This window comes from Sturnira hondurensis, unplaced genomic scaffold, assembly GCF_014824575.4.
Source record: "Sturnira hondurensis isolate 20B ecotype Veracruz unplaced genomic scaffold, ASM1482457v3 Scaffold0001918, whole genome shotgun sequence".
Lineage (NCBI taxonomy): Eukaryota > Metazoa > Chordata > Mammalia > Chiroptera > Phyllostomidae > Sturnira > Sturnira hondurensis.
In genome coordinates, this window is record NW_028074549.1 from 1,321,207 (window position 1) to 1,393,295 (window position 72,089).

Consider the following 72,089-nt stretch of genomic DNA (forward strand, 5'->3'; position numbering starts at 1 on the left):
TATCTGTAAAAAATTTGCTGCGTGAAATATCTGAGATTTTCTTGCCAGTGTTCTCCTCTAGGACTTTAATTGTGTCATGGCTTATATTTAAGTCTTTTGTCCACCTGAATTTATTTTGGTGTATGGTGTAAGTTGGTGCTCGACTTTTTTTTTTTTTTTTCATGTTCTCCCAACACCATTTGTTGAAGAGACTATTTTTACTCCATTTTTTTGTTGCTGCCCTCTTTGTCAAATGTTAATTGGCCATAGAGATTTGGGTTTGTTTCTGGGCTCTCTATTCTGTTCCGTTGGTCTATGTGCCTGTTTTTATGCTAGTAACAGGCTGTTTTGATTACAGTGGCCTTGTAATACACTTTCATCTCAGGTAGTGTGATCCCTCCTACTTTGTTGTTCTTTCTCAAAATTGCAGCTGTTATTCGGCGTTGTTTATAGTTCCATATAAATTTTTGAAGTGTTTGTTCTTTGTCTGTGAAGTATGTCATTGGTAATTTAATAGGTATTGCATGGAATCTGTAAATTGCTTTGGGTAGCATGGACATTTTGTTGATGTTAATACTTCCAATCCATGAACATGGTATATGTTTCTATTTGTTTGTGTCTTCCTTGATTTCTTTCTTCAGTGTTGTTACTTTTCTGCATACAGGTCTTTTATGTCTTTGGTTAGGTTTATTCCTAAGTATTTTATTTTTGTTTTTGCTATGTCGAATGGGATTTTTTTCTTGATTTCTGCTTCTGCTTTTTCATTGTTGCTATACAAAAATGCCTTTGATTTCTGAATATTGACTTTGTATCTTGCTGTTTTGCCAATTCTTTATTAGGTGGAGCAGTTTTGGGGGAGAGTCTATAGGATTTTCCATGTACACTATCATCATGTTATCTGCAAACAGTGACAGTTTTCTGCTGCGTTCCAGCCGCAGCAGGGTCTAGCAATTCCTGTAAGGTGGGTAAGGCGTCAGCGATGGGTAACAGACGACAACACACCTCAAAGGACAGTGAAGTTCTGTTCCCTTTATTGCAAGTACAAGCAGGTTTTTATATTTTCTTTTTTGGTAGTGATTAACATTTGCAGGTGCATAGCATGATTAGTTAAGCATAAAAAATCAATACAAAGGTAACCAGAAAATCTACAAGAATTTCCATACTTTCAGTTATGCTAAACAAAAGTTGTTTTGTCCAAGAGAGCCATTAATCAGACAATTTGAAAAAGCTCTATGTACAGAGTTTGAATGTCTTATTGTTTATTAAAGGTCTTAGAATTTGACATAGGGCAAAAGGTATGCTAGACCGAGCAGAGGTTAGGAAAGTCATTATAAGCCTTTGTGATGTCTAACTTAGCTATCTATCTTTCTCTGTAAAATATTTCTTTATATACTATGAACTCTAATTCCTTGGTAATCGTTTCTACATGCTTAGTTTGTAGTAGCTAACCAGCTTCTCCTGTTTCTTTGTATGTCTATTTGTAATTGATATATATTCCTATTCAAGGTAAAGGAGGGGCTGTTATTCCAACAATTTTAGACATTCGGGAGCTATTTCATTAGAGGAGATTTTTCCATCCTTTCAGGCAGTTCCGTGGGGAATACTGATGCTTTCCCCTGAACTGTCCCTTTCTCTTGGGTGATTTTCACAGGAATAAATAAGTAGAGTACAATGCCTATATTCAGTAGCAAGAGTAAAACAATTAAAATAAAACAGCCAATTGTTAACCCATTTTGGATGCCACATTCTCTTCTGGGGAGACGAATTCCTGGAATTCGAGTCCTCCATGCCTGGACCTTGACAGACAACCTGGTTGGAAGAGGATGTGGCAGTTGTCTTTCCATCGTTTAGATTTGGATGCCTTTTATTTCCTTGTTTTGCCTGATCACTGTGCTAAAACTTCCAATGCTATATTGAATAGAAGTGGTGAAAGTGGGCAACCTTGTCTTGTTCCTGATCTTAGTGGAAAAGATTTTAGTTTTTGCCCATTGAGTATGATGTTGGCTGTAGGTCTCTCATATATGGACTTTATTATATTTAGGAATGCTCCCTCTAGTCCCACTTTGCTGAGTGTTTATATTGTAAATGGGTATTGTACCTTATCAAAACTTTTCCCACATCTATTGATATGATCTTGTGATTTTTGTCTTTGCTTTTGTTCATATGATGTATTACATTTACTGATTTGCAAATATTGAGCCATCCTTGCATCCCTGGAATGAATCCCACTGGGTCATGGTGAATGATCTTTTTAATGTATTGTTGGATGCGGTTTACCAATATTTTGTTGAGGATTTTAGCATCTATGTTGATCAGTGATATTGGCCTGAAGTTTTTTTGTTGTGTCTTTATCTGGTTTTGAAGTTAGGATGATGCTGCCTTCATAAAAAGAGTTTGGGAGTCTTCCATCATTTTGGATTTTTTGGAATAGCCTGTGAAAAATAGGGGTTAGCTCTTCCTTAAATGCTTTGTAGAATTGTCCCGTGAAACCATCTTGTCCAGGACTTTTGTGCATCGGGACATTTTTTATTACTGCTTCAATTTCATTTGCTGTTAGTGGTCTATTCAGGCTCTCTGCTGCTTCTTCACTGAGTTTTGGAAAATTATATTTTTCTACAAATTTGTCCATTTCACCTAAGCTTTCAAATTTCTTGTCATACAGTTCTTCATAGTAATTTCTTACAATACCTTCTATTTCTGTGGGGTCAGTTGTAATCTCTCTCATTTCTGATTGTGTTTATTTAGGTCCTCTCTTTTTTTTCTTGATGAATCTGCTTAAAGGCTTCTCTATTTTGTTTATCTTTTCAAAAACCAGCTCCTGGATTCATTGATCCTTAGAATTTTGCCTTTACTGTCTCTGTCATTTAATTCTGCTCTGATCTTGGTTATTTCCTTTCTTCTACTTGCTCTGGGCTGTCTTTGTTGTTCTTGTTTGAGTTCTTGTAGGCGTAGGGCTAGGTTGTTTGTTTGAAATGTTTCTGTCTTTTTTAGGTAGGCCTGCATTGCTATGAACTTCCTCTCAGGAATTCCTTCGCTGTGTCCCATAAGTTTTGGGTGGTCATGAATTCATTTTCAATGGTTTCCAGAAACTTTTTGATTCCTTTCCTAATTTCATTTTTGAAACATTTGCTGTTTAAAAGCATGCTATTCAATCTCCATGATTTTGAATGTTTTTGGTCTTTTCTCTTGTAGTTGGTTTCCAGTTTCCATCCCTTGTGATTTGAAGAAATGCTTGGGATGATTTCAATTTTCGTAAATTTGTCGAGGCTTGTTTTGTGTCCTATCATGTGGTCTATCTTTGAAAATATTCCATGTGCATTTGAAAAGAATGTGTATTTAACTTCTTTGGGATGAAGAGTTCTATATATATCAGTTAAGTCCATTTTATCTAGGACGTTGTTCAATGCCACAATATCTTTGTTGATATTTTCTTTGGAAGATCTGTCAGTTTTTGACAGTGGGATATTAAAATCCCCAACTATAATTGTGTTGCTATCAATCTCTTTCTTGGAGTCCTCCAAAATTTTCTTTATGTATTTGGGTAGTCCTGTGTTGGGTGTAAATATATATACGATGTTCATGACTTCTTGGTGGATTCATCCCTTGAGTATTATGAAGTGACCTTCTGGGTCTCTTTTTATGGTCCTTTTATTACCACTATTTTGTCTGATATGAGTATTGCTACCCTGATTTTCTTTCCTGGCCATTTGCTTGGAAAATTTGTTTCCAGCCCCTCACTTTTAGTCCGTGTAGGTCTTTTGTCCTGAGGGGGCCTCTCTTGTAGGCAGCATATGTGTGGCTCATGCTTTCTTATCCATTCAGCTATTCTGTGTCTTTTGATTGAAGCATTTGATCCATTTATGTTTAATGTCATTATTAATAGGTACTTATTCATTGTCATTTTTATACCTGTGTTTCTCATTGTCCCTCTCTTTTCCTTCCTTTCCTTACATCAGACCTTTTAGTATTTCTTGCAGTGCTGGTTTGGTGCAGGTGTATTCTTTTAGACGTCTTTTGTCTTGGAAGCTCATTATTTGGCCTTCTATCTTGATTAGGCCTATTTGGCCTTCTATCTATCTCTATCTTTATGGAGCCTTGCTCCATAAAGTAACCTTGGTTGAAGGCCTCTGGTTCTCATTACTTGGAATATTTCTTGCCGTTCTCTTCTTGCTTGGAGTGTTTCCATTGAGAAGTCAGCAGCTAACCTTATTGGGGCTCCCTTGTATGTTACTTTCTTTTTCTCCCTTGTTGCCTTTAAGATTCTCTTTTTGTCTTGAAATTTTGCCATTTACTGATGATGTGTCTTGAAGTGGCTCTCTTTGGGTTCCTCTTGATTGGGACTCTGTGTTTCCTGAATTTGTGTGACTTCTTCTCCCATCAAATACGGGAAGTTTTTCATCATTAGTTTTTCAAATATATTTCCTATCTCTTGTTCTTCTTCTTCTCCTTCTGGTATCTTATTACTAGGTTTCATATTGTCTTGCATTTCTCTTAATTCCTCTTCATTCCTTCTGAGCCTCTTTTTCTTTTCTTGCTATTTCTGGGAGTTTTTTTCTACTTTGTCCTTCAAGTCACTGAGCTGATCTGCTTCATCGATCCTGCTTTTGATTCTTTCTACTGTGTTCTTCAGTTCAGAAATTGTATTCTTCATTTCCTCTTGGCCCTTGCTGATGGTTTATTTTTCCTTTTTAATGTTGATCTAGTTTTCAGTGAGTTCATTATATTTCCCCTGTACTTTCTGGTAGCTGATTGTGAGCTCATTGATCTTGCTCATAACCAGTGCTTTGAATTCAGTATCTGATAGTTGAGTTTACTCTTTCATTTAGCATTCTTTCTGAGGCTTCCTCCTTTCCTTTCATTTGGGGATTGTTTCTTTGTCTTTCCATTTTTTGTGAGGCTTTTTTTGTTAGCTTCAGCTTCTTAAATTGATTTGTTCTGGCTTCCTGGATTTATGGTGTGAACTTCTGTGGTATAATACCTGTGAGATTCAGTGTTGTAGTCTCCTTTATCATCCAAGCTCACTGGTCTTCGGCTGTCCTTTAAGTTGGCTCTGTGTTTGTCTTTGGGTTTTGATTGTTGTTGGGTCTTTCCTTGGTAGGTCCTTCCCACCATCTGATTAACTGAGGGTCACTGTGTACACCACCTGTTGTATTTTTTTGTGCTCGTGAGTTCAGGTTGTGTTGAAGCTGGTTCTTCTGTGTGTACAAGGTTTTGAGTATTGTCTTTTGCTCTTATTCAGTTGTTTGTACTGTATACTTTCTCCACTATTTAGTTGTATTTTCAGACAGGTCCTGGATTGAGGTTTTTGTGGTTTCCACTTTCTCCTTCACCTTCTTTTGTTTTTATCTGCTGGTGGTTCATTTGTTATCGGACTTTTTCTTTCAGTTGGTATCCTGGTTTTCACCACTTTCACCAACTCTTTTTTGTGATCAATAGGAAGGGAAGAGAAAATGGTTTAAGACAGCAAGTGATATTTATAGTAGCAGCTGGTAGAAAAGAGATAGGGGATCCTTTGGCTATTTATAATGTTAACCGTGATCTACTCAACTAGCCACTTTTTAGAAAGGATGAAAAGAAGATAAGGCTCTTTTTGGGGAGGGAAGGATTTTGAGTTGGACCTAGGAAGCAGTGAGTGAGATTGTGGGAGGTTAGATTCTGACGTAAGGTGAGATTAAAGGATAGTAAATAGGTGTAGTGTGTGGGAGAATAGAGTTACACACTATAGTAATAGAGTTCAGGAAACTGTGAAGTTAGCTAAGATACAGGGGAGGTGTGAAATATTTACAATTGTATGGAACAGCTATTATTTACAATAATATTAGAGCAACAATCCTGTGACAGAATCTATGTAATCTGCATAACAAGAATAGGGAGTGTAAGACCTTGAGCAGTGTGCTAAAGGAATACAAGTGACACAAAGTACAGTAAATTAGCAATACACTGTGAAAGAGAGAACAAGGGAAGCCTGTCCAATGATACAATATAACCAGCCAAACAAAGACTATACCTATACCGAAGGAAGAGGAATATGAAAGTTCTATTAAAATAAAAGGTGTAAGAATAATGGAAAATGATAGTACAAATATGCAGTAACTTGCAGGTTGGCTGTAATAGCAAAGTGAAATTTGTCTGTCTTTTTCAACTGCCAGGATGCCCCCCTCTTTGGTTCCAACTCTAGTCTTTTCTCAGTTCCAGGTTTTTTTGTCTTGCTTGTGGGTATTTAAAATTTAAAGAAAAAGCAGGAGAAGCGAGGAAGAAGAGATAAAATTGGAATGAAAGAAAGAAGGAAAGAGAGAAAAATATATTGAAAGATAAAGCAATAATAAAAATAAAAAATGATTACTTAAAACACACACACACACACACACACACACAAATCTCTTGTTGGTTGCAAAGTGACCAAACCCGTTTTTCTGATCTTGGTGGCTGCAGCAGGCCGAGGGGTGATTTGTATGATTTTCTCCTTTCCTGATCTGCACTCTGCCAGTCTTGCATGCATTCTCCCTAGAGCTAGTGTGGCTCCTCAGTACCCTTCCTTAGCGCCTTCAGTGTTGGATCCAGGTGTTCCTGAGAGCACTTTCCCCCCCCCAGGGGTTCCCACTGTGGGCTGGGGTGCAGGAGCGTGCGAGCCCAGCAGGGATGCCTTTGTCCCTGGGTTTGGGTCTGAACCCTTCCCAGTTCTATGGGGGTGCACAGGGCCTTCTGTGGAACCTCAGGATTTCTGCCCACTTGGGTGGGAAGTAGACCTAGTGGCTGTTGTGGGAGAATTCCCCAAACAGTTTTTCTTTTTCAGAAATTCCTCCTACTCAAGTCTGCCGCTCTGTACAGCCCAATTATCCAGCCAGACCAGTGACTGTTAGGGTCAGTGCCCATTACTGCACAATTCTCAACTCTCCCAATCTGGTGACCTCAGACTCTGCAGGTGATCACAGCCCTTGGGCGTTTGCCTCTTTGTCCTTATTTCCTACTCTGTGACTTCAGGCAATCAAGTCTCTCTGGGTGCTGCTTAAACCTGGTTTGGCCAGGGAGGGAGGGAGCAGTTTACCCGGCTCCTCTGAGGGACTCTGTAGTAGACTCAGCTGAGGGCGATGGGCCTGGGACTATAGCCGTACTGGTCTCCAAACTAGTTTCAGGGACCTTATTGTCCTGAAGCAGTCTCCTTATCTTCTGGTTTTTCAGTATCCACTACAAGTTTTGGTCTCTTATTTTCATATATGCTGGGGTGCTGTTGACTGTTTGCTCTGTTTCTCCATAGATGGGCTAGATTTTTCTCCAGTGTGTAGGGGGAAGTGGAATCTGCTCCCTCATACCCCGTCACCATCTTCCTCTACCATATGTGTGTGTGTTTGATATTTTATCTTGGCTAGCTCTCTTTTTTTCTAAATTGTTTTGTGTTTTTTTTTTCAATGATATCTTCTATCTCTTACAGAGAAGTAATTTTGGAAGCATCCTTTCCTATCCAAGTCCATAGTATTTCTCTCATTTTCTTGTGCTTCTTGTTCTTCCTTTAAATAAAATCTACATTTTGTGTTGTTTATTCTGTTTATGTACTCTTGAAAGTGGAAAAGTATAACAAAGCCCATGTCAATTCACTGGCATTTGTGTGTTCCATGGCCCATTATCAGCACTAATGGTAGAGGGCAGGTTGATGTGCCAGGCCCTGATATAGTTTGCATTGCCCAGGAGACATTGATCTAGTGTCAGTCTGCCAGACTAACATGGCATCTTTTCTTGTCCTTCTTTCCTGCTCTGCTAAAATATAACGGATTTTCTAAAAACTCTGAGGTAGACTTTATGAAAAATTTATTACTACCAATCCTTTCCCTAGAGGACACCATTTTTAAGACTCCTTTATTCTTTTTGTCTCCATCTTAAGAATTTTATTTTCAGATATGGTGAATATAAGGAGGTAAAGATTCAGAATGAATATGGACAAGTCATGAATAACCTAGAGCTTATTGTATATGGCCAATCTAGGAATATTATGCTATATCTTTCATTAAGAACCCCCTGTTACATTATGGAAGTTCCTCAAAAAATTAAAAATAGAACTATCATATGATCCAGCAGTTCCATCTACTTCTTGTTATTTGTATGAAAATGAAAACACTAATTCAAAAAATACATACATACTCCAGTGTTCATTGCAGCATTATTTACAATAGACAAAATATGGAAATAACCTAAGTGTTCATTGATAGATGAATATCCATATACACAGTGGAATATTATTCAGCCATTAAAAAGAATAAAATGTTGTCATTTGTGACAACATGGATGGACCATTAGGGCATTATGCTAAGTGAGATAAGTAAGACATAAAAAGATAAATACTATATGATCTTACTTATATGTGGAATTAAAGCTTAAAGAGAACAGATTAGTGGTGTTCAGAGGCAAGGGTTGGGGATGTATGAAATGGATGGAGGGATCAAAAAGCACAAACTTCTAGTTATAAAATTAGTAAGTCATGGAGATATAATGAAAAAATAAAGTAACCAAACTGGTATTAACATGTAAATGTATCTAGGTTTTCCCAAAGCATTTGGTAATTTTTTGATATCTAATTTTATGAATGAAATAGAAAATTATGAGTTAAGTGATATGAATAGATGAATTCATAATTTAAAAAAAAGAACCCTTAAATTTACAGATGGAATAAATGATACCCAGATAAGGCTTGTGGCTGACTTCATCCAGCAGAGTCTGCCTGTTGTGGCTGACGATGAGAATAAATGCATAGGTGACAACAATCCTGTGGAGAAAAAGGGAACAGACATGACTACTCTCTCAAGGGGAGAGTGCCCATGGATGCCTCAGCCACTCCCTCAAGAGGGGAGCACCCTGACCCTTGCCTAGACAGGCTTTTATTGTTTTCTTCCAGTCTTACCTCAGAGAAAGATTTGTTATCTATTACATAGAATATTATTGTCTATATTTCAGGTACAATCAAGAAAATGAAAATAACATGCAGAGGGGAATGGCATTGAGCTGGTTAGCTCTGTCCTTGGGAAAACTCATACAGGTTTTGATATTACCTTGAAGATAGACAATATACATTTGTTGTTTTAGGCCAGGATGATGGAGTTTTAGCGGGAGCAAGCCATAACAATCTGTCAGCATTTTCTAGGCCTGATTCCCATGGGAAAACCTGGTTTGACGGTCTGGCTCCTGCCCACCACTTCACTTCTATAGGTTTTCCATACAGAGCTGAGTCATATTTGCCAGACCAAAACAAACCAGTCCCCTACAAAGGCTAGTAACTATGGAATCATAATAATCAATTATCAACTCAGAGTATGGGGGTTTAAGTACCATGTGTGTTTTTAGACAGGTAGTTGTGAGTTCCATTGGGCTCATTATTAAATAAAGGTGGGGTAAATAATGCAACTGGGATGGGTACACATGGCACTGATGAACATGTTGCCCATATCATAGAAGGAACAGCTTTGAATTTGAAAGTCATGAAGGCAGGTGTTCGGACTGGGAGTGGGGTAGGGCTGACCATGGTCTGAAGAGAACACAGGAAAGAGAGCACATTAATTTTTAGGGGGTATGGGGGCTGAAGTGGCATGGTTTGAGAGTTTGGGTATTGATTTCCCTCAAATATGAGAGATATGACTCCCATATGGGTCCAAGAATTGAAGAATAATGATCCTATGAAATCATAAAACATTATTAAACTAATTTTATGTGCTAGTTATTACAGTAAATAGATACCTTAAAATAATAATTAAAAAAATGAATACTTTATTAGTTGAAAAGAAAACTGTGTATACTGTGTGGTAATACCCACTGTTATATAATATCATTGTCCCTAAAATGTTTACTTTTCTACTTAATAATAAGCTCCAAAGAGGAGGGATTGTGTGTTTCTATCCCTAGTATTTAGCAAAATACCTGTGCCTAGTACTTACTCAGTAAATACATGAAAAAATGGGATACACCGAATGAGGTAATGCTGGATAACTGTTATATTAACATGTTCTGAAAATGTTTGTAATTTTAGTGGAATTAGCATTGGAATTAGCTCATTACAGCGAGACTTGAACAGTGCAATAGGTAATGAACAAAAACTATGTCATATCATATATATGATACCATATCATAATTTGTGCTCTGTTTTGATGTCAGGGAGCATGTATTTAGTTGAAATTCCTACAGCTGACTGACATTCCTTAGTACAGAACTGCATAAAGAAAGATAACAGTTATACAAATGCATCTAGTATTAAAATTTGTAATGCTTAGTACTTGAACATTGAATAGGTAACATTCAAAAATAAATTTATATTTAAAAAATGTATAAGTGGCTCAAGAAGTTAGATGTATCTAGGGCACTTAATAAAGACAAAATATCTCAGTTACTAAGCCTTTCTCTCTAGTGAATGATTCATTATTTGTCATGGAATGTTTTGTAATAATAGCAGCTAAAGATATTGTACTTCACTTTTACTAAGCCCTATGCAAGGTGCTCTGCATACCTTTAATTCTTACAACAGTCCTAATAGGTACATGTTATTATCACCATTTACAGGTAAGAACATAGAGTCTTAGAAAGATCACATACTGTGCCCAAAATGACCTAGGTACAAAGAAACACGTTGCTTGCTCTGCCCAATCATCTAATGATTGTTTCAGCACTCACCTCCCTCCACATTAGATAAACTTTTAAATATACTTTGCCTTTACTTATGTTTAGGCCTAAAGAAAAGCCTAATGCATTTTTATAATTTTAGTTTTGAGTTTTATAAAGGGACAGTGTTACCAAACAGAGGTCCAAGGGGGGGTGATATTTGGCCCACCCAGGGATGCGAAAAACTGTTACAGAACAACAGGGGCTCCTCCCAAGGATGGTATACTAATACCTATTGGGCTCATCTGTCCACTGCCAGAGGAAAGACATCTCTCAATGCTCAAGATTTGTGAAAAGGAAAGGAAAGGTTTATTTAAAGCTATACACAGACTTAAAGTAGTGCCCAATGTCCCCATTAATATATCAAAGTCCTTTAGGATAACCACAGACCCCCACAGCGCTTCCTCCCCCCCCCACCCTAATTCAGAGTACCGTAACTCAGGAAAAGAAGCACACATCTGTGTTTCAGGTTGCTGGCACCGTCAGCTGTGTCGCCATCCAGGCAGGATTTCTAATTACTCCAAAGCCATGTGGCACCTTCTCATGGTCCACTGGCAAGAGTTTTTTGTACCCATTTTTCCAGGCAAAGTCTCTCCTGTTTACCAGGCCACACGGCCAAAGGGAGCACTCCCAAAGCTGCCTGGGCCTCCTCTACCAAAACTTCAGGGGTCTGCACTCTGCCAAAAGTGCATGGCTTTCTTCTTTACCTGGCTGCAGGGGTAGGGTCACCACTCTGCCAAAGCTGAGTGGCAATTCTCCACTAAAGCTGCATGGTGATTCTCCCTCACATGGCTGCGGAGTCCCCGTTCTGGCCAAAAGTGCGCAGTTCTCTCTTTTTAATGGCTGCTGTGTCTGCATTTAAATCCCTGTGCCAGTCCTCCTTTGCAGCCCCATTTCTGACTCCTCCTACAACTAGTTGTGCCTGCTGAGATTCCCATATCCTCCCAGCTTTACTGGGCTGCCATAGTGAGTCTGGGCAGGTGTGGCCCTATGGCATGGAGCCAATCAACTCCAAGCTCTCACGCAGGCCCTGTAACCAGGGGGTGTGGCCTCCCACTTACATCCTGGGTGGAAGTCACTCCCTTCTCCCTGGCTCAAAGTATGGCCACAGCTATTTAACATATCTATGAAACCAGCTAAAGGTTATAAATATGTTAAATGACCATTCTAGAGGTTATCTGCAAAATTGTTTCTATGCAAAACAACTCTCAATGGCCTTGCTCCATGGCCCTGCTCCATTTGTCCCTTCCCCCAGCTGACACCTGTGGCAGGGGCGGGGGGGGGGCGGGGGAGGGTAAGGGGTGAGGATATCTTATATGTCTTTCTAATATTTCATGGACACCTTGAGTTCTGGACCCCATTTCAAATCCCTTTTTTGGGGGGGCCCCTCTTGGCTGCGCCCTGGTACAACAGGACACAATGTTCTTCCAGTGCTCTTTCGTTTTGCACCTGACACCACCCTCTGAGACTCACAGTGTGATTTTCACATATTTACCTTTCAGTGCTCTGTCAACTTTTTGTATCATCTTTAAGGCTGACTTGTGTCCTGTAACATGCTTTTCAAACTTATCCTTGCCCTAAAAGTGGACAAGTTCCCCTTCACATTACCCTCCCACATTGGGAAATTAAGGCATCCCTACTGAAAGCATGGAATGTTGTTTTTCGTCTTCCATTTAATATCAAAATTTATACCAACAGTTTTGATTCCTACTTCATAACATCTATGTATTGCATTCTTGGCCCCAAACAATACTGAAGTAATTTATTGGAAGGATGTAAGGTAACTCACTGATCTGTCAAATACTAGGGAACTATATTAGGGAGTAGGAATCTAGGGAAATAAGGAATATAGAATCATAGCCAAGGTTACACCACAGGAATAGCTGGTTAGAAGAGTGCTACTGTCAACTGGTATACATATTTGTGTACACATTTACATACAATCTTCATTGTTAATAAAAATATTAGGAGACATAGTATTATTAACCCAAAAGTTCATCAGTAGGGTATTGGTAAAATAAATTATGAGAACTTGCCAAATAATTATATAATGTATCTGTATAATGGAATACTATATTACTATAAAATATATATCTAAACATGCACTTACAAAATGGTATTCAAGATATAAAAAGTTGCAGAAAGCTGCAAAATACTATTATTTAGTACTATTCTATTGTTGTTTTAAAATGTACTTATTTTTATATGTATAGTAAAAATTCAGGAGGAGAAATATTATACCAAATTAATAATAGTTATTATCTCTGGGTCATTGGTTAATGGCAGCCTTCGATGTTTACTACATCATATTTCTGCAATGCTTGAAATATTTTTTCTAAAAAGTATAAAGTAAATGAATATGCCTAAACTAACTGGAGCCTTTGATTATAACATTTTTCCCTCAATACCTACATTTTTAGTATAAATAGGGCAATGACAGCCGTATTTGGCTTTCTCTGCTCTATGTAAATAGATGTTCTCAAAAACAAGAATTGATACTCCTTTTCCCACTCTTCTCACCCTCCACCATGGTAGTCCTCATTTTATCAATGAGTATACTCAGCTGAATATTTGAAGAGAAAAGAACAGGTTCTAAATAGTTTTACATGGTAATTTTGTGATTGCTGTGGATTAGCGTGCTTTTAAATATTACTGTACCGTAGTATGTGGATCTCGATCCCACTTCAGTGTTCCATATTTTATTTTATCTACTATGATCATCATCAGTTTTTAGTCAAAATAATCTAGTTTTAAATGCCAGCTTGTTCTCTAAAGCTTGCTCTCTTTTCCCATTCTTGTGTAATCCTGTGTTTCTATTATAGGAAAACTTTTAAACTTTGAGGAAAACCATGTAGGTAAAGTTTCAGAAATATTTCATATGCGCTTAAATTCAGCTTAAAACTTGATGAAACTCATTTTAGTTGGATTTTAATGTTTTAAATTACTGAATTAAAAACATATCATTTTAGTGTAACAATTTAATTACGTTGAGTTAAATTTATAATTTTGGTTTTTTTATATGTTTGTTTTTAGCATTCCATATTGGAAGAAGTGATTTCTATAGATGAAAAAATGCCTTTGTTTAGTAAATCACATAAAAATCCAGCAGAAATTGTGAAAATTCTGAAAGACAACTTAGCCATTTTAAAAAAGCAAGACAAAAAGACAGACAAGGTATGAGCTAAAGCAATAACATTATTTTTAAAATATATGTATTCAAGGCCAAAAACCAACATAAAAGTTTAATGAAATACCCCAAATATGGTCTGTGATGGGACATTTAAATACATTTAAATACATTTAAGTTGATTTCAGTTTTCATACACCTGATAATTGTTGAGTCTATTGTCTTCACTCCTGATTCATTACCTGGAGTCACTGATGAAACTTGGATCTCTCTAGACTACAAGCTTAAAAATCTAAGGGGTACCAGTATATAATGTTATACTGGTATACAGGTTAAGAAGTTTTTATTTAAAGATCAACTGATAGTTTCTAGAATTTTGCAACCTCATTTTAACATTGTTTAAGGTCCTACCAAGCACAGTTTCCCCATAGGAAGGGTTTTTCAGTGTTTTAGTCATATCCTCAAAGGAATGTTGAGTCCTGCATATTTGATTTCTCTCTAAAGTTACTAGTTTATGATAAGACTAAAGATATCTATAAAGTAAATACCCTTGAGTGCATAATATATTTCTGTCTCAGTGTATGATATAATCTTATTCTCTTGTAAGGATGTAGAAATATGCTTCTCATCCTACATCTTGAAAGTAATGTAGAAATATATTTTAATCCTCGTATACTTTGTAATATCAAGCCAAATACTGGTCCAAAGAGAAAAAAAGAAATGATCTTCATAAAAGAGTAAATCTGAATGACAAAGTTAAGAAAAAATTTTAAAAACAGAAAAAAGATACTAATCCTCATTAGTAATCAAGAAAAGTCCAATTAGCTATAATATATTCATAATACACGTGTCTACCTCACAAAATTGTCTGACAATGTTAAGTGCTGACAAGTGTGGAAAACAATAAGAACTTTGATTCACTGTGACTAATAAAGTGTAAATTGATTTTTGGAAACCAGTTCAGTGTATTATCTGTTAGGAAGCTATGTGTGTTTCTACTAGATATACATTATAGAGAAATTCTTAAACATGGGCTCAGGATTCATGTACAAGAATGTTCATAGCATTGTATTGTTCATAATAACCCCTCAGTGAAAACAACCCAAATGTTCATCAACAATAGAGATGATATTGAAGTGGTCACTCATTAAAATACTGTGGAGCAACAAAAATTAAGAACTGCTTACATGCAACAGCATGGATGAATCTCACAAGGGGACAGGTACTATCCCAAATCAACAGAACTAAACTATATTGTTTTGGGCTGCAAACATAGATGAGAAAAGTATGAAGAAAAGTAAGTTAATAATTGGCATCAGAAACATAAACATTTTTCTTTAGCCTGAAAAAGGGCCATTCAGATAACTTCTAGGGTACTTAAAATGTTGTTTCTTGAGCTGTTTGGTGATAACAAAGGTGTTTGCTTTACCATTATTCTTAACTCTTCATATATATATGTTTAAAGTGCTCTTCTATGGATATATATCACAACTTAAAAAACTTCTAACATTTAATAATTAAGGATTGCTTCAGTCAGATCGTAAAATATATCTGGAAATTATTTTTAAGTAGTGCCATCTACTATGAATTATTTTTATATTGCCTTATTCTCTTTATTTCCTTCTCCAATTATAATTATTAGAGTACTATACTTAAAACTGTGATATACTGTATTTTTTGGACTATAAGACGAACTTCCCTCCCTCCACAATTTGGGAGGAATAATGGTTGTTAATGCTGCTATTGAGGTCTGTTTACATTTATATTGGTAAAATATTATGTTATTTATGTTATTAAATATTTTACCACACTTTTTGCTTCAAAATTTTCTATTTCCCTCTTCAAAAACTTGGGTGCATCTTATGGTCCAAAAAACAGGGTATATATTTTTAAATGGCCAGCAAATCAAATTGTTAACTAATTGGCCTGCTCTCCGCTCTTCATCTGTATTAATATTTTAAGCTTTTTATTGAGATATAATTTGCATTCCATATAATTGATATTTAAAATTGTACGGTTTAGTAATTTTTAGTATACTCAAGGTTGTACAACCATCAGCACTATCTAATTCCAGAATATTTCCAACCCCCAAAAGAAACTCTGTACCCCATTAGCAGTCATATCTCATTCTACCCTCACTAGCCCTAGCATACACTAATCTACCTCTATGGATTTTCCTATTATTCTTTAAATGTAGTGGAGTTTTTTTGTTGTTGTTTAAGTTTTATAGATAGCACAAAAGATGATGACTGTGTGTGAGGGGAAAGGAGATTGACAAAGAAAGTTTATGGGTTTTGACAACTTATGATTTTATACCTAGTCCACTTACAAAATCACAAAATGTCCTGTCTAGTGTGGCTCAGTATACTGAGTGCCAGCCTGTGAACCAAAATGTCACCAGTTTGATTCCTACTCAAGGAACATGCCTGGGTTGTGGGCCAGTTCCTCAGTTGGGGGAGTACAAGAGACAATGAATAGGTGTTATCACTCCCACATCTATGTTTCTCTCCTTCTCTTGATCCCTCCCTTCCCCTCTCTTTAAAAATAAATAAATAAAATCTTTTTTAAAAATCAGAAAAATAGAGACTTGTTGAAAAACCTTAGCAAATGCTTTAAAGACTAGTAGCTACTGATAAGTTTTTAAAATTTAATTTTCAAGAGTTAAATTTAGAATTAATTACTAACAAAGTTGTCTGTGTCTGAGTAGGTTTAAAAGAATATTTTTCCAGTTATGGTGACTAAATAGTAATATTAGAGATATTTTGTTTATGTATTTTTTAAAATACAAAAGCAGTGCGTACTAAAAGGTTTTTGTTTGTTTGTAACTGTACAGTGTTTTTTGATCCTAAATAAATAGGGCCTAAATAAATGATTTTTGTTCATTCATTTGTTTATAGCCTGAAAATTTTTATTTACTTAAGTCATAGCATACTTTTTGGTCACTAGGCTTCAGAAGAAGTGTCAAAATTACTGCAAGAAATGAAAGAAATTCTCTGTGGTGCAAATGACAAAGAAACCCCAACAGAGGCTGTGGCTCAGCTAGCACAAGAACTCTACAATAGTGGCCTGCTGGTGACACTGAGAGCTGACCTACAGCTGATAGACTTTGAGGTAAACTATCTGTCAGAGTATTGTATCTCTGCATTTCAATTTTAATATCTGTCAATGTTACTTTAATTTTTTATTAGTGTTGATTTCACTTAATTTTTTTTAATGAGCAACATAACTTTAATTCTTTCCCTTTCTTCTCCCTCTGGAAGTCCAATCAATACAATGACTAAAAAACAAACAATAAGAAGCATAAATAAAATGCATGCACAATTCTAAATCAAATGATCATGCCACAATCACCCCACTTATTTGACGATGTTCTGATCTTCTAGTTGTTTAATGTTTAGTTCTACTTCTCTCTTTTTTAAAAATATATTTTATTGATTGTACCATTACAGTTGTTCTATTCCTCCCCTTCATTCCCCTCCACCCGCACACGCCCTCCCCCACCATTCTCCCCGCCTTAGTTTATAACCACGTGTCTCAAGTTCTTTAGATTCTATATTTCTCCCACTATCCTTGCCCTCCCCCTATCTATTTTTCTACCTACCCTCTATGCTATTTTCTGTGCCTTCTTCCCCCCTTCTCTCCCTCCCACCCCCCTGTTTCTAACCCTCCATGTGTTCTTCATTTCTATGGTTCCACTCCTGATCTAGCTGTCCTCTTGGTTTGCTTTTGTTCTAGGTGTGGTTGTTAATAACTGTGAATTTGCTGTCCTTTCACTGTTGATATTTTTCATCTTCTTTTTCTTATATAAGTCCCTTTAGCATTTCATATAATAAGGGCTTGGTGATGATGAACTCCTTGAACTTGACCTTATCTGAGAAGCACTTTATCTGTCCTTCCATTCTAAATGAAAGTTTTGCTGGATAAAGCAATCTTGGCTGTAGGTCTTTGGATTTCATGACTTGGAATACTTCTTTCCAGCCCCTTCTTGCCTGTAAGGTCTCTTTTGAGAAATCCGCTGACAGTCTGATGGGTACTCCTTTGTAGGTGACTGTCCCCTTATCCCTTGCTGCTTCTAGGATTCTCTCCTTCATTTTAGTCTTGGCTAATGTAATTATGATGTGCCTTGGTGTGTTCCTTCTTGGGTCCAACTTCTTTGGCACTCTCTGAGCTTCCTGGATTTCCTGGAAGTCTATTTCCTTTGCCAGACTGGGGAAGTTCTCCTTTATTATTTGTTCAAATAAGTTTTCCACTTGTGGCTGTTTCTTTTCCCCTTCTGGTACCCCTATAATCCGGATGTTGGAACGTTTAAAGATGTCCTGGAGGTTCCTAAGTCTCTCCTCATTTTTTTGAATTCTCATTTCTTCATTTCTTTCTGGTTAGATGTTTTGTTCCTCCTTCTGGTCCATTCCATTGATTTGAGTCCCAGTTTCCTTTCCATTGCTATTGGTTTCCTGGACATCTTCCTTCATTTCAGTTAGTTTAGCCTTCATATGTTCCTCTAATTTGTGACTATAATCAACCAGTTCTGTGAGCATCTTGATAAACAGTGTCTTGAATTGTGCTTCTGAGAGGCTGGCAATTTATCGGTAGCCGAGAGTTATCGGCTCTGGGACTTTGAGTTCTTCTTGATCCATCTTTTGGGCTGTTCGTGCCTGTTACATAGCATCTTTTCATGTGTCTCTGGATCTTCTGTATGTCTTCTTTGAAGAACTGTCTATTCAACTCCTTTGCCCACTTTTTAATTGGGTTGCTTGTCTTGTTAGAGTGGAGTCGGGTAACTTCTTTGTATATTTTGGAGATTAAACCCTTCTCTGAGGAATCATTAGCAAATATGTTTTTCCATGTACTTGGTTGTCTTTTGATTTCAATACTCTTTTGTTTAGCCATACAAAAGCTTTTAATTTTGATGAAATCCAATTTCTTTATTCTTTCCTTTATGTACCATGTTCTAGGGTACATATCAGTAAAAATATTGCCATGCGAAATGTCTGAGATTTTCCTGCCAGTGTTCTCCTCTAGTACTTTAATGGTGTCACGGCTTATATATAAGTATTTTGTTCACCTGAATTTATTTTGATGTATGGTATAAAATGGTGCTTGAATACAGACTTCCGCCAAGATGGAGGCATAGGTGGAAACACTGTGCCTTCTCCCACAACCAAGTTTGAATAAAACAAAGGTTTGGAGAAACAAAGACACAACCAAAGGACAGAAAATTGAATTATACGGAAGTCCGACTACATCTAACCGTTCAACGAGGACGGTAAGAGGGGCGGAGCCAACAGCGAGCAGGGTCGGGCAGGNATGGTGCTTGACTTTCTTTTTTTTTTTTTTGCACGTAACTGTCCAGTTCTCCCAACACCATTTGTTGAAGACATTATTTTTAGTCCATTTTATGTTGCTGCCCCCTTTGTTGAATAGTAATTGATCATAGACACTTGGGTTTATTTCTGGGCTCTCTGTCCTGTTCCACTGGTCTATGCACCTGTTTTTATGCCAGTACCAGGCTGTTTTGATTACAGTGGCCTTGTAATACAGTTTGGAATCAGGTATTGTGATCCCTCCTACTTTGCTCCTCTTTCGCAAAATTGCACCAGCTATTCGAGGTCATTTAGGGTACCATATAAATTTTTGAAGTGTTTGTTCTATGTCTGTGAAATATGCTATTGGTACTTGAATAGGTATTGCATTGAATCTGTAAATTGCTTTGGGCAGTATGGACATTTTGATAATGTTAATTCTTCCAATCCATAACATGATATGTGTTTCTATTTGTTTGTGTCTTCCATGATTTCTTTCTTCATTGTTGTGTAGTTTTCTGCATGCAGGTCTTTTATGTTGTTGGTTAGGTTTATTCCTAGGAATTTAATTTTTCTTCTTGCTATATCAAATGGGATTTTTTTCTTGGCTTCTGCTTCTGCTGTTTCATTGTTGGTATACAAAAATGCCTTTGATTTCTGGGTATTGACTTTGTATCCTGCTGTTTTGCCAATTCATTTATTAGGTCGAGCAATTTTGGGCTAGAGTGTATAGGATTTTTCATGTACACTATCATGTCATCTGCAAACAATGACAGTTTCCTTTCCTCCTTTTCGATTTGGATGCCTTTTATTTCCTTCTTTTGTCTGATCACTGTGGCTAAAACTTCCAGTACTGTATTGAATAGAAGTGGTGAAAGTGGGCAACCTTGTCTTGTTCCTGATCTTAGTGGAAAAGATTTTGTTTTTTGCCCGTTGAGTATGATGTTGGCTGTAGGTCCTTCATATATGGCCTTTATTGTATTGAGGAATGCTCCCTCTATTCGCACTTTGCTGAGTGTTTTTATCATAAATGAGTGTTGTATCTTATCAAATGCTTTTTCCGCATCTATTGATATGATCATGTGGTTTTTGTCTTTGCTTTTCTTTATATGATGTATTACATTTACTGATTTTTGAATATTGAAACATCCTTGCATTTCTGGGATGAATCCCACTGGGTCATGGTGAATGATCTTTTTAATGTATTGTTGGATGTGGTTTACCAATATTTGGTTGAGGATTTTAGCATCTATGTTCATCAGTGATATATGGCTGAAGTTTTACTTCTTTGTTTTGTCTTTATCTGGTTTTGGATTAGCATGATGCTGGCTTCATAAAAAGAGTTTGGGAGTCTTCCATTATTTGGGTTTTTGGAATGCTCTGTGAAGAATAGGGGTTAGCTGTTTCTTAAATGCTTTGTAGAAATCTTCTAGAAACCATCTAGTGCAGGGCTTTTGTGCACCAGGAGATTTCTGATAACTGCTTCAATTGTATTTGCTGACATTGGTTTATTCAGGCTCTTAGCTGTTTCTTCATTGAGTTTTGGAAGATTATCTTTTTCTAGAAATTTGTCCGTTTCACCTAGGTTTTCAAATTTCTTGGCATATAGTTCTTAACAGAAATTTCGTACAATCCTTTGTAATTCTGTGATATTAGTTGTATTCTCCCCTCTTTCATTTCTGATTGTGTTTATTTGGGTGTTCTCTGTTCTATTCTTGGTGAGCCTGCTTAAAAGCTTGTTTATTTTGCTTAAAAAACAGCTCCTGGATTCATTGATGCTTAGAATTGTGCTTTTACTCTCTCTGTCATTTAATGCTGCTCTCATATTGGTTATTTCCTTCCTTATACTTCTCTAGGCTATCTTTGTTGTTGTTCCTCGAGTTCTGGTAGGCATAGGGTTAGATTGTTTATTTGAAATGTTTCTATCCTTTTTACGTAGGCCTGTATTGCTATGAACGTCCCTCTCAGGACTTCCTTTGCTGTGGCCCATAAGTTTTGGGTGGTTCTGAATTCATTTTCATTTGTTTCCAGAAAGTTTTTGATTTCTTCCCTAATTTCATTCTTTACCCATTTGTTGTTTAATAGCATGCTCTTCAGTTTCCATGATTTTGAGTGTTTTGGGTTTTTTGGGGGCGGCATTGGTTTCCAATTTCCATCCCTTGTGATTTGAAGAAATGCTCGGGATGATTTCAAATTTCATAAATTTGTTTAGGCTTGCTTTGTGTCCTGTCATGTGGTCTGTCTTTAAAATGTTCCATGTGCATTTGAAAAGAATGTGTATTTAGATTCTATGGGATGAAGGGCTCTGTATACATCAGTTAAGTCCATTTCATCTAGGGCACTGTTCAATGCCACACTATCTTTGTTGACATTTTATTTGGAAGATCTGTCCATTTTATAGTAGGTATTAAAATCCCCTACTATAATTGTGTTGCTGTCAATATCTTTCTTGAAGTCCTCTAAGATTTTCTTTATATCTTTGGGTGCTCCTATGTTGGGTGCATATATATTTACAATGTTTATGTCTTCTTGGTGGATTCTTTGCTTGAGTATTATGAAATGACCTTCTGGGTCTCTCTTTTTGGCCCTTTTTTTGAAGACTATCTTGTCTGATATGAATATGGCTACCCCAGATTTTTTTTCTTGTCCGTTTGCTTGGAAAATTTGTTTCCAGCCCTTCAGTTTTAGTCCGTGTAGGTCTTTTGTTCTGAGGTGGGTCTCTTGTAGACAGCATACGTGTGGGTCATGCTTTCTGATCCATTGAGCTATTCTGTGTCTTTTGATTGGAGAATTTAATTTATTTATCTTTAAGGTTATTATAAGTATTATTGATAGGTACTTGTTCATTGTCATTTTTATACTTGTGTTTCTCTTTGTCTCTCCTTTTTTCTTCCTTTCTGTACAGCAGTCCTTTTAGTATTTCTTGAAGAGCTGGTTTGGTGGAGGTGTATTCTCTTAGACTTCTTTTGTCCTGGGAGCACTTTATTTGCCCTTCTATCTTGATTTTGATCCTGGCTGGATAAAGTAACCTTGGTTACAGGCCTCTGATTCTCATTACTTGGAATATTTCTTCCAATTTTCTTCTCGCTTGGAGTGTTTCTTTTTTTAAAACTATATTTCATTGATTATGCCATTACAGTTGTCCTATTTCCCCCCCTTTCTCCCCTCCACCCTACACCACTACCCCACCACTCCTCTCTCTTTAGTTGTTGTGCACGTGTCACAACTTCTTTAGAATCTATATTTCCCCTACTATTCTTGCCCTCCCCCCTATCTATTTTCTACCTATCCTCTATGCTATTTTCTGTACCTTCTCCCCCCCCTTCTCCTCCTCCCACTCCCCTGTTGCTAACTCTCCATGTGTTCTTCATTTCTATGGTTCCATTCCTGATCTAGCTGTCCTCCTGGTTTGCTTTTGTTTTAGGTGTGGTTGTTAATAACTGTGAGTTTGCTGTCCTTTCACTGTTCATATTTTTCATCTTCTTTTTCTTAGATAAGTCCCATTAGCATTTCATATAATAAGGGCTTGGTGATGATGAACTCCTTGAACTTGACCTTATCTGAGAAGTACTTTATCTGCCCATCCATTCTAAATGAAAGCTTTGCTGGATAAAGCAATCTTGCATGTAGGTGTTTGGATTTCATGACTTGCAATACTTCTTTCTAGCCCCTTCTTTTCTGCAAGGTCTCTTTTGAGAACTCAGCTAACAGTCTGATGGGAACTCCTTTGTAGGTGACTGTCCCTTTATCTCTTGCTGCTTCTAGAATTCTCTCCTTCATTTTAATCTTGGGTGATGTAATTATGATATGCCTTCGTGTGTTCCTCTTTGGATATACCTTCTTTGAGACTCTTTGAGCTTCCTGGACTTCTTGGAAGTCTATTTTCTTAGCCAGTATAAGGAAGTTGTATTTTAGTATTTGTTGAAATAACTTTTTCACTTCTTGCTCTTCCTCTTCCCCTTCTGGTACCCCTATACTTCAGATGTTCAAACGTTTAAAGATGTCCGATAGATTCTTAAGCCTCTCCTCATTTTTTTGAATTCCTGCTTCTTCATACTTTTCTTTGGTCATTTCTTCCTTCCTTCTCGTCCACTCCCTTGATTTGAGTCCCAGTTTCCTTTCCATCAGTGTTGGTTTCCTCTGCATTTCCCTTCATTTCACTTAGTTTAGCCTTCACTTGTTCTTCTAATTTGTGACTAAAATCAACCAGTTCTCTGAGCATCCTGATGACCAGTGTTTTGAACTGTGCATCTGATAGGTTGGCTGTCTCTTGGGCACTTAGAATTATTGGCTCTGGGGGTTGAGTTGTTCTTGAGCTATAATGTTTTGGTCTGTTCACTCCAGTTATGTATGACGGGCCGATCCTTAGGTGTTTACCAGGGCAGGGCCATCCACGTTGCTGTGTTGCGACGCTCTATGTGGTGGTGGGGTCAGAGAGGGGCAGTGGCAATCGCCTCTCCTTCCTGTAAGCCGCTGGGGCTTGCACAGTCTGTCTCACTGCTCGCTCCTTCACTTGATTTATCTGTGCTGGAATGTGTGACCACGGTTATTCAGCCGTCTTACGCTCTCACTGGGTCTGCCTGTTGGCACCCCATACCTGGGATTTGCCATGTGCGGCCTGTCCAACTGGGTCGGTCTGGCCAATTTTTCCTGCATTTCCCGACTCCGTCACCGGCTGGCTCTGCAACTCTTACTGGTCTGGCTGAATGATTCATTGTTGTTGGACTTCCGTACAGTTTAATTTTCTGTATTTTGGTTGCATTATTACTAAAACTGTTGTGTTTAAACTGGATTGTGGGAGGAGACACAATGTTTCCACCTATGCCTCTGCCTTGGCCAGAAATCTGGACTGTTTCCATTGAGAAGTCAGCAGGTAACCTTACTGGGGCTCCCTTGTATATTACTTTCTTTTTCTCCCTTGCTACCTTTGAGATTCTCTCTTTGTCTTGGAATTTTGACATTTCATTTATTTTCATTTTTTTTTCAATTTTTAAAGTCAATGATTTATTTACTTATATTTAGAAACAAAACTGATTATCATATTCCAGGGTATAGTTTTGAATATAGATATTGTTGTTGCTTTCTAGAGTTACACTTTTTTTTAAGTAGTTTATTTATCTTTAGAGGAGAAGGGAAGGAGAGAGTAATAGAAACATCAATGTATGGTTGCTTCTCGTGCATCTCCTGGTGAGAACTGGCCCCTGCTGGGAACTGGCCTGCATCCCAGGCATGTGCCCTGACTGGGAATCGAACCGCAGTTGTCTGGTTCACAGGCCCGTGCTCAATTCACTGAGCTACACCACCCAGGGCCTGAATTTTTACATTTTTATGATGATATGACTTAAAGTGGTCCCCTTTGGGTTCCTCTCAACTGGGACTTTCTCTGTTTCCTGGATTTGTGTCACTTTTTCTCTTATCAAATTAGGGAAGTTTTCCATTATGTCTTGCATTTCTCTTAATCCCTCTTCATTCTTTCTGAGCCTCTTTTCCTTTCTTGTTCTTTGTGGGAGTTTTTTTCTACTTTGTCCTCCAACTCGCTGATGTGATCTTCTTCCTCATTAATCCTGCTTCTGATTCCTTCTACTGTGTTCTTCAATTCAGAAATTGTATTCTTCATTTCCTCTTGTCCCTTGCTGATAGTTTCTATTTCCTTTTTCATGTTGAGTAGTTTGCACTGAGTTCATTGTAGCTTCCCTGTAATTTCTGGTAACTCATTGTGAGCTCTTTGGAATTCCTGATAACGAGTGTTTGAATTCAATATCTGATAGCTGACTTGCCTCTATTTCATCTAGCATTCTTTCTGAGGCTTCCTCCTTTCCTTTTATTGGGGGGTTGTTTCTTTGTCTTCCCATTGTTTGTGAGACTCTTCTTTTTAGCTTCAGCTTCTTAAATTGATTTGTTCTGGCTTCCTGGGTTTATGGCGTGAACTTCTGTTGTATAATACCTGTGAGATTCAGTGGTATAGTCTCCTTGATCTCCCCAGCTCGCTGGTCTTGGGCTGTCCTTTATGTTGGCTCTGAGTTTGTCTTTAGGTTTTGGTTGTTTACGGGTCTTTCTTTTGTGGGTCCTTCCCACCAGCTGATGAACTGATGTTCCCTCTCTCCCACCTGTTGTAATTTGTTGTGCTGGTGAGGGGCGTTGTGTTGAAGCTAGTTTTTCTGTGTTTACAGGGTTTTGAGGATTCTCTTTTGCTCTTGTTTAGTTGTTTGCACTGGGTAGTTTCTCCACTTTTTGGTTGTATTTCCAGGTAAGTCTTGGATTTAGTTTTGTGTGGTTTCCACTCTCTCCTTCACCTTCTTCTATTGTTATTCGTTGGTGGTTCCTTTGTTGTTGGGTTTCCTCTTCCAGTGGGTATTCTTGTGTTCCCCGCTTCACATACCCTTTTGTGTGTGTGTGTGTGATCAGTTGGAGGGGAAGGCAAAATGGTTTATGACAGCATGAGAGTATTCTATGATATTTACAGTATCAGCCAGTAGGGAAGAGATAGGAGATCCTTTGGTATGTGTAGGGCCGACTTTTCTCCCAAGTTCCCCCAAGTGCCACAGATGAGAGTTAATATGACCGAGTCATGATGTGATCTGCTTGGGGAGGAGAAGTGAGCAGTGGCCAGTTTCTCAGGGGAAAAAGGCCAGCAGTGGCTAGTTTTTTTGAGGTGAAAAAGGCCTTGAGCCCCCTCCTCCAGGGGCTTTTATTGGGTTCTAATACACAGCTATACAGGGCAACAAGGGCCATACAGTAGATAACATTTCAAAGAAATCTGAGGGCTTCAGAGTCTGTCAAGAACAGAGTTTTAGCATTTCTTCCTTGAACCCTTAACATATGAATGAAAGCACTCTTAGCAGAGCAGATTTCACTGTTTTATCAGGAAGTGTTTGTGATGCCAGATTCTTCCCCAGGACGTGCTCTAGCAAGGCAAGGAGCTGCACCTCTCCCCAACAGGTATTCGGGCTTAAGGGGATTAGAGCCAGGAAGCCCTTCTCCCAGAGAACATGGGGCCTCGGGCTATGTCAAAGCCAGGGGGCAAGAGTCCACTGCTCCCTGTCGCAGCTCCCTGAATCCTTCCATGAGGGCCTCCCAAGTGATCGAGTCTTGCTTATGTTGCCCCCTGCTGAGAGGGGTCTTACCTATCATTGACTTCGACCAACCTTGGAGGCAGGGAGAGGAAACTGAGGCAGCGTTTGGTACCAGGGACAAGCTTTGTCTCCTGCGGCTCGCATTACAAATGTTGTCCCTCACCCTTAGCCACAAGGGGTCAAGATACAATTCCTAGAACCAGACCGAGTGGTCTACAACAGGTATGTATAGTGATAACCATAATCTTCAACACAACTAGCCACTTTTTAGAATGGATGAAAAGGAGATAAGGCTCTTGTTGGGGAGGGAAGGCTTGTGAGTTTGTTCTAGAAAGTGAGGTGAGGTTGTGGTAGGTCAGATTCTGAGGTAAGGAGAGAATAAAGTATGGTTAACCACTACAGTATTATAGTTCAGGAAACCGTGAAGTGGGCTAAAATCTAGGAGGGGTGTTGTGTAGTATTTACAAGAGAATGGAACAGCTATTATATACAATAATATTAGAGCAACAATCAAATGACAGAATCTGTGAGAATCCAAGATTAGGGAGTATGGGATTTTCAATAGTGTGCTAATGGAGCAAGGGGAAGTAAAGAACACTAAGTTATCAATACAGTATGTATGAGGGGACAGGGGAAACCTGTCAAATGATACAATATATCCAGTGAAGGCAACAAAGACTATGCAGAAAGGGGAAGAGTACAAAGATACTATTACAATAAAAAATGTAAAAATAATGAAAAAAATAATTCAGATATGCAGTAACTTGTAGTTTCTGAGGTATGCCAAAGTAAAAGTTGTCTCTCTGTCTCTACTGTTGCGATGCCCCCTCTCTGGGTCCAACTCTGGTCTTTTTGCAGTTCCAAGTTTCTTGTCTCACTTTGCAGACAGGGAAGGCAGCAAAAGGGAAGAATAAGTGGTAAGTTTGGAAAGAAAGGAAGAAGGAATAAAACAAGAAAGAACGAAAGAGAGGGGGAAAGTATTGAAAGATCAAACGATAATAAAGTTTAAAAAATAAAAGATTACTTTTAAAAAAGACACCTCTTTTTTGGTTTCCAGCTGGCCAAACCAGTTTTTCTAGTCTCACTGGCTGCGGCAGTCTGAGGGGCAATTGGTGTGGCCTTTCTCCCTTCTCGGTGAACTCAGCTGGTCTCACAAGCATTCTCCCAATATCCATACTGTTGCCTCTCCCCAGCGCCCCACTGAAGGAATCCAGATCCTCTTTAGAGGACTCTTTCCCTGAGAGTCACTGCCGTAGGCTGAGGTGCGTGTGCACGCTCCCTGCCAGGCTTCCTGGTCCCGCAGACTTGAGCACGAACCTTTTCCAATGCTAGGGGAAACTCAAGGGCAACTCTCTCAGTTCCCCAAGGCAGTGACCACAGATTCCAAAGGTGATCAAGGCTCCCACGTTTGCCTCCTAGTGCCCATTCCTCTCTCTCTGACACTTTAAGCAAACCAGTCTTCCCCGGAGTTTATCAAACTGCGCCTGGCCCAGTAGGGAGGGAGCTGATGACCTGGCTCTCTCCCAAGGACCTTGCTGCCAGCCCTCAGCTCCAAGAGTCCACGGCAGACCCATCCCGGGCCCTTTCACCCAGCCCAGTGGAGTCGGCAGCCTCAGACTGCCGACAATAAATAAAAAAATTGAATGTGTACATCAGCACTAGATTGGCCTTACAAGAAATGTTAAAGGCAGTTCTGCAGGCCAAAGTGAAAGGATATTGATCAGTAACATAAAAACCTGAAAGTATAAAACTCAATGGTAAAGGTAAATTACAATGACAGAATACCCTAATTCTCTAATGGTTGTGGTTTAAATCATTTATAACTCTAGTATAAAGGGTTAAAGAATAAAGTATTAAAAACAACCATAACTACAATAGTTTGTTAATGAATACATAATATGAAAAGATGTGAATTATGACATCAAAACATAAAATGTTGGAAGAAAATGTAAAGGTTTATATGTATTCAAAGTTAATTTGTTATCAGCTTAAATGACTATTATAAATAGATATTTTCTGTAATCCTTATGATAACCACAAAGCAAAAGCTCACTGTAGAAACACAAACGATAAAGAGAAAGAAATTGAAGCATAATACTACAAAAAATTATGAAATTACAAAGGAAAAGTCGAAGAAAGGAACTACAGAACAGCCAGAAAACAATTAAGAAAATGGCAGTAGTAATTTCATACCTGTCAATAGTTACTTTAAATGTAAATGGCCTAATTGTTCAATCAAAAGACATAGAATCGCTGGTTGGGTAACAAAACAAGACCTAATTATATTCTGCCTAAAAGAGACTCACTTCAGCTTTAAGGACACACATTGACTAAATAAGAAAGAAATGCATATTCCCTGCAATGAATTCCAAAAGATTAAGGAGTACCTATACTTAAAACAGAAAACATAGACATTAAGCCAAAACTGTAACAAGAGACAAAAAGAAGGTAATTATATAATAATATAGTCATGTACATGATAACCATGTTTTAGTCACTGACAGACTGCAAGTAATATGGTCGTCCCATAATATCATGCAGCTGAAAAATTTCTGTCACTTAATGACATGGTAGCTGTTATACTGTTAGAGTATAATACATTACATATTTGTGGTGATGGTGGTATAAACAAACCTATGCTGCCACTTGCATAAAATCATGACACATATAGTAGTAGGTTATACTATCTGTTTTTATGTAAGTATACTCTATGATGTTCATACAATGATAAAATCACCTAATGATGCATTTCTCAGACCATATCCTGATTGTTAAGTACCATATGACTGTAATGGGCTCAGTTATTCAAGCATCTGTAACAATTATAAATAGTCAACATTGGGGCATTTAAATATATAAAGCAAATATTAAGACATCCAAAGGGAGAAATGGGCAACAATAAAATAATGCTGGGGAACTTTTAATGCCCAACTTGCAACAATATAGATGATCCAGAGAGAAAATCAATAAGAAAACATTGTACTTAAACTTCATGTTAGATCATATGGACCTAACAGAAATAGATGGAACTTAACAGCCACAGTATACACATTTTTCTCAAGTGCACACAGAACATTCTCCAGGATAGTTCATAGGTTAGGCTACAAGACAAGTCTTAAGAAATTTAAAGTGATTGAAATCATATCAGGTGTCTTTTCCAACCACAATGGTATGATGTAGAAATCAGTTATAAGGGGAAAACTAGAATATTCCAAAATATGAGGTTAAACCATATGCTCTTAACTAATTGGCCAAGAACAGATCAAAACAGTAATAAAAATGAAAATAGAAATACAACAAACCAACACAGGACAGCAAAAAGAATTCTAATAGGGAATGTCCACACTAAGGAAAAAGAAAGATCTAAAATAACCTAACTTTACACCTCAAAGAACTGGATAAAGAATAAATTAAGCCTTTGTTACCAGAAGGAAGAAAGTAACAAAGATCAGAAATTAATGAAATAAAAACTAGAGATAATAGAAAAGATCAATAAAACTAAGAGCTAGTTTTTTTTTAAACAAAATTAACCTTTGGAGAGAATGAAAAAAGAAGACTCTATAGTCAAAAATGAAAGTGAAGACATGACAACTGGTAATATAGAAATCTAAGGATCATAAGAAACTACTGTGTACAATTAATCATCAACAAAGTGGACAACTGAATTCCTAGGGAAATTCCTAGAAACATACAAGCTGCCAAGACTGAATTTTGAGGAAAAAGGAAATCTGAACACACCAGTAACAAGCAAAGATATTGAATCAGTAATCAAAAACCTTCCAACACAATAACACACAGGACAAGTTGGTTTCACAGCTGAGTTTTGCCAAACATTTAAAGAACAATTAATGTAACTCCTCAAACTCTTGCAAAAGTAGAAGGAAGAACACTTCCAAACTAATTTCATGAAGCCAGCATTACTCTTATACAAAAGCCAGACAAAGACACTGCAGGAATAGAAAATTACAGGCCAAATTTCTAATGAACATTTATGCGGAAAGCATTGATAAAATATTAACAAACAAAATTTGACATTATATTAAAAGGGTCAGACACTATGATCAAGTGGGATTTAGTCCAGGGATACAAGGATGTTTCAGCATCTGCAAATCAATCAATATGATATACCACGTTGACAAAATGAAGGATAAAAATTATATGACCATCTCAATATATGAACAAAAAGAATTTGACAATATTCAACAGCCTTTCACAATAAAATTCTGAACTAATTGTGTATGGAAGAAACATGCCTTAATGTAATACAGGCTATATATGACAACCCCACAGCTAACATCATACTTAGTAGAAAAGCTAAAAAGTTCCTTTAAGATCAGGTACAAGATAAGGATTCCCATTCTTGCCACTTGTATTCAACATACTACTGAAAGTCGTAGCCAGAGCAATTAGTCAAATGAAGATACAAATGAATGGCATCCAAATAAAAAAGGAAGAAATAAATCTGTCTCCTTTTGCAGATGACACGATGTTATATACAGAAAACCCTAAAGACTCCACCAAAAGGAGTCTCCACCATCAGGAGCAGAGCCACAGAAATGGTAAAGTTACAGATACAAAAATCAATATAAAGAAATCAGTTGTATTTCTATACACCAACAATGAATTATTAGAAAACTTAAGCCCATTCATAATAGCATCAAGAAAAATATTTAGGAATAAATTTAACTACGGAAGTGAAAGATCTGTATATTGTAAACTATGAAACATTAATGAAAAATTGAGAACCAACTAGCTCACATCAGTCTGGACTCCACGCAGTCACATGCGCTGACTCCCACTCCAGCTGTGTACACCCCTACAGCCTCATGTTGACCTACATGTGTTTAAGACATGGATGTCAGCCTCACCTTGGTTTCTGCAGAGGAAAGGGAAAGACCTCCAAGGCCAGATGTTGCATGCCCCCAGGATCCTCACTCAGGAAATCACCAGATGTGTATGTAAACACAGCTCGCCTCCTCACACAACCACAGCAAAAATCACAACTAAACTACAGAACAGCTACCACCCAAATCACCAGAAAATCAAGCTGTATGGAAGTCTGACAACCAAGGAAGTAAAGAAATCACATCCATCCAGATGAGATTAGGGGTGGAGATAAACAGACACAAAATGGGTGGTCCCACAACCATGTGTGGTGGATAAAAATCAGGAGGAATACCTCAGGTGGAAGGGATCCCAGCCCCACACCAGACCACTCAGCCCAGGGTTCCAGCGCCAGGAAGATTAAGTCCCCATAACTTATGGCTATAAAAATCTGTGGGAGTTGGAGGGAGGTTAGAAATTTTGGGATATTCAGGCTTCTCCCCTTAAAAGGCCTGCAACAGACTTAGAATTAACTCAATCCCTCTGGGCTCCAGCACCTGGGCAATAACTGAAAGGGCACCAGTGGCATATGGGGAGAAATTGAAGTATTTGACATCAGGGTGAGTGCCAGGGGACAGCTTACTCCCAGACAAAACATTTGAAATCAGGCAGCAGCCCATTGTCCCTTTTCTGAGCCCTCTCCCACATAGAGCAGCGACATCATGTCTGAGACTCCATCAACCTGCTTCACATGGGTTGCACTTCCCTAACAATTACCTAAGGCTCTGCCCCATCCAACTTACTGGTATGCTTTTCTACAATTGGCCACTTTACTAAGACAGGGTGTCAAAGCAGCTCTACCTAATACATAGAAAAAGCACATGGAGGCTACCAAAATGAGACAAAAATAACCAGCTTGCTGACCCCACCTTCAGGGTGCAGAGCCCCACTCTCTGCAGAGCACCATCCCGGGGGACTTGCCTGAATACAGCCTCATGTTGTCACTGCTTGAAACAGACTTTTTATTGTGCAAATTCCCACAGTGCAAACCTTGTGGAAAGGAGTTACATCTATTTTGTAGGCTCTCTGTTGAATGTTTGAAAGTATAGCTTACTAAAGAGTAAAATTAATGTTTTTGCATTATAAATGACAGTGCTGTTTGCATGTGCATTATAAATGACAGTGCTGTTTGCATGTGGATATAAACAGCCTTTGAGATATAATTCACATGCCATACAGTTCACCCATTTCAAGTGTGCAATATAATGGTTGGTTGTTTCTTCAACAGGGCAAAAAAGATGTGACTCAGATATTTAACAACATCCTGAGAAGACAGATAGGAACTCGATGTCCTACTGTGGAGTACATTAGTGCTTATCCTAATATCCTGTTTATGCTTCTCAAAGGGTAGGTACATGGTTTCTTTTAAAGTACATTTGAATTTAGAATAGTTGTTAAAAGTATATAGCATTAGCCTCATTGGAGATACAGTGTGTTCTCTTTTGGAATCACAGTACAATATTTGCTATGCTTGAGGTTAGCCCTCCAAATCTGTGTCACCATAATTCCTTAGGCCACAACAAAATCCTTTATTTACATTTATATATTTCTTTTTTAATTAAATATATTGGGTTGGACATTGATTAATAAAATTATATAGATTTCAATTCTATAATATCTTTATATTGCACTATGTGTTTACCAGCCAAAGTCGAAACCCTTTCCATCACAAGTAAACTTTACTCCCTCTACCCTTCACTGCCTCCCTTCTCCACCTCAACTTTCCCTCTTGTAACCACCATACTGTTGTCTGTTTCTGAGTCTATAGGATTTTCCATGTACACTATCATGTCATCTGCAAACAATGCCAGTTTTGTTTCCTCCTTTCCAATTTGAATGCCATTTATTTCCTTTTCTTTTCTGATCGCTGTGGCTGAAACTTCCAATACTGTATTGAATTGAAGTGGTGAAATTGGACAACCTTGTCTTGTTCCGGATCTTAGTGGAAAAGATTTTAGTTTTTGCCCATTGGGCATGATCTTGGCTGTAGGTTTTTCATATATGGCCTTTATTATATTGAGGAATGCTCGCTCTATTCCCACTTTGCTGAGTACCTTTATCATAAATGGATGTTGTACCTTATCAAAAGCTTTTTCCACATCTACTGATATAATCATGTGGTTTTTGTCTTTGCTTTTGTTTATGTGATGTATTACATTTACTGATTTGCCAATATTTAACCATCCTTGCATCCCTGGGATGAATCCCACTTGGTCGAGATGTATGATCTTTTTGACGTATTGTTGGATGCAATTTGCCAATATTTTATTGAGGATTTTAGCATCTATGTTCATCGGTGATATTGGCCTGTAATTTTCTTTCTTTGTTGTGTCTCTGTCTGGTTTTGGAATTAGGATGATGCTGGCTTCATAAAAAGAGTTAGGGAGTTTTCCCTCCTTTTGGATTTTTTGGAATAGTCTGTGAAGAATCAGGATTAGTTCTTCCTTAAAAGCTTTGTAGAATTCTCCTGTGAAACCATCTGCTCCAGGGCTTTTGCGCGATGGGAGATTTTGATTACTTCTTCAATTTCCGCTGCTGTTATTGACCTCTTCAGGTTTTCTGCTTCTTTTTCATTGAGTTTTGGAAGATTATATTTTTCTAGAAATTTGTCCATTTCATCTAGGTTTTCAAATTTCTTCGCATACAGCTCTTAATAGTAATTCCTTACAATCTCTTCTATTTCTGTGGTATCAGGTGTAATCTCTCCGCTTTCATTTCTGATTGTGTTTATTTGTGTCCTCTCTCTTTTTTTCTTGATGAGCCTACTTAATGGATTGTTGATTTTGTTTATCTTTTCAAAAAACCAACTCCTGGATTCATTGATCTTTAGAATTGTGCTTTTAGTCTCTATGTCATTTAATTCTGCTCTGATCTTGGTTATTTCCTTCCTTGTACTTGCTCTGGGCTCTCTCTGTTGTTGTTCCTCAAGTTCTTGTAGGCGTCGGGTTAGGTTGTTTGTTTGAAATGTTTCTATTTTCTTTAGGTAAGCCCGTATTGCTATGAACTTCCCTCTCAGGACTGCCTTGGCCGTGTCCCATAAGTTTTGGGTTGTGGTGAGTTCATTTTCATTTGTTTCCAGAAACTTTTTTATTTCTTCCCTGATTTCTATCTTGACCCATTCGTTGTTTAATAGCATACCATTCAGTCTCCATGATTTTGGGTGTTTTTGGTTTCTTCCTGTGGGGTTAGTTTCCAATTTCAGTCCCTTGTGATCAGAGAAAATGCTTGGTATGATTTCTATTTTCCTAAATTTGTTGAGTCTCGTTTTGTGTCCTATCATGTGGTCTATCTTGGAAAATGGTCCGTGTGCATTTGAAAAAAATGTGTATTTAGCTTCTTTAGGGTGAAGGGCTCTATATATATCAATGAGGTCCATTTCATCTAGAGTGTCAAATGCTGCAATATCTTTGTTGATATTTTGTTTGGAAGATCTGTCCATTTTTGACAGTGGGGTGTTAAAATCCCCTACTATAATTGTGTTGCTGTCAATATCATTTTTGAGGTCCTCTAGGATTTTCTTTATATATTTTGGTGCTCCTATGTTGGGTGCATATATATTTACGATGTTAATGTCTTCTTGCTGGATTCTTCCCTTGAGCAATATGAAGTGACTTTCTGGGTCTCTCTTTATGGCCCTGTTTTTGAAGTCTATTTTGTCTGATATGAGAATTGCTACCCCGGCTTTTTTTTCTTGTCCATTTGCTTGGAAAATTTGTTTCCATCCTTTCACCTTTAGTCTGTGATGGTCTTTTGACCTGAGGTGGGTCTCTTGTAGGCAGCATATGTGTGGGTCATGCTTTCTTATCCATTCAGCTATTCTGTGTCTTTTAATTGGTGCATTTAATCCATTTACATTTAAGGTTATTATTGAAAGGTACTTATTCATTGCCATTTATGTACCTGTGTTCCTCTCTGTCTCTCTCTCTTCCTTCCTTTCCTTAAAGCAGCCCTTTTAGTAATTCTTGTAGAGCTGGTTTGGTGGAAGCGTATTCTTTTAGACTTTTTTTGTCTTGGAAGCTCTTTATTTGGCCTTCTATCTTGATTGAGAGCCTTGCTGGGTACAGTAGCCTTGGTTGTAGGCCTCTGTTTCTCATTACTTGGAATATTTCTTGCCATTCTCTTCTTGCTTGGAATGTTTCCATTGAGAAGTCAGTAGCCAGCCTTATTGGGACCCCCTTGTATGTCACTTCCTTTTTCTCCCTTGCTGCCTTTAGGATTTTCTCTTTATCTTGGAGGTTTGCCATTTTAATGATGATGTGTCTTGCAGTAGGCCTCTTTGGGTTCCACCTGCTGGGGACTCTCTGTGATTCCTGGATCCGTGCGACTTTATCTCTCCTCAACTTAGGAAAATTTTCCGTTATTACTCTTTCAAGTAGGTTTTCTATCCCTTGTTCCTCTTCCTCTCCTTCTGGAATTCCTATTATTCGGATATTATTACGTTTCATGTTGTCTTGCATTTCTCTTAAATTCTCTTCATTTTTTCTGATTCTCTTTTCCCTTACTTGTTCCTTCTGGGAGATTTTTTCTAACCCGTCTTCAATCTCACTTATGCGATCTTCCGCCATATCGATTCTATTCTTCATACCTTCTACTGTGTTCTTCAATTAAGAAACTGTATTCTTCATTTCCTCTTGGCCTTTATTGATGGTTTCCATTTCCTTTTTCATGTTGGTATAGTTTTCAGAGAGTTCATTGTAGCTCCCCTGTAGTTTCTGGTAGCTCGTTGTTAGCTCTTTAAATTTCCTGATAACCAGTGCTTTGAATTCAATATCTGATAGTTGTCTTGCCTCTATTTCATCTAATATTCTTTCTGAGGTTTCCTCCTTTTCTTTCGTTTGGGGATTATTTCTTTGTCTTCCCATTGTTTGTGATACTCTTCTTGTTGTCCTCCACTTCTTAAATTGATCTGTTCTGGTTCACTGGGTTTATGGTGTAAACTTCTGTGGTAGAATACGCTCCACCAGAGTTCGCCTGCCCTGGGAGCGCCCGGCCGGGCGCAGCCCGTGGCCTTCCGGGGGTGCGCAGCCGCTTTTTTCTTCACTCTCCTTCTGGATTCCTTGCCGACCTGCCGCTGTTTGGTTCCTCCGTTACACTCTCTGATCTCCTATTTTCATAAATGTTGGGGAACTGTTGGTTGATTATGCTATTCTTTGGTAGATCTTCCCGGATTTTCCACCAGATGCAGGAGAGCTGGGTTCCCTAGGTGCTACTCTGTCGCCATCTTAACCCTCCTCTGTAATTCCAGTTTTGTCCTGGAAGGTGAGTATAGCTTCCACCTAGTCTGCTGCCATATTGGATCCAATTGCCTGTCATTTTTATCCTTCATCCCTCAGCTTAAATATTCATTCCTGGCTCCTGGCCTCTCACTACATTATAGGTTGCAAACCCCTAGAGGTGGGGCAATGATCCTTTTCTTCAAACATATCCCCAAGTTCTTGTCCAGTGTCTGGACCATAGTAAATGCTCAATGGACATTTCAAATAAATGAGTGATTCATTCTTTATGAATCATAATTTCACTTGTGTTTTTCCCTTATGACTGCTCTAGACACCAGTGCTGAACAGATTCTGCTAAACCCCTGTGACTTGAGCCTTCTTTCTGCTCAATTCAGTCACATTCTTCTGTTCATTGCTCTCATTCACCACAACTATCTCCTTTGCTCAGAATCATATAACTTTTCATTTAAACCAAGTAGCAGCCATCTATTTCCCCCTTTTGCTCTCTCATGTCACACTGATGAGGATTTTCAATACTGATGCTGGAGGTCAAGAGCACAAGTATAATTATGTTACTCCTCTCCTTGAAACACTTTATGCTTCCCTATTATGCCTCAGAATTTTTCCCAAGTTGCTTCCTGTCTTTACTGTCCCCTGGCAACCTCCTTACTCCTTGCCTGCTGATGCTACAACCATATTCAGCTCCCCAATAGATCATACTCTCCTTCCATGTTCCCTACATGCTTTCTGCTCCCCCCAATTCTAAATCCCATAAATCCAACATCAGTTTTTGGGATATGTATCCATCTGACAGCTAAAATGAGTCTTTATTGTATCCTTTTTTGCCAAGCCCATTCTTGTCAATGTTATCTGTGACTTAGGTAGGATAGAAGTAACACATTGATCAGATGACTGAGTGACACAAGTCAAGGGGGGATGGTTGCCTAACAAGAAGTGTGACAGGCTACAGTACTCAGCTAAATTTAACCAAGGCTAGATTTATAAGGATAAATGTGAAGTTCTACACTGACATCCAAAAACAAAACTCCAACTCTACAAGTAGAAGCATGGGTGCTCTAACAAAGTTTCCCATTAACCTTGATTCCCTGATTCCAACCACACCACATCTTGCCAGGATTCTTGTGGTACATGCCTGTCTGGAGCCCTGGCTACCATTCTCTCCTCATGCTGGTCCTTCCCCCACTTGGTCTGCAATAATTTCCTTGTTGAAACTGGCAGGACATCCTGGGGCAGCTGTCAAGTAGACATGCACACACAGCTGCAACTATGAAGGGATGTGGCACTGGAAACAGCTGTCAGAGCTTTGGTGGTCCTTGAGGTCCCAGGAGAGGATGGAGCCCCTGGAGAGAGTGAAGCAAGCAAGAGGCAAGAGGGCACAGGGAAGACTCCTGGAAGGAGATGGGAGATGAGAAACACAGGAAGTGTCATGAAAGCCAAGGCAGAAATTTCAGAAGTGCAGGATGGCCCTGACTGAGTTGCTCAGTTGGTTAAAACACTGTCCCATATACCGAAGTATTGCAGGTTCATTCCCTGGTCAGGGCACATATCTAGCTTGGAGGTTAAATCCCTAGTCAGGCCAAGAAGAAGAGGAAGAAGAGGAGGAGAAGGAAGAGGAGGAGGAGGAGGAGGAGGAGGAGGAGGAAGAAGAAGAAGAAGAAGAAGAAGAAGAAGAAGAAGAAGAAGAAGAAGAAGAAGAGGAGCAGGATTGTAGAGGCAATAAAGAAGAAGAAGAAGAAGAAGAGGAAGAGGAAGAAGAAGAGGAAGAAGAGGAGGAAGAAGAGGAAGAAGAGGAAGAAGAAGAGGAAGAAGAGGAAGAGGAAGAAGAGGAAGAGGAAGAAGAGGAGGAGGAGGAGGAGGAAGAGGAGGAGGAAGAGGAGGAGGAAGAGGAGGAAGAAGAGGAGGAAGAAGAGGAAGAAGAGGAAGAAGAAGAAGAAGAAGAAGAAGAAGAAGAAGAGGAAGAAGAAGAGGAGCAGGATTGTAGAGGCAATAAAGGCTGCAGGGACCAAATAGAATTTGGTCATTAAGAGTTGGGAGCACCTTTCCACAGAAAGGGTGGGCAGACAGGTAGTAGTTGTTTGTGGAACAAGCAAAAGATGAGATATTGAGAAAGCTAGTACAGGCTCTCAGGTAATGAAGGGAAAAATAATGGTTAAGGTGAAGTCTTTGTTGTCTAAAGGTTGGGGAAATGTATCAGTTAGCAATTGCTGTATAACAAATTCCCCCAAACTCTGTAAGTTAAATGAAATCAATTATGTCTTTTTACATTTCTGTGGGTTGACTGTCAGTCACCTAATCTAGACAAGGTTGGCTGAGATAGCTCAGCCCATTATGTGTGGTAATGGCAAAAATACAAAAGAGCAAGTGGGGTCACACAGGCTTCCTGGGGCCTAATATCAGATCTGGCATAATGATATATTCACTACATGAATATATAGTGGCTCATATATTGAGCCACTTTGGGGCTCATTCTATTGAGCCCCAAATCAAAGTTAGAGAAGTACATTTCACCTGTTGATAGGAGGAATTTGAAAAGTCATATGGTAAAAGATGTGAGTACAGGGAAAGGTGAAAAACTGGATCCATTGATTTCTTCTACTATGGAGATATAAACAGAGTTAGAGATAGAAAGAAAGGAGACATCATAGAGAGAGAAGTGAGGGAGAGACTGGACAAAATTTAGTGAATACTGTCAAAATTGTGACAGGCACTGAATTTTGAGAAGACTTAGCTTCATGTATGACTCTGCCAATTCCTAGTAATGCGGTCTTGGGTAAGTCATTGAAACTGAGATTCCATTTCATTATCTGTAATTTCACTTACATCATGTGCAAGTTAAATGAATACAAAAAGTGCTTTACCATAAAATGTAAACCTACATGAATGACACAGTAAGTTTCCAAAAGAGGTGGGAGACTTTCATGGAACAGCAGGAACATGATGACTCCTTTCAAGTACTGAAGTGCATTCATGTGGAAGGAGATGAGACACAAAGAGACCTTTGTTATAGACCAAGGACAAATGATGGAAATGAGGAGGTGAGGTTAAGCCATAAAAATAGCAGTTTACTCATGAGTAGAGTTCAAATGTGCTTTAGGAGATGGTGATTTCTTCATCACTAAGATGTAAGTGCACAGCCTTGCTGAGCTGCTATCTTTAAAGAAAATCTGAAGGGGAGATGCAACCATTCATGGGTGGTTGGGTTGATCTGCAATTCTCAGCCAATGACAATCCCCCTCCACAACCTCCCTAGAGGAGTTTTATTGTTGTCCAAATATATGGGTGACTCCAGTGGCATTTGGTAGGTATGGGCCAGGAGTACCAAATCTATAACAATGCTCAAGACAGTCCTACAGATTGGAAAATGCACTCCAAATGTCATTAGTGTCCCAGTTCATCAAAACTGGATGAGGTGATTTCAAAGTGCCAGTCTGAGACTCCAAATAAATGCATCTCTCATTTTTGGCAAGCCCTAACCCATCATTTTTACATAATGCCTCACTGCACTAACTGAAAAAATATTTGACTTCAGGAGAACCTTGAATATGACTAAAGAGCACAATCACAACAGCAAAACATTACAATCCATATCAAGAGTAAAATTATACTCAAAGTTTTACAAAACAGTCATAAGTGCACATGATTGTGTAAAGGGATATTAAAATGTTCTCAGGCACCTAAACCACCAATTATGCTAGCATGTAAAGAGAGCCAATTCCCTTGCTTGGAGACCCCACATTAACTATAAAGTTAGCATGCTACCTGAAGTAAGCAGTACACATTTAATGAACTGTTGTTATTTTATTTGGTACTTAAAACACAAAAGGCTCTTTGGAGATTTGTTTTCTTTGAAAAAAAATGACTAGGCATTTTGAGTTAGTACCTTCATTTCCAGAAGCATTCCTTTTCTTGATATGGGGGCTTGGATCCAAATAGTATATTTAGGAAACATCTGCTGTTGTTGATGATGATGAAGTTTTTCTTGCTGAGGCATTTTTTAAAAAGGGGGGTGGCTAACCCTTCATTCTGTGTCACCCTTTTCCCCCCTTAGCTTATTGAGAATCCATTACCTCTGTGGTTGGCCAGAGAATGGCTAGGAGAGTGATTTCCCTTCCTGTAGGAATGAGGCCTCTGACAATGACTTCTTAAATGTTCTCAGAATGCATAGCCTGCAGAGGTCCTAATGGAATATAATTTCAGCCAATCCTCAGGGATCAGGTAGGCAGGAAGATTTGAGGTGAAACTGTCACTTTGGCAGCAACCCTGGCAAAGAAAGGTGGAACTTCCCTACCCCATATTCATCTATAAAATGTCACTTAGGGTTTGGGCATTGTTATAGTAGTCATAATTGTTGCTTTCCCTAAGATATTTAACATAAATTTTTAGACAAACTTCCAGAAATACAGTGTGGTTGTCTCTCGCATTCCCCCTACTGGGGACCTGGCCTGAAACCCAGGCATGTGCCCTGACTGGGAATTGAACTTGTGACCCTTTGGTTCTCAGACTAGCATTCAATTCACTGAGCCATACCAGTGAGGGCATAATGTGTAGTTTCTGATGCATTAGCTGTTCATTTTATGTGAGGGGCCAATCTGTATAAAAGGGTCAGCTCTTTCTTGCTTGGTGCTGATAGCAGCTCTGTATAAGAACCGAGACTGGGTAGGGGCCTTGCTGTGCCTATTTTTAATCTCTCTGTTCTGCTGGTTTCAGTGGATTAGGGCCTGAACATCTGATAAAACTTCAGAAAGGTCCCTTTTAGAGATTCTCTTTCTTTACCTTACAGATATGTGCCTGGCAGGGGGGTGTTCAGCCTGGCCTTACTGTCCTGCAGAGAGTGCAACCCTCAGGTGGGGTTTAAGCACACCTTCCTCTTCCCAGAGCTTTGTACTCCATGGCATGTGGGTATTTGCCTGGTTGCAAGGAATCTCAGGCACTTGCACCTTTTCAATAATGAGGGTTGACAGCTCTTCCCCGTCTAGCTCACAGCCCACTGTTCTTGCAAGAGGCTCAGACCTGAACTCCATTCTGCATGCAGTGCCCCACTTGCCAACCATGCTGGGTGGGACCCTGCAATCCACTAGTGCATTTTTCTAATCCTCCAGCTGGATTCTGTAGTTATGAATTGCACTTTCATTCTCATTTCTTTGCTGGCAGGGCAGCTGTGTATATATGTGGGGTCCCTGCCCAGACACACTCCAGCTCTCCTTTTAAGAAGTCTCCATGTGGCACCCACACTGCAGTCCTGAGTCACTGCCCAGTTCTCCATGTACTCCACCTCCTCCCAAAGGCAAAAAATGTGTTTCAATCAGGGCTGGCTTCAGCCTGTTGGTGCCTCCAAGAGTTTCAGAATATATAATTTTTCTCTGGAATTCTCCTGGTTGGCATTGCAGCTATGGACATGCTGCTTCCTGTGACTGTGTAGCCTGAGACTCCCAGACTCCATATATTCTCTCGAGTCTCTCCCAATTAGGATTTAGGGGTTCCCGGTACAGGACCAGAGCCCCTCTGCTCTGGGAGGGGAGGGAGCTACTAAGTTGCATTTTCTGTCTGGTATCTCCTCTGCTACAGCTGTCTCACACAAGGTACTTATTTACCCTTCAACTTACAAAACTTCTTACTGGATGGTAGGAAGCATCTTCTGTACTCCTTGGCTTCAGAAATTCATATCAGCTGAGATTCTGTTGATTGTTCAAGTCACTTGTTAGAAGATCAGCCATAAATCCATGTGGGGGCACAAACAAGTGGGCTCAGCTTCCACCTACTCAGCTGCCATATTCATTCCCCTTCACTACTTTTCTATTGTACATAATACAGATAACTAAAATTCCATGAATTTGACTGTTGCATACTGAAACTCATACACTCAAATGTATCATAACAGATTTGAAAAGTAATTTGGCACTCCCTTACCAATATTTTTCTTTTCATATTTTGAGTTATTGTTAAAGATGTTCATAAAATAAATGATTAAGCCTCATGGAGAACTGAGTACAGAATACCTAATCTAAATAGCTGGGAGGTGCTGAATGAGCTATCCAGGCCCATGGTCAATAAACAGTATAAATTAAACTTGAGCCTGAAGTCACCTAGTAGACCACTTCAAGTACGGGTACGAGTTAAACGCTAGAACCAAAATTCACAGTAGGCCAAGTAAATAAATCCTTTTAAAATATGCAGTAATAGCCAATGGAAGAACATCCAAATACTATAGTGATGTCAAACAAGATTTAGCTCTTTATCTCTAACGTTTTTTTAAAGAAAATCTGCATTTTTAGGTATTCCTGTCTCCATCAAGTGTTTTTATTTTTTTTTATTTTTTTTTATTTTTTATTTATTTTTATTTATTTATCTTTAGAGGGGAAGGGAAGGAGAGAGGGAGAGAAACATCAATGTATGGTTGCCTTTCGCGCGTCCCCTGCTGGGAGTTGGCCTGCAGGGAACTGGCCTGCAACCCAGGCATGTGCCCTGACTGGGAATCGAACCGTGATTGTCTGGTTCGCAGGTCCGCGCTCAATCCACTGAGCTACACCAGCCAGGCCCCATCAAGTGTTTTTAAAAGTATTTTTACTTAATATTGTTTGGGGTTTTTAAAATACTTTATTTACTTTTTAGAGAGAGGGGAAGGGAGGGAGAAAGATAAGTAGAGAAACATTGATGCATGAAATATTGCCTCTCATCTTCATCCCAACTGAGGACTGAACCTATAACCCAGGCATGTGCCCTGACTGGGGATAAAACTGGCAGCTTTCACTTTGCAGAAATGACACCCAATGAACTGAGCCACACCAGTCAGGGCTCCATCAAGTCTTGAAAAATTGCCTTTGGCAGAAGGGTGGTCTTCTAGCACAACATTTTTGGGGCATGTCCCTGAAGAAAATACACTATAGGATGTATTTTCATAGGTGACACCATAGGATGGCTACTTGTACTAAATATATGAATAAAATGTTTACAATGACCATGAGAAAGGAATTTGATGCTTAATGCCAAAACATTACAGAGTATATAAAAATGGAGACATGATCATATCAATTTACCTGTTTTCTCCACAAAAATCATTAAAGAGAAAGTAGAAGATTTTTGCTTTGTTTTAAACATAAACTTACAAAGAAAACAGAGGAATCAATGGCAACATTTTGCAAGCTATGCCTGTGAATGTGAAGTACCAGGAGGTGGCTGCTGTGCCTGATGCTGTATTATTCTAGAATATCTGGTACTGAGTAACTGTAGTTTACTTAGGGTTTCAACCCACACCTTGAACTCATTCTAGATGTGTAACAATGATCATAAAACAATGCCTTCAAAATTCTGAGGGAAAATGATTCCTAATCTACAATTCTATACCTGACCAAACTATCAATTAAATATGAGAATAAAATAAAAATTATAGATAATCACAGTATCAGAACTGTTCCCCAATTATAATCTTGTCTGATAGTAATTCTACCACCACATACCCTTTCTCAGGAATCTTCTGAAAGATGTAACCCACCAAATAGAGAAAGAAAAAAATGGATCTCATGAAACAGGGAATTCCCAGGATACATGTAGAGGGAGAGTCCAGAAGATACCTGTGCAGCAAGTATAGTGAGCAATCAGTCCAAACTGGAGGTCGTCAGAAGGCTTTTTTAGATAGAAGAAGGTAAAAGAAGGATTTTTAGAATACCTAGTGTGCTTGAATGTACTGAGAGAAGGTTACAAACACAACTGGTAGAAGAGTTTAGCTACAGATTAGTAATAAAATAAAAACCACTTCCCTCCAAAAAAGACAATTTTAAATTCAGAAAAATAAGTTCATTAAGAAAAGACAAAGCAATCATAGTATACAACATAACAAAGCTGTAAATAGTATGTACAATATCATAATAACAGACAGTGAATATCAATGCAACCAAAATAAAAGATAACAGTAGTGGGGACACTGAAGTGTCTAAAATTGAAAAACTACTAAGGGAAATACAGGCATGTTATTCGGAAGTTTGAAAAGGAAAAGAAAAGAATCGGCTAGAATAGTTGAATCTGGTTGCCTCTGGGGAGGGGTAATATATATGAGAGGGGAAGACTATTATTTCAGAGTATGGCTTATTGAGCTATTTGATAATTTTAAATGTATAGGTATAATTTTACTAAAATAACTAAATTTAAAACAATGGAAGTTTTTAAAATTTATTGCTACAACATATATGTTAAAATCAGCCAATCTGTCAACATGCATAGGACAAGTGTGCACTTACATTAAAAACAATTCAAAATGGAAAATACATTTTTGTATTTGTTAATAATGCTGAGACCCTTGACACATTCTGAACTGTATTTAAGATATCATTATACATTCTGAGCTCTTGTATTTCCAGGTTTGCGAAAGAAGTATGTTAAGCAGATGAGATCTAAGTTCCCTTGAAATCTGAGTCTACTTAAATGCAGTTTACCGAACATGGTGAGTACATTTTTGTGGGAGAACTCCATCCTGTGAAGTTTCTCCCGGCCACCACAGATGAGAATAAGTTGTCCAAGACACAATCTTATTGTTCTGTTGGGAAAGGGGGGTAGTGATTCCCTCTAGTGGGAATGCCCCAAACCCTTCTCCCAAACAGTTTCTACTGGGAATGGTATGTGTAGGTGTATATAGCATACATGCATAGCTCATCAATCAATGTGAAAAGGCTATAGTTATATGAAAACAGGTATTATCTATAGATAACAATTGAAGGAACACAGATTTGTCATAGGTCAGGGTCTGTTAGTCATGCTGACACCAGATGGCCTTTAGGGTGTGTTTCATGAGATAAGGAGTTTACTCCTTATACCTTGAACTTAAACATCTGGCTTATACTGGCAGGACTATCACAATACAGAGCAAGCTTCAAAGGAAATACATTTCAGGCTTGATTCCCACCGAGGAATCCTCAGTGTTAGATTTGGGTCATGCCTGCCATCTGCATTACCTGGTTTTTCAGGGAGACTACCTAACCCCTTTCAGAGCTTGCTCTCACAGGGATACAGTCTCCGAAACCACACAGAACAGTCCCCAACATCTTTATGAATCAGCTTCTAAAATTGAAATATGCACAGGGTATTCCATTTTCAATGGGCTTCATTTTCAACTGGTATAAATAAGGCTGGTTTTACTTAGGGGAAGAATATTCAATAAATTGGCCTAAATGATAGAAAAGTTTGGCACAGTATTAAATAGACCTACTGGATTTTAATAGTCAATGGTAATGATCATTAAAAATATCAATCTACCTGGCTGGTGTGGCTCAGTGAATTGAGCACTGGCCTGTGAACCAAAGAGTTGCAGATTTGATTCCCAATCTAGGGAACATGACTGGGTTGCAGGCCAGGTCCCTAGTAGGGGGTGTGTGAGAGGCAACCACACATTGCTTCTCTCCTTCCTTTTCTCCCTCCCTTCCCTTCTCTAAAAACAAAAATCTTTAAAAATATATCAATCTAGGATACATGTCAAATGTTAATATGATACAATTGTATCAGGCTGAATAATGTGTTCTATCCTTGCAAAATGAACCATTGTATATGTGCCAACTAAGGTCATGTGGCAGGAATTTCACTTTTCTATACTAGGAGGAAAATATCATACATTTAATTATCTGCTCCAGATAGCAGCAAGTCAGGATGGTTATATTCACTTGGATGGTCTATATCATTGGCTTTCAGCTGGAGGTGACTTTGGCTCCCTAGGAAACATTTTTGGTTGTCATACTGGGTGGAGTTGCTACTGGCATCTAGTGGGTAGAGACCAGAGATGCAGCTAAGTGGTTTACATTACGCAGGACAGCCCCCACAGCAAAGAATTATCTGGCCCCAAATGACCATAGTACCAAGGTTCGAGAAATCCTCAACTGTTTTAATTTTCTTGTGTTAGAAAAACAAAAGACCAAATTCTAGCAAAGGCAGTACAACTGCGTTAGAATACCAGTAAAGGGTTTTCTGGTACATTACTCAGGTAGAATTTTGAATAACGTATAGCTTTAAATTTGTGCTAGGACATAAAGGTATATTGTCAACATGAGAATGTAAAACAGTTTTTCATTGTTATTGAATAAAATTTTTAAATTTCTCAAAATTCAATTTATGAAATTTGACATTTAATTTTTAATTTCCCCTATTTTAAAAAGTCTCGAAAGCAAATTTGGCATCTTTGTGCTCGGGAGTTGAATAAATGGTACCATACATTTACATGTTGGCCAGAAACAACAGAGGCCTAAGTTCTATAGTCAGTAAGTTATAAAAATGTCCTAAGCCATAACTCAGAATCACCTTCTTAGGTGGCTGAGGCAGTCCTCCGTTACTTAAGTTAGGACATTTCCTTCAGTATGTTGTACAACTGGTAGGAGACCAGTATGCCCAGCTACAAAGAAGTTAGATAACCCTCAAGAACTGGCCCAGATAATCAGAATCATGTCACCCAGATTAGAGCAGCTGGTGTTCTTCTACTAGGAAAACTATTTCAGGCTAAGAAAAATGAAGAAATTTGACAACTAAAGGTAAAAAAGTAAGTAAAACCAATTGGCTATATAAAGTCTCTCTTAGAAGGAGGCACAATAAGCTTTCTTGGTAATGGTCCTAAGGGGCCCTCTGGCCTCTAAAAGAGTGATTCTGCAGAAGGTGTGGACCTTTTTTCAGGAATCCAGGATGTAACCTTGGAAGAAAATGTACAGAGGATGCAAAATAAGGCTCTAACCTAGATCTCAAAAATAACTAAATTACTTATTATGAAGACTCCAATGGTCAGTATATATTAATTCTTCATATTGGGTACATGAGTATTTTTTATATCTTTATAACTTTTTTATGTCTGAAATATGATATAATAAAAAATGATAGCAAAAGAGACTACAGTGATGTTATACATGAAATAAAGATATTAAGCTAGCATTTAATCCTTAAAAGCAATAGTAATAGCTTCGGTTAAATGCCAAGTGGCCACTATTGACAAAACTAGAACTTAAAAAAAAATTGGTGTTGAATGCCAATTGTTCTATAGTGTGTCCAAAGAAGATTGTTGTGGCAGTCCAAAAGCTGAACTTTTCATGCATAAAATCAGGAATATTTATGAGACAAGGGTATATTTTCAAAGTAACTGAGGAATAAAAACTCACAGAAAAGCCGGATAAAAGAAAAGCATCAGCAGTAATACAATGAAAGGAATACACATTAACCTGTGTGTAGTCTACACTGCAGTCTGAACCAGGCCTATGCTTATCCAACCTTACGTCAGCAAATTCTTTCACTTGGTAGCAAACAAATGCAGAGATATTTTTTTATAAATTATGGATTTATTATTAGTCTCTTAATTTTTCAAGAGACATTATGTTATTATTTAAGTGCAAATTCTGATTTCTCAGGCTAAGGGATAAAAGCTCTTAACTGAATTACTAGATCTTAGTCAATATGGCTAACCCAGGGACTTGGGTACAGTTCAACAATCTTTTTATGCACCCCCAGTCACTGACCTTTCCTACTTCCCAGCATGACCACCTATCTCTATTTTTTCTCAGAAGTTCCTCTCATCTCCACGGTTTGCTGGCAGTCCCCTGGGCCCCTTCAGAACTCACTGTAAGCATCTCCACCTCTACAAGGCCCTTTCTCCATGACTCCCCAGGTTCTATGCTTCTCTACCTTTGTGTCACAGCTGCTCCTACAGTTAAATTCACAGGGTGGTGCTCCAGTCTTGAAGGTCATCAGAATCACATGGAGGACCTGTGAAGAAAAGACTTCCAAGTCCCCTGGTGATGTAAAGCTGGGAGCAGGGACCACATTCTGAAAACACTATTCTACTACCTGATTACATATTTGTATCTTATTAGGCTGTGAGCTTCTTGAGGTCAGAGAGCATTTCTCATACATCTCATCTGCAGGGTCTAGCCAGTGTCCAGCAGCCATTCTATCATTCAGTAAATAGTGAATGCCTATTATGTGCCAGGTACTATTGTAGGCAGTGGATTTAGCAGTTTAAAAAAAAATCTCTATATATGTGGAGTCTGTCTGGAAAAAGTCCAGACAGACTTTTGTATTATACAGACTTTTGTATTCAAATTTTGTATTAGGTTTGAATATTCCTCCATGGAAACTATTTGGATATTTCAGAAGGCTGCAGCTATGAGCAACTGGTGATTGGCAGCTGCATCAAGACAATGTATCCGCTCATGTATCACATCTTGTGCGAAGTGTTTTGGTGAAACATCAAGTCACCCAGGTGACTCAGCTCCTTCTACAGCCCAAATTTGGTGCCCTGCGACTTCTCCCTTTTTCCGAAACTAAAATCTTCTTTGAAAGAGATTTCATACTGTTGATGAGATTCAGGAGAATATGAGGCACAGCTTATGGAGATTGGGAGAATTGTGTGAGGTCCCATGGTGCCTACTTTGAAGGGGACTGAGGTGTCATTGTCCTATATACAATGTTTCTTGTATCTTCTTCCATGTCTCCATTTTTCATATTATGTGGCTGGATATCTTCTGAACATACCTTGTATATCTATACGTATATATGTCACTGACTACAGAAAGCTTTCCTTCTGGTAGTACACAGTAAACTCTCAATAAATTCTGAAATCTGACCAGTTGTACAGAAGAAAAAAATGGCACTACCCTGATCATTTTAATAGTGCTATGGAAATAGCAATTTTTGATTTCCTAATCATAGCTTTTCTCATTTTTATGTTTTTCTCTTCTGATATCCACCCCCAAACACCCAACACATGAATCCATATATCTGGCAATATTCCAAGATTTGGAGTCCTACAAAATACTTACTGATTAATAAAATATTTGATGGACTTGTTCTGGTTGGAGTGGCTCAGTGGATTGAGTACTGGCCTGTGAACCGAAGGGTCAGTTTTTCGATTCCCAGCTAGGGGACCTGCCTGGGTTGTGGGCCAGGTCCCCAGTTGGGGGCATACAAGAGGCAACCAATCTATATTTCTCTCTTGCATCAATGTTTCTCTCCCTCTCTTTCTCCCTTCCATCCCCTCTTTCTAAAAATAAATAAATAAATAAGATCTTTAACAATTTTTCAATGGGCTTCATGTATTAGTAAAAAACAATAAATCTAAGAAAAAATTAGGTATGCATAATTAATGTATAAATACAATTGGGGGAATGTAAGCAAATCTCAGTGTTTTCATATACATGAGTAAATATTAAAGAAGAGCTTACTGTAACCAATGATTAATCTCTAAGGGTACTTCTCCTCCCTTCCCTCTTTATTCCAAACTCTACATCTTGTGTTAAAATGTTTATGACAGTTCTTCACTGCCTGCTATGAATTTGAACTCCCAGTGGACCTAACCAGCCTGCTGTATAAGCAGGGCATCTGGTCAATATTACTATTGTCCTGCAGAATTCTGAGAGACCTTGTGAAGCCACATGATGTCATGGAAAGGAAGGGACAATATAGAAGCAAAACTGATTACCTCTCTGTAGCCAGTCAAGTCATTTTTCAGGATGGCCTGCCACAGGCTTGAGGGCCACTGACCATTGCAACTGCTTCTCTAACCACAGGAAAGTGCAAAACAGAAATCTTTATCTTTGGACTAATTTTCTGCAAGTTTCTCAGGAAAAAAACCCTAAGGAGCAGTTTGGACTGTAACTGAGCTACCATAATGTTTATTTACAGTATGCTTAGGGTTTGCAAATGTTTTTAAAAGGCCTTGCATTCAAAGCCATGACACACTTTATGTTAATTATACAGAGAAAAAAATGGCCAGCATTATGTACAAAATTCTAAAAAGTTAGCTTCAGTATTACAGACTAAATATTTCTCATCTGTTAAGATCAAAACCAAATTTAAGATTCATCGTTAGTGATTTCAGGAGTCAGTGCTATGAAATATTAATACTGTCTCAGGAAAATATTTTCCTATTTCTATCCTAAGTCAGTGATATAACACTGCAGTCAAACAAATAACTATGATCTATACATATTGAAAGACTTAAGAAAAATAACCTTTTAAGAAATATACATTTAATAATGCAGACGAGTTCCACCAACTTCATCTTTATGACTCAACCTTAAATCAATTCTGGTTTTAGGAAGCTTTGGGTATAACTGTGAACTTTTGGTGATGTATACATTGACTCTTAAAAATGGCAAGGTTGTTGTTTACATTCCTAGAGCAGTTTACTAACTGTCCTGGTCATAATCCAAAGGAATTAATATTTCTTAAAAGATATGCATTTCTTTGCTGAGATGTGACCTCCAATGAACTGGCTAACATAAAACAACCAGAGGGAGAAATCAATCCCTCTGGGCAATTAAATTGGTCTCATTAAATCACCACTACCCCATTTAGTATAATAAAAGAGCATAGTTTTATATTCTGAAAAACAAATATATCTCAAATAAAAATATTTTCATTAACATCATTCATATACTAGTAATAAATTAGCTTTCTTAAAATTTCAACTATTTATAAAACCCATTCTTATTTTTCTGAGTTAACAAGACTGACTTTTAAAAGTGTAATAAAAATTCTTGAAGTCTTCACTCCAATTTAGATGGGACTTCTTAGTGGTTTCCAAGACAAAGCTTCTTGTTTTGGTGCAGCTCTTCATTCAGAGAGATGGGTCTCATCATACCATCTAGTGTTCAAGGATAACAATGTCAGAAAAATGTCACTTCAAATATGTGGGTTTTTGTTAAAGTCATACAGATTGCAAGATAAAAAAAAATGATGCTTAAGTTAAAAATAAATATTCATTTGTTTTCTCTTAAAATTCTCAACTCTTGAGAAACAGATCTAGGTAACTCACTCAGGTCATACAGTATCTGATCTTTAAAAAAACAGGTTCACTCAACAGTATGAGGCTAGCAATTCATCAAATATTTTGGGGGGTGGTCACTGATAAGGAGGGGGACAAGATGGAAGCATAGGCAGAAACGATTCACTCCCTTGCACAACCAAAAGAAGGAAAACAACCAGATTTAAAAAAAAACAGCCAGAACTGCCAGAAAAACATTTGCATAGAAGTCCAATAACCAAGAAGTTGAAGAAACATTCAACCACATAAAAGCACCGCAACACAGAAGGAGAGTTTCCTGGCCCTGGTAAATACCCAAGGCTCTGCCCCTTACATGTAACAGGTGCCAAGACAAAAAAATATGATCCAAATGAAAGAACAGATAAAAACTCCAAAAGAGCTAAGCAACAAGGAGATAGACAACCTATCTTATGCAGAGTTCAAAGCACTGGTAATCAGGATGCTAACAGGATTGGTTGAGCTCAGTTTTAAAATGAACAAAAAAATAAAGCTTACCCAAAGTTAAATAAAGAAAAATATACAGGGAACCAACAGTAAAGGGAAGGAAACTGGGACTCATATCAACGATTTGGAATAAAAGGAAAAAAATAAGCATCTGATTGGAACAGAATGAAGAAACAAGAATGCAAAAAATGAGGAAGTTTAGGAACCTCCAGGACATCTTTAAACTTTCCAACATCTGAATCACAGATGTGCCAGAAGAAGAGGAAGACCAAAAAACTGAAAGCTTATTTGAACAAATAATGAAGGAAAACTCCCCCAATCTGGCAAAGGAAATAGACTTCCAGGAAGTCCAGGAAGCTCAGAGTCCCAAAGAAATTTGACCCAAGGAGGAGCACATCAAGGCACATCATTATTACATTACCTAAAATTAAAGACAAGGAGAGAATCTTAAAAACAGCAAGAGAAAAAGAGACAGTTACCTACAAAGGAGTTTCCATGAGACTCAGCTGATTTCTCAAAATAAACCTTGCAGGCAAGAAGGGGCTGGAAAGAAGTATTCAAAGTCATGAAGGGCAAGGAACCATCCAAGATTACTCTATCCAGCAAAGCTATCATCTAGAATGGAAGGGCAGATAAAGTGCTTCCCACACAAGGTCATGTTAAAGGAGTTCATCATCACCAAGCCCTATTATATGAAATGTCAAAAGGACTTATCTAAAAAATATATCAATAAAATAACAACAAACTCACAACTATCAACAACTGAACCTAAAAAGCAAAAACTAAAACTAAGCAAACAACTAGAACAGGAACAGAATCACAAAAATGGAGATTACATGGAAGGTTATCAGTGGGGACTGAGAGAGGGACAATTGGGGGAAACGGTACAGGGAATAAGAAGCAGAATAGGTAGGAACAAACTAGTCAGGGGGAGGTTAAGAACAGTGTAGGAAATGGAGAAGCCAGAGAACTTATATGCACAACTCATGGACATTTAACTGGGGTGGGGTGGGAGGATACTGGAGGGTGAGGGGGATAGTGCAGCAAGTAGGGGGATACAGGGGAGGAAAAAAATTGGGACAGCTATAATAGCACGACCAGTAAAATATACTTAAAATATTTGTGGGGGAAGAAACAAAATGTATCTCCTTATCCTTCAGGGAGAGGAAGGAACTGCCTATAGGGCTGGGAGGGTATGAAGGAATGTTCTCTCACATTCCATACTCCTCCACTGTAAGGAAGACAGCCTTACCTCATTGTTCAGATGGGAGAAGAGCTTGGCTTCAACCTCTTTCTGTATTTTGATTTTAATACCTTAATTGGTTCAATAATTGTGTTTGTTTAAAGTGTACAATTTGATGAGATTTGAAATTAGTATACATATGAGCAACCATCACAGAAGTCAAGATGATTACATATCCATCATGTCCAAAAGTTTCTTCCACCCCTCTGCTTCTCAACTTTTTGGGTCTCTGCCTGCACTCCAAGCCCGTATATTTTCCTCTGCCCTGTCTTCCTAGTCATAAGGATACCTGAATCAGGTATAGTCTTGCCTTCATGAGGCAGATCTAGAAAGCCTATTCCCTCTCTTATTACGTAATACTTGAAACATAAAAAAATGTATGTAATACTGATAGAAGTCTTAAAGTCTAATAATAAAATGAGTTATCAAGAACCTATTATCTGCCCTGGCTGGTGTAGCTCAGTGGATTGAGCGTGGGGCTGCAAACCAAAGGATCGGGGTTCGATTCCCAGTCAGGGCATATGCCTGGGTTGCAGGCCAGTTCCCAGCAGGGGATGCACGAGAGGCAACCATACATTAATATTTCTCTCCCTCTCTCCTTCCCTTCCCCTCTAAAGATAAATAAAATCTTTAAAAAAATAAAAGAATCTATTACCCACCCTAAAAATTAGAGCAAGTGTGTTTCTTGTGTGTGATCTTATTCCACCCCTCTTTACCCCCTTTTAGAAGTAACTGCTATCTGGGATCCTGTGTTTATCATCCCACTGCTTCTTAAAAATAATTTTACCACATATAAACATATTATTTGGCTTCCTTTTGAACTTTATATAGAAATTGCGTCATAATGAATTTAGTCTTCTGCAACTTTATTTTTTTCATTCAATATTACATTTCTAAGATATAACCATGCTTAAAAATAGATGTAGTTCATTTTTTCACTGCCGTATAATATTCCACTAGAGAAGTATACCATGTTTTTATCTAATCTCTAGAGATAAACATTTGTGTTAATTCCAGTTTTTGTCTTTAAGAACAACGTTGCTCTTTGTCTTTTACACAATATGCTGAGTCATAGAGTACACGATGTTCATCTTCACAAAGATAATGTCAAATTGTTCTCTAAGGTGGTTGTATACATTTTCAGTCCAACCAGCAATACATTAAAATTCCAAGCTGCTAGGACTGGGGCCACAGGTGCCCAGAGCTGCAAGCTAGACTCCTCATTTCCCGGGCCATGGCCAATCTCCGCTGGCCGTCAGTGGCCTCCCTGCAGCCACCTCCAGCTTTCTTGAGCTAGGCCTTCCCCACAGGGCTGATCTGAGTTTTCCTGAGCATTCCTGGCAGGAGCACTGTATGCAGATGGTTCAGTTCCCTGTAAAACGAAACACAGGCTAGAGGAGGAGGTGACTGTCAGATAAAAACGAAAAGGCTAACTGATGCATGGCTCTGTGTGGGTACCAAAGACTGGAGAACCACAGTGTGAAGTGGTCAGGAAGCTTGAGGAAATTGAGGACAGGGTAATTGATGAAGAAGTTGAAGGTGACAGAAATACTAACCATTTCCTGTCTTGTCCTTTCTGATACCATGAAAACAGGTTTGAAGAAGGAATTTGATGAAGTCTACATAGAAATTGATCAAATCTATGAGCTGTCCTTCCATGGACTTTGTGCTCTGGAAACCTTTCCTTGAATTCCTTCATCTAATGCTAAGAACTACACAGGAGAGAGCCAAACCAAGCCTGCCTTGACTGGCACTTCCTTCTCTAGAACTAAAGTTTTTGGAACTGTGGCAAGCAGGGATGCCTATTTACAATAGTTTGGAGACAGCTGCTTGCACAGAAAAAGAGCTGGAATTCTAGAAACCTGTTTCTATACTAAAGTTGTCAAATTTTAGAAGGGTCATGTGTTCAATGGTGAGCCTATTTATGTAATATAGGAACTTGAAAGTTTTATGAAACGGGTGTAAGAATATCTCTGCCTGTGATTTGGGGTGGGACCCACATTTTGGGTAGCCATGTCTTAAATTCAACTTTTGCCAAGGAAGTTTGCCTCAAGGGAAAGCTGCTTTCTGGAGGGATTATTATTGTGAGATTACAGTCTCTAAAGACATGTACAGTAAGTATATGTTTAAGTGTGGCTTAAATCATGTCACAGTGCAAACCATACAAATAGTTGGAGAATACTCAGACACTTGAGTTGAAAACAATGCACTAAGAAGGAAAGTGCTACTAAAACTGTATCCTGACATTGAATCACAACTTCATCTGTAGATGTGAGCTCTGTTTACAGTGGTGACTGTTTATGATCAGGGAGGAGGGAAGAAAGCAGCAGCTTAAGTCTATTGCTAAAAAAGTTAATAAAGGCCCTGAAACTTGAACATTATATGTCAATTCAACATTAGATGTCAATTCAACATGGCTTTTAATTGATTAATTGATTGTGGCTCACCTCTCTGCCTCTGAAAATACAAAGAAAAGTTTTCCCCTCAGGCTTTTTTGCTTTGTGCTACTGTTGTTCCTTGGATTCCCTTGCATAACTGCTAAGCTGACCTATTCAGTAGTATTTACAACTTAATTAAATTTGAATGATAATTCAAAAGATTTTTGAGGTAAGCCATATGTAAAATTGGCTATGGGAGAAGCATTTCTTAGGTAATGCCAAGGAACTGCTGTGTCAGCTATGTACGGCATTGATAACCAGTAATTTTAAAAAATGTACCTGTATTAGCAAGTTGAGTTTTTAAGGTTAATTTAGAAAACAATGATGAATAATTAACTGAGAACATATGAGCAAATGATGTTGAGATTTACTAAAATAGTCAATTTGGTGCTTCCTGCTACCAGGAAGTCTTCCTCTTACAGACTTAAACCAGCTCAAGGTATCCTTTGGGGATAACTTAAATTGAATTTTTTTTTTTTTTTTTTTACTTCTCAAGCAGAAGTCTTATGTGTGGCAAGGACTCAGTAGTGCTAAGTGAAATGACAATTCCCTTGATGTTACAGAATATTCACTCTAACTTATTTTTATTAAATGAGTGTAACAATGTAATATTGGCCTCTTCCTCACAAAACAGGAAACTACCCTAGTTCTTTTTGTTTTCTGGGTTTCTTAACTCTTTGTAGGTGTGTAAAAAAATGATTTAGGCCCCATATAGCTCCCAGACATTTTTGGAACACATGCTGAAATTTCTCCCCTTGTTAGAGATGGCATAGAATTCACAAGCCTGCTTATTGGACTGTTTTTTCTGTTGCCTTTTGTTCTTGCTTTCTCTATTTCTGTCTGGATATTTAAAAAAATAATGTTTAATACTTAAACAAAATATGTAATGCCTACACAGTTAAATTATTCAAACTTTAAACCAGCTTTGAAACCAAGTGGAAACCTATGAATTGTTTCTTAATCACTGATTTAGAGATAAATGTAAACTGTGTTCTGTTGAAATTTCCGAGTTTGATTCATGCTATTTGTAGAACTCTTGCCTTTAGGTCATTGTTTAATGGGACCAATCTGCAAAATTTGTAGCCTAAAAGAAATCTGTTTTAGCACGACCCCAAAACATGAAGCAACTGCCAGATTTTGGAGTTAGTCCCAGGGTCAGGGTCAGGGTCAAAGGGATATAACAGCTTTCCCACAAGAAGCACCAAACATACCGATATTATCTTCTACAGGAATTGGTGCTCAGACCTCTGATGAAAGGTCTGTGTGATGAAGAAGAAAAAGAAGAGCCCCCAAACAAGGCTCTGATACCATTGGTTAGCATAGGAGAGAATTAAGAACTGTTAATTAAAATCTAAACAACTTGTTTCAGGAGTCAAGCTATCTGACAATAATTTCTGTAGGAAAATGGATGTTTAATGCTCCTTTTAAAACTTCTTACATATGTTTGCACAAAAATTGTCTTCATCCTTGTGGTATTTATTCATCTCTGCTCTGCACAGTCCTCAGGCTCTGCTTTGTTTTTCTTTTGTAGTACAAGGCTTTTGCTTTTGCCTTAAGATTTCCCTAGGTGAAAAACAGGTCTTTTCATTTTGTACAGCTTTTGCATGTATTAAACATTGGCTTTCCATGCTGATGTGTGAAGAGAAAAATTTATATAAAGCAGGTAAATTTTAATGAACAAATGTATACTTTCTCTGTATTTAGTAGGGTGTATGTGTATATGTTTTAATATGAAGAAAGTAAGTCTAGTTCTCACAAATATTAATCATTTTTTAAAAACCCTCATTATTGAAAAGGTGCAAGTGTAAAATTCAGAAAAAATAACTAGAATCATAAGAACAATGTTTTCCATCAAAATTCATTAATTATTTGGGATCCGGAACGTGGTTTTGTTTCCTAGTAGTGATAAGAATGGTGAGGTACTAGGAACATTCTGGAAAGTGTTGTCAATTTAACTTTAAAATGAGAACTGGCACTTCTGTACATTATTCTTTTCAATGATACTTCATAAACATTGTTGGACTTTTTGAAAAAAATTATTAATCATCTACATCCTGACCAGCACTTGGTACTGGCAAACTTTAGTTTTGCAACTCTAATGGGTATAAAATATTGCTTCAACATGACCTCATGATCTTAATTTGCATTTCCCTTACTTATGATTTTAAGCATTTTTCTTGTTTATTAGACATATGTGTTTCTTCTGTTGTGAAATACCTGTACTTATCCATCCTCTATTAAATTTTCTTCCTTATCAATTTGTAGTTCTTTATATGTTATGGAAAACAATTCATTGATACCTGTGGAAAGTGTATTTTTCCAGTGGATGGCTGGTCTTTTCACTTTTTAATGTATTTTGGGAATGACAAGTCCTTAACTGTAATGTATTCTAATTTCTTAATCTTTTCTTTTGTGGTCAACATTATTTTCATCTGGTATAAGGTATCATTTCTACCCCAGGACAGAAAGATATTCAACATTTTCTTCTAAAACTTAAAATCACTAGACTCCTTGTCTCTGTTTCCACATGCAATGAGTTTAGAAGTTGCAAAGCAATCTAAGATCAAGTAAAAAACAAAACAGATTGAAAAAATCACAATTTTCTTAGATACCAAAGAGAGGGGAAGACCTAGGACAAACCCCTGCCCCCAAGATTGGAGAGACAGACAGAAAGTGCAGGGAGCTGTGGCTTACAGAAGCAGAGGCTCATGAGGGGAAACCACAAGAACCAGAATGGAGGTAGGAAAACCCGAGCTGTAATTGGTGAACTGTTGGAGACACAGTGCAAATCAGTTGTGGGTGTACCCGCAGTGTGGTAAGATTTACCTTCAGGACTTTGACCAGGCTTTCACAGTGAGTACTGGAGAAAAATTACCTCATGCTTCTGGCAAATGAGAAAAGGGAACCATTTTGAAATATGCCAGAGAACTGTTTTTCTCAACAAAGCCTGCCCTCAGGGATAAACTAGTTGACCAGAGCCTAACTTACCAGGCTGAAGGGAAATACCCAGCTCTAGCCCATTCTAGCCACCTTGTCCCATCTAAAAAAGGGGAAAAAAACTGAGAAACTCGTGTGAAACTCACCATCCAGAGGCATAGGCTCCATACAAAACTGATACCTAATCAAAGGATTATAGAATGTTTACTCTCCTCTTACATTTCATGAACATATTATTAAAGACCTATTTATAGCTGTTCCTTTTACCTGGTACATCATACCTGGCTATCAAGAGAAAATTACAAGGCATAGCAAAAGGCAAAAAACACAATTTGAAGAAACAGGAAGCATCAGAACGACATATGGTAGGGAAGATGGGATTATCACACTGGGAGTTTAAAACAACTACGATTAAAATGTTAAGGGTTCTGATGGATTAAGTAGACAGCATGCAAGAAGAGATAGACAATGTAAGCAGAGAGATGGAAGTCTAAAGAACTAAAAAGAAATGCTAAAGATGAAAAAATACCCCATTGTAATAAAAATGAAGAGTGCCTTTTATGGGCTTAGTAGTAAATTGCACACAGCTAAGGAAAGAATCTCTGAGCTGGGAGATATATCAATAGAATCCTTGAAAAGAGAAAAGCAAAGAGAACAGAGTCTACAGAAAACAGCAGAATATCCAGTGACTGTAGATATTCTGTGGACAACTGCATAAGATGTAACATGCATAATGAGAATACCAGGATGGACAAAGAAACAGAAGAAATATTTGAAACAACTGAGAATTTACCCACTAATATTAGACGCCAAACCACAGATCTAGGAAGCCTGGTGAACAGCAAGTAGGATAAGTGCAAAAAAACTACACCTAAGCATATCACTTTTTTTCATCTTTAAAAAACTTTTGGAGAGAGAGGAAAATGGCGGTGGAGTAGGATGGAGCCACTCCAGTTCTTGTACACCTGGGAGAAAATCCTGGCAGATTTACTGAAGAACAGCACAATCAATTCCCCAACCAACAATTCCCCACCATTTATGAAAATAAGAGACCAGAGAGAGAGACAAACCAGACAGGTAGAGGTCGTTGGGGTCTCAGGGACACGAGTAAGGACGGAGGCGGCCAGGCCTGTGGCAGCCATTGGCCAGTGCATAAAGACCTTGGAGCCTCAGCTGCCGCAGCGGTCAGGGCCCAGAGGATTCTGCCTGCGCCCAGCGACAGGGGCATCTGCCACAGAGGACTCATTGGGACCCGGCACCTGTGAGTAAAGACAAAAGCGGCAGCAGCAGGGCCGGCTGCCCTCAGGAGCCAAGCACCCCAGAGTAAAGTCAAAAGCAGCAGCGGCAGGACCAGCAGTCATTGGCCGGCGGGTAAAGACCTAGGAGCTGCTACTGCTGCAGCTGCCAGGGCCCAGAGGCTTCTCTCTATGGCCAGCGTCGGGGCGTCTGCCACAGAGGACTCATCGGGAGCCCAGCACCTTATGAGTAAAGACAAAAGTGGCAATAGCAGGGCCTGCTGCCCTCGGCCAGCCAAAAACGCCTTGGAGCCACCGCTGCCGCTGTGTTAGGAGTGTAGAGGCTTCCGTCTGTGGCCAGTGCCACGGAGGACTCATAGGGAGCCCAGCACCAAGTGGAACGTTGGGCCGGCTGCAGGGTCCTTGGAAGAGCTGGCTCCCTCCCTCACCATCTAGGCGGGACTAGGTGGCAGAGACCTGTCTGCCTAGGTGTACAGGGAGGGTGGCAAGGAGAGGGGGCCGTGTTCAGTTGTGATCTCTGTGAGCGCCAGCCCAACAGCCTGCCAGCTCAGGAAATTTGAGAGGAGCACTGTTCTAACCAGTCAGGTTGGGGATTGGGCTGGGCTGAGAGGCACGCTTTCTGGAGAAGTTTTTACTGGAAAGTGGACTGAGGTGTACTCCTGTGAAGGCAGCTTGACTTGCTTCTCACCCAGCCACAGGACTTGGAAGGACCAGTACCAGATCCTGTGGGACCCAGGCAGCCTGTCAGGTGGGCGGGGCCCAGACCCCAGTCTGGTAGCCTGGCTGGCGGGCAGGTGTGCACCTGGGCCTACAACCCAGCCCACAGAGGGGTCCTGCCAAAACCAGAAAAACCAGATTGGACAGTTTGAAACCAACAAGGAAAGAGCTTTTTTCTTTTTTTTTTTTAACTTTTTTTAAAAACTTTTTTCAGTAATCGTATATATTTTTTAAATTTTACTGTTGCTGTATCTTTCAGTACTCTGTTCCTCTCCTTTCTTTTTTCCTGTTTTAGTCCTTCTTCCTTTCACCCCAAACTTATTGCTTTTCCTCACTTCTCTTGCCCTTTTTTTGTGTGTTTGCTTGTTTGTTTGTTGCTTTCTGTACCACTGTAAATACTTCACAACACATCTCTCGGGTCTTAGCCCACTTTACAGGTTCCTGAATTCTATTACTGTAGTGATTAACTCTAGTTGCTCACACACTACGTCTATTCACTATTCTTTATCCTCACCTTACCTCAAAATCTCACCACTCGGAATCTCACTGCTTTCTAGATACAACTCACAAGCCTTCCCTCCCCAACCAGAGATTTATCTTTGGTCTATCCTTTCTTAAAAGTGGCAAATTGGGTTGAAGATTACAGTTAACACTATATAGAGCCTAAAGATCTTCTATCTCTTCTCTACCGGCTGTGACTGTAAATATCATAAAGTACTCTCCTGCTGTCATAAACCATTTTGCCTCCCCCTCCAGCTGATCACACACACACAATGAAAGGAGTAGGTGGAAGCGGAGAACATCAAGATAAATGCAGGAGACTGCACCACTGAATTTCACAGGTATTCTACCACAGAAGCTCACACCATAAACCTACAGAGTCAGAACAGATCAGTTTAAGAAGCTGAAGCTAACAAGAAGAGTCTCATAAGCAATGGGAAGACAAAGAAACAATGCCCAAATGAAAGAAAAGGTGGAAGTCTCAGAAATAATGTCAGATGAAAGAGAGGCAAGTCAGCTATCAGATATTGAATTCAAAGCACTGGTTATCAGGAAATTCAAAGAGCTCACAAAGAGCTACCAGAAACTGGAGGGGAGCTACAATGAGCTCTCCGCAAAGTATATCAACATGAAAAAAGAAATAGAAACTATTAGCAAAGGACAAGAGGAAATGAAGAATACAATTTCAGAACTGAAGAACACAGTAGAAGGAATGAAAAGCAGGATCCATGAGGCGGAATATCGGATCAGCGAGTTGGAGGACACAGAAGAAAGAATCTCCCAGAAAGAGCAAGGAAGGGAAAAGAGGCTCAAAAAGAATGAAGAGGGACTAAGAGAAATGCAAAATAATATGAAACATAATAATATCCGAATAATACGAATACCAGAAGGAGAAGACGAAGAAAAAGGGATACAAAACCTATTTGAAAAAGTAATGATGGAAAATTTTTCTAATTTGATGAGAGAAAAAGTGACAAGAATCCAGGAATCACAGAGAGTCCCATTCAAGAGGAACCCAAAGAGGCCCACTTCAAGACACATCATCATTAAAATGGCAAAACTCCAAGACAAAGAGAGAATCTTAAAGGCAGCAAGGGAGAAAAAGGAAGTAACATACAAGGGAACCCCAATAAGGTTAGCTACTGACTTCTCAATGGAAACACTCCAACCAAGAAGAGAATGGCAAGAAATAGTACTGAGAACCAGAGGCCTACAACCAAGGCTACTTTACCCAGCAAGGCTCTCAATCAAGATAGAAGGCCAAATAAAGAGCTTCCAAGACAAAAGAAGTCTAAAAGAATATGCCTCCACCAAACCACCTCTACAAGAAATACTAAAAGGGCTGCTTTAAGGAAAGGAAGGAAAAGAGAGAGACAGAGAGGAACTGTGGTACAAAAAGGCAATGAATAAGTCCCTATCAATAATAAACTTAAATGTAAATGGATTAAATGGTCTAATCAAAAGACATAAAATAGCTGAATGGATAAGAAAGCATGACCCACACATATGCTTACTAAAGGAGACCCACCTCGGGACAAAAGACCATCACAGACTAAAAGTGAAAGGCAAGAAACAAATTTTCCAAGCAAATGGTCAAGAAAAAAAGCCAGGGTAGCAATGCTAATATCAGACAAAATAGACTTTAAAAAGGGGGCCATAAAGAGAGACCCAGAAAGTCACTTCATAATACTCATGGGAAGAATCCACCAAGACGACATTAACGTTATAAATATATATGCACCCAACATAGGAGCACCCAAATATATAACAAAAATCCAAGAAGACTTCAAGAAAGATATTGACAGCAACACAAGTATACTAGGGGATTTTAACACCACACTGTCAAAAATGGACAAATCTTCCAAACAAAATACCAACAAAGATATAGCTGCACTAAATAACACCCTAGATGAAATGGACTTCACTGATATATACAGAACCCTTCATCCCAAAGAAGCTAAATACACATTCTTTTCAAATGCACATGGAACATTTTCAAAGATAGACCACATGATAGGACACAAAACAAGCCTCAACAAATTCAAGAAAATTGAAATCATACCAAGCATTTTCTCTGACCACAAGGGACTGAAATTAGAAACCAACCCCAAAGGAAAAAACCCAAAACACTCAAAATCATGGAGATTGAATGGTATGCTATTAAACAATGAATGGGTCAAGATTGAAATTAGGGAAGAAATCAAAAACTTTCTGGAAACAAATGAAAATGAACTCACAACAATGGAAAACTTATGGGACACGGCCAAGGCAGTCCCGAGAGGGAAGTTCATAGCAATATAGGCTTACCTAAAGAAAATAGAAACATTTCAAACAAACAACCTAACCTGATGCATGCAGGAACTCAAAGAACAACAACAAAGACAGCCCAGAGCAAGTACAAGGAAGGAAATGACCAAGATCAGAGCAGAATTAAATGACATAGAGACTAAAAGCACAATTCTAAGGTTCAATGAATCCAAGAGTTGGTTTCTTGAAAAGATAAACAAAATAGACAGGCCTTTAAGTAGGCTCATTAAGAAAAGAAGAGAGAGGACCCAAATAAACACAATCAGAAATGAAAGAGGAAACATTACAACTGATACCACAGAAATAGAAGGGATTGTAGGAAATTACTCTGAAGAACTGTATGCCAAGAAATTTGAAAACCTAGGTGAAATGGACAAATTTCTAGAAAAATATAATCTTCCAAAACTCAATGAAGAAGAAGCAGAAAACCTGAACAGACCCATAACAGCAAATAAAATTGAAGCAGTAATAAAAAAACTCCCATCACACAAAAGCCCTGGACCAGATGATTTCACAGGAGAATTCTACAAAGCATTTAAGGAAGAGCTAACCCCTATTCTTCACAGACTATTCCAAAAAATCCAAAATGATGGGAAACTCCCAAACTCTTTTTATGAAGACAGCATCATCCTAATTCCAAAATCAGATAGAGACACAACAAGGAAAGAAAACTTTAGGCCAATATTGCTGATGAACATAGATGCTAAAATCCTCAACAAAATATTGGCAAATCACATCCAACAATGCATTAAAAAGATCATACACCACGACCAAGTGGGATTCATCCCAGAGATGCAGGGATGGTTCAATATTCGTAAATCAGTAAATGTAATACACCACATAAACAAACGCAAAGACAAAAACCACATGGTCATATCAATAGATGCAAAAAAATGCTTTTCATAAGGTACAACACCCATTTATGATAAAGGTACTCAGCAAAGTGGGAATAGAGGGAGCATTCCTCAATATAATAAAGGCCATATATGAAAGACCTACAGCCAACATCATACTCAATGAGCAACAACTAATAGCTTTTCCACTAAGATCCACTAATAGCCTTTTCCACTAAGGCTGTCCACTTTCACCACTTCTATTTAATATAGTATTGGAAGTTGTAGCGTCAGCGATTAGGCAAGAAAAGGAAATAAAAGACATTCAAATTGGAAAGGAGGAAACAAAACTGGTATTGTTTGCAGATGACATGATAGTGTACATGGAAAATCCTATAGACTCTACCAAACAACTGCTGGAACTAATAAATGAATTTGGCAAAACAGCGGGTTACAAAGTCAACATCCAGAAATCAAAGGCATTTATGTATACTAACCATGAAACAGCAGAAGCAGAAATTAAGAAAAAAATCCCATTTGATATAGGAAAAACATAAATATCTGGGAATAAACCTAACCAAGGAAGTAAAAGACCTGTATGCAGAAAACTACACAACACTGAAGAAAGAAATCAAGGAAGACACAAACAAATGGAGACATATACCCTGTTCATGGATTGGAAGAATTAACATCATCAAAATGTCCATACTACCCAAAGCAATTTACAGATTCAATGCAATACCTATTAAAGTACCAATGGCATATTTCACAGACATAGAACAAACACTTCAAAAATTTATATGGAACTATAAAAGACCCCGAATAGCAGCTGCAATGTTAAGAAAGAAGAACAAGGTAGGAGGGATCACAACACCTGATATCAAACTGTATTACAAGGCCACTGTAATCAAAACAGCCTGGTACTGGCATAAAAACAGGCACATAGACCAATGGAACAGAACAGAGAACCCAGAAATAAACCCAACTCTCTACAGTCAATTAATATTCGACAAAGGGGGCAGTAACATAAAATAGGGTAAAGATAGCCTCTTCAACAAATGGTGGTGGGAGAACTGGACAGCTACATGCAAAAATTGAAACTTCAGCACCAACTTACAACATACACCAAAACAAATTCAAGGTGGATAAAAAACTTAAATATAAGCCATGATACCATTAAAGTCCTAGAGGAGAATATTGGCAGGAAAATCACAGATCTTTCATGCAGCAACATTTTTACTGATATGTCCCCTAGAGCAAGGAACATAAAGGAAAGAATAAACAAATGGGGTCTCATCAAAATAAAAAGCTTCTGCGCAGCTAAAGAAAACAGCACTAAAATGAAAAGACAACCAACTGTATGAGAAAACATATTTGCCAATGATACCTCAGACAAAGGTTTAATCTCCAAAATATACAAAGAACTCACACGACTTCACTCTAAGAAGACAACTAACCCAATTAAAAAATGGGGAAAAGACTTGAAGAGACACTTCTCCAAGGAAGACATACAGAGGATCCAGAGACACATGAAGAGATGCTCAATATCACTTCCTATCAGAGAGATGCATATTAAAACCACAAGATACCACTTTACACCGGTGAGAAAGGCTATCATAAACAAAGCAATAAACAACAAATGTTGGAGAGGGTGTTTGGAAAAGGGGACTCTGGTCCACTGTTGGTGGGACTGCAGACTGGTACAACCATTATGCAAAACAGTATAACAACTGAGAACGGTGGAAATGGGAGGGAGGGGGAGTACGAGGGTGGGGTGGGATGGGAGCAACAGACAGAAAACTGTAATTGAAAAATAATTAAATAAAAAAATTGGAAAAAAAAATTTTTTATTGTTCTTCACATACAGTTGTCTTCATTTCCCCCCCAGCACACTCTCTCACTCTATCACTCCCTACCTCTCACCCTTGATCCTATCACCTTTGGCTTTGTCCATGTGTCCTTTATATGTGTTCCTTGATGGTCCTTTCCCTATTTCTCCCCATCATTCCTCTCCTCCCTCCCCTCTGGTTACTGTCAGTTTGTTCTTTATTTCAATGTCCCTGGTTATATTTTGCTCACGTTTGTTTTTTTTACTAGGTTCCACTTTTAGATTCCACTCATTAGGTGAGATTATATGGTATTTGTCTTTTATTACCAGGATTCTTTCACTTAGCATAATGCTCTCCAGATCCATCCATGCTGTCATTAAGGTTAGGAGCTCCTTCTTTCTTTCTGCTGCATAGTATTCTATTGTGTAAATGTATCATAGATTTTTGATCCATTCATTTACTGATGGGCACTCAGGTTGTTTCCAGAACTTGGCTATTGCAAATTGTCCTGCTATGAACACTGGGGTACATAGGTTCTTTGGAATTGGAGTTTCAGGATTCTTAGGTTATAATGCCAGCAGTGGAACTGCTGGTCAATTTTTAGTTGTCTGAGGAAATTCTATACTGTTATATTTTCCTTCTCTCTAAAGAACTGCTGTTAACATTTTTTGCAAGGTAGGTCTGTTGCCAATAAAGTCCCTGTTTTTCTTGTCTGAGAGTCTTTATTTTTCCTTCACTTTTGGTCTTGAAAATTTTTTAGAATTTATTGATTTGAGGGGGAGGGAGAGAAATATCGATTTGTTGTTCCACTTACACATTCATTGTTTGCTTCTTATATGTGCCCTGACTGGAGATTGAACCTGAAATCTTGTTATATCAGGATGATGCTCTGACCAACTAAGCAACCTGGCCATGGCTTTTCTTCACTTTTGAAGGATAATTTCACATAGTATAGAATTCTAGGTTGGTGGTATTTTCCTTTTTAATACTTTATGTTTCACTCCACTTTTGCTCTTATGGTTTCTGGAAGTCAGATGTAATTGTTTGTTCCTCTGTGAGTAAAATATCTTTCTTCCCCCACACCCATGGCTGGATTTTTAGTCTTTGATTTTCTATAGTTAGAATATGATATGATATGTATAGGTGACTTGGAGCTGCATAAAGTAAGGCAGAACATCAAAGAGGGAATAAATGAAGGTGAAATAAAATCCTTATCTCTTATTCTTTTTCCTTTTTCAAATTATATTTTATTGAGCATGCTATTAGAGTTGTCCTGATTTTCACCCTTTAGACCCCCTTCCAACCAGCATCTGCCACTCCCTCATGCAATCTCCCCTCCATTTTTTTTTCAGTGTATGGAACTGGCCTGCATCCCAGGCGTGTGCCCTAACTGCGAATTTAACTGTGATCCTCTGGTTCACAGGCCCACGCTCAATCCACATTGAGCTACACCAGCCAGGACTCCCCTCCATTTTTATGTCCATGGGTAATTCATATTACTTTACATGGCTATTCTGTAACTATCCATTTGCACTTCTTAAATTCCCTCACCTCTTCATACATTCCCCCACACCCTCCTCCCATTGAACAACAAAAGGCTGTCTGTAACCATATTCTGTCTCTGTTCTTGTTTACTTAGTTTGTTTTTTAGGTTTAATTGTTGATAGACTTGTACTTTTTTGTCATTTTATTGTTCATGGTTTTGATCTTTTTCTTAAATAAGTTTCTTGAACATTGGTAATGATAAACTCCTTTAGCTTTTATTCATCTGGGAAGCTCTTTATCTGCCCAATTCTAAATAATATCTTTGCTGAGTAGAGCATTCTTAGCTGTAGATCCCTGCTTTTCATGCCTTTGCGTATTTCAAGCCAATCCCTTTTGCCTGTAAAATTTGAGAAATAAGCTGACATTCTTGTGGGAACTCTCTTGTAGGTAACTAACTGCTTTTCTCTCACTGCTTTTAAGATCCTCTTTATCTTTAACCTTTGGCATTTTAATTATGATGTGTCTTGGTGTGGGCCTCTTTGCATCCATCTTGTTTCTGACTATCTGTGCTTCCTGCACTTTCATGTCTATTTACTTCACCAAATTAGGGAAGTTTTATTTCACTTTTTTTTTTTCAAATAGATTTCCAATTTCTTGCTCTTTCTCTTCTTCTGGCACCCCTATGATGTGAATGTTGGACCTCTTGAAGTTGTCCCAGAGGCTGCTTATACTATCCTGATATATTTTTTGGATATTTTTTCCCTTTTGGTTGTTATTTAGTTCCTTATGTTCCATATCATTGATTTGAATTTTGTCTCCCCATCTCTACTGTTGTTTCCCTGTAAATTGTTCTTTATTTCAGTTAGTGTATCCTTCATTTCTGACTTCATCTTTTTCAAGCTGTTGAGGTCCTCTCTCAGTTCCTTGAGCATTCATATAACTAGTGCTTTGAACTCTGCATCTGATAGATTGCTTAGCTCTAGTTTGTTTAGCTCTTTTTCTCGAGTTTTGATATGTTCTTTCATTTGGGCAATGTTTCTTTGTCTCCTTGTTTTGGCAGCCTCCCTGTATTTGTTTTTATGTATTAGGCAGAGTTGCTTTGACTCTGTGTCTTGGTAGTGTGGCCTAATATAGTAGGTATCCTGTAGGGTCCAGGTGCACAGCCTTTCCTATCACCCAAGCTGGGTACTCAAAGAGCACCTTTTGTGTGGACTGAAAACATCCTCCTCTTGTAGTTGAGTCTTGCTTACTGTGTGAAGATCAATGGGAGAAATTTACCCAGGCCATTCAGATGCAAGGATTGGCTGTGACCCCCTACCACCAACTTCCACCTTCTGTAGAGGACAAGCTGTGCAGAGGCAGGGTGGTGTTGCTCTGGTGTGATCTGTAGCTGTTCACTGGGTACGCTGGCCCTGGAGTTTACCACGTGGTGCAGGCCAAAGTCAGCCCCAACCTGTTTAACCTGGGGGCCCCCCTTACTGGGCTATAAAGCAATCTGAAATGGCTGCTACTTGTGCTGGGCTTGAAGATTTCCAGGTGAAGCCAGCTGTGAACCAGTGCTGTGCCTGGGTTTCCCTGAGGCCAACTTTTGTTTGTTTGATAGGATTTAGGAAGTTGTGAAGCATGAGGCAAGACCAACTGTTCGTGTGGAAAAGCAATTTGGGTGGGCTCATAAGTTGGGTGGGGTGGAGTCTCTGGAGAGCTCCAGTTTTAGCCAGGTTGATGGAGTCTCAGATACGTCACCAGCTTGCTTGCTCTGTAGGGGGAGGGTTTAGAAAAGGGAAAATGTCCTCTGCTTGCCTTAATGCCATATACTTTAGTTCATCCCTGTATGCCACTGGTGCTTTTCAAGTTGCCACCCTGGTGCTGGAGCTCAGAGGGAGTGAGTTTGAGTAGATGAATGCATGTGTGGGTTCTTTAAAAGGAACTGTTTGGAGCCCCAGCATTTTCTCCCACCAACTCAATCTCTGCTGGTTTTTGCAGCCAGAAGTTGTGGGAAATTATCTTCCTTCCACTCAAACATGAGCTGAGAGGCCTGGTGTGGGGCTGGGGCTCCTCACTCTTGAGATATCCCTCCCAAATTTTTATCCACCACACATGGGTGAGGGACCAGCCTGTTTGATGTCTGCATTCTCCTATCAGTCCTGATGTATGTGGTTTCTTTAACTCTGTAGTTGTCAGAGTTCTATTCAATTCAATTTCTGATGGGTCTGAGTGATGATTGCTCTATATTTTAGTTGTAATTTTGATACAGTTGTGTGAAGAGGCAGTCTGTGTCTACCTATCCTGCCATCTTGATGGGATGCCCTATGTCTCTTGTTCTTGATTGATCTAACAGATGAAAGTTTATTCTAAGTAAAAAAAGCAACAATGTTTTCAAGTATAAATGCTTATGGGTATATTTTATGAACATGTTTATATGCTTATGTATGCTTATATATAAGTGAAATAAATGACAACAATGATATAAGGGATGGGAGGGAGGAATTAGGATTATTTTGTTATTATAAGATACACTAACTTTAAAGTGACTACTTAGAAGTTGATTTAGATTAGCTGTAAATATATATTACAAAATATTTTTCCTTTAAAAAAGTGAAAAAGGAAGCATAATGAGTCCATTAAGGAGGAAAAATGAAATAATTTAAAGTGCTCAATTACAACCCAAAAGGACAAATAAAAATAAGAACAAAGAACAGCAACATAGAGAAAACAGCCATGAAACTGGTACCTATTAATCCAATAATATCAATAATCATTTTGAACATCAATGGTCTAAGTTCACTAATCAAAAGGCAGTGATTGTTACAGTGGATCAAAATATAAGAGTTAACTATATATGTCTACAAGAAACCCATGTTAAATATAAAGCCACATAAAAATTTAAATTAAACAAATGGAGAAAAATATACCATGGCAACACTAAACAAAAGAAAGTAGAAGTAAGACCCAGGTGGGGTAACTCAGTTGGTTAGAGTATCATCCCAATATGCCAAGGTTGCGGATTCAATCCCCAGTCAGAATACATTTAAAAACCAACCAATAAATGCACAAGTAACTGGAACAATAAACTGATGTTTCTCTCTCCCTCTTTTTCTAAAAATCAATCAATAAAAATATAAAAGAAAGCAGGAGTAGCTATATTAATTTCAGACAGAGCAGACTTCAGAACAAGGAAAGTTATCAGGGATAAAAAGGGCATTACATAATAAGAAAGCCATTATTTTATGTTGGGAATCACTCTGCCTAGTTTCAGAAGCTCTAACCCCCCATGGCTAAGGTTGAGTAAAGAGACCTTGGGACCATAAGTCATAAAGGAGATAAAGCTTATCTCCCTTGTAAAGGCGCAGCCTTTGTCACCTTTTACTTCACCCTACTTGGCCCCAGGAAGATGACTGGTTAGCCAATGATGGGCATAGGGGACCGGTTTGTCTTGGCCTGGCAAATGTGACTCAGCTCTGTATGGAATACCTACAGATGCGAAGTGGTGGGCAGGGGCCAGATCTTCAAACTGAGTTTCCCCGTGGGAATCAGGCCTAGAAAATGCATACAGATTGTTATGGCTTGCTCTTGCTAAAACTCCATTACCCTGGTCTAAAACAACAAATGTGTATTGTCTATCTTCAAGGTAATATCCAAAGCCTGTGTGAAATTTCCCAAGGACAGAGCTAATCAGCTTATGGCCATTCTCCTCTGCATGTTATTTTCATTTCCTTGATTGTACCTAGAATGTGGACAATAATGTTCTATGTGATAGATAATAAATCTTTCTATGATGTGAGACCCCAGGAAAACAATAAAAGCCTGTCTAGGCAAGGGTCGGGGCACTCCCCTCTTGAGGGAGTGGCCGAGGCACCATAGGCACTCTCCCCTTGAGAGAGTAGTCGTGTCTGTTCCCTTTTTCCACACAGGATTGTTGTTGCCTGTGCATTCCACAACAGGCAGACTCTGCGGGACAGGGTCTGCAACAGATGGGTAAGATTCCTCAATGGAGGGATTACCTAAGACAGGCACAGTCATGAAGGGGCCCCATGGAAGGACTTGGGGGGCTATAGAAATAGGGGGTGATGGACCCTCATCCCACAGCTTAGCCATAGCCTGAGTCCTCATTCTGTCGGTGAGAAGTCTCCTAATCTCGTGGCTGACTTACTTCCCCTGCCTGACTTAAGCCTGAAACAATGCCAAGAGGGTGGTGCAGCCCTGGGCAGGAATGGGCAGTTCCCAGGGGTGATCACACCTAAGAAAGAATGCATAAACTCTTGTGAAACCTGCTTTGCTAAGAATGTCCTCAATTTTCTGATAAGCATCCAATCATGAAATGAGTTTGTTTCCCAAAGATTTATAGCCCTTTAGCTAACTGACCCTGACTCAGAGTAAGCCCTCATAGTTCTTTGAATGTTATCTATTGTTTGATCATTACTGCTTCACAATGATTGATTACCTTTACCTGTGCAGACTGAACCCAATGAAAGCCCACTGAGGAAGAGGCTCCTGGCCCTTCTCCTTTGAGAAATCAGCCACCTTTCCCCTCCAAGCAGATTATGTCCTGGTAGACTTATTCTCATCCATGGTGAACAGTGGGGCCCTACAGGTGGGGCCTCTCCACAATCTTCTCTAAGACACAATATACTTTAATATATATCCACGTAACAACAGAGCATCAAACTACATGAGGCAAAACTAACAGAACTGCAAAGAGAATTAGATGACTTCATTATCACAGTTGGAGGCTTTAATATTCCTCTAATAAAAATGGATAGATCCAGCTAGCAGAAAATCAGTAGAAGCATAGTTGATCAACTAAATATAATCAAAATCTATAGACTACTTGATCCAACAACAGCAGATACACATTCTTCTCAACCTCAAATGGAACATTCACCAATATAGACCACATTCTTGGCCATAAAACACACCTTCATGGTCCTGGATGTTTAGCTCAATTGGTAGAGTGCTGTCCATATCCCGAGGCTGCAAGTTCAATTCTTGGTCAGGCACATGCAAAAATCAACAAATGAATGTATAAATAAGTGGAAAAACAAATCAATGTTTTTCTCCCTTCTTATCTCTTTCAATTCTATAAAT

The 72,089-nt window shown here is 38.6% G+C and overlaps 2 protein-coding genes across 3 annotated transcripts in view; one reads left to right on the plus strand and one right to left on the minus strand.

Moving 5' to 3' along the window:
• Positions 1 to 9,534: 9,534 nt before the first annotated feature.
• Positions 9,535 to 44,647, plus strand: CAB39L (calcium binding protein 39 like). The gene is made up of 7 exons (XM_037037737.1): positions 9,535 to 9,554; positions 9,989 to 10,041; positions 13,437 to 13,465; positions 13,648 to 13,788; positions 16,688 to 16,852; positions 32,227 to 32,345; positions 44,587 to 44,647. Exons 1-7 carry the CDS (start codon positions 9,535 to 9,537, stop codon positions 44,606 to 44,608), a joined length of 549 nt encoding a protein of 182 aa, XP_036893632.1. The 3' UTR covers positions 44,609 to 44,647.
• A 4,672-nt stretch (positions 44,648 to 49,319) lies between these two features.
• CDADC1 (cytidine and dCMP deaminase domain containing 1) overlaps positions 49,320 to 72,089 on the minus strand; it is a 121,946-nt gene continuing 99,176 nt past the window's right edge. Inside the window, exons 9-10 of one of the 2 annotated variants that reach the window (XM_037037891.1) lie at positions 71,921 to 71,989; positions 49,320 to 50,834 (exon numbers count right to left, since the gene is read on the minus strand). In XM_037037891.1, coding sequence (XP_036893786.1) covers positions 50,761 to 50,834; positions 71,921 to 71,989 — 143 coding nt within the window. In that variant the 3' untranslated portion in view covers positions 49,320 to 50,760. The remainder of the gene's footprint in view (positions 50,835 to 71,920; positions 71,990 to 72,089) is intronic. The other variant, XM_037037900.1, reaches the window with a different exon arrangement.

Coding starts and splice junctions, on each gene's coding strand:
- CAB39L (XM_037037737.1), top strand. CDS start 9,535: ATGGGGGCTGAAGTGGCATG. Junction 9,555..9,988: donor ATGGGGGCTGAAGTGGCATG/GTTTGAGAGTTT, acceptor TTGTAATTTTAG/TGGAATTAGCATTGGAATTA. Junction 13,466..13,647: donor TAAACTTTGAGGAAAACCAT/GTAGGTAAAGTT, acceptor GTTTGTTTTTAG/CATTCCATATTGGAAGAAGT.